General features: G+C 56.4%; 4 protein-coding genes, 1 long non-coding RNA gene and 1 pseudogene across 11 annotated transcripts in view; 5 read left to right on the top strand and 1 right to left on the bottom strand.

The window, feature by feature from the left end:
* The window catches only part of PNMA8C (PNMA family member 8C), a 4,600-nt gene extending 435 nt beyond the window's left edge, over window positions 1–4,165 (top strand). The window contains exons 2-5 of one of the 2 annotated variants that reach the window (XM_042969636.1): window positions 216–1,549; window positions 1,718–1,846; window positions 2,514–2,856; window positions 3,624–4,165. In XM_042969636.1, the coding sequence (XP_042825570.1) occupies window positions 931–1,548 (618 nt within the window). In that variant the 5' untranslated portion in view covers window positions 216–930 and the 3' untranslated portion in view covers window position 1,549; window positions 1,718–1,846; window positions 2,514–2,856; window positions 3,624–4,165. Of the gene's footprint in view, window positions 1–215; window positions 1,550–1,620; window positions 1,847–2,513; window positions 2,857–3,623 lie in introns of those variants that run through there. The other variant, XR_006211944.1, reaches the window with a different exon arrangement.
* A 10,698-nt stretch (window positions 4,166–14,863) lies between these two features.
* On the top strand, window positions 14,864–17,194 carry CCDC8 (coiled-coil domain containing 8). The gene has a single exon (XM_042969635.1). The coding sequence runs from the start codon at window positions 15,577–15,579 to the stop codon at window positions 17,017–17,019; it is 1,443 nt and encodes a 480-aa protein (XP_042825569.1). The 5' UTR covers window positions 14,864–15,576; the 3' UTR covers window positions 17,020–17,194.
* Window positions 17,195–24,417: 7,223 nt separating this feature from the next.
* Window positions 24,418–25,587, bottom strand: LOC122234271 (annotated as a pseudogene).
* An 8,939-nt stretch (window positions 25,588–34,526) lies between these two features.
* Window positions 34,527–35,280, top strand: LOC122234270 (paraneoplastic antigen-like protein 8B). The gene is given in 3 exon segments (XM_042970076.1): window positions 34,527–34,677; window positions 34,680–35,021; window positions 35,078–35,280. Coding segments are annotated over 3 exon segments (696 nt in total).
* A 3,507-nt stretch (window positions 35,281–38,787) lies between these two features.
* Window positions 38,788–47,990, top strand: LOC122234056. 5 transcript variants are annotated; one of them, XR_006211771.1, is made up of 5 exons: window positions 38,788–39,017; window positions 39,597–39,855; window positions 41,122–41,183; window positions 42,063–42,414; window positions 44,176–44,319. It is a non-coding gene; the product is annotated as an uncharacterized LOC122234056 (long non-coding RNA). The 5 variants fall into 5 exon arrangements; XR_006211772.1 differs by having other exon boundaries at window positions 42,307–42,414; window positions 44,176–44,314; XR_006211775.1 differs by lacking the exons at window positions 42,063–42,414; window positions 44,176–44,319 and adding an exon at window positions 47,972–47,990.
* A 10,832-nt stretch (window positions 47,991–58,822) lies between these two features.
* CALM3 (calmodulin 3) lies at window positions 58,823–66,796 on the top strand. Of its 2 annotated transcripts, none has more exons than XM_042969238.1 (6): window positions 58,823–58,953; window positions 63,407–63,437; window positions 65,701–65,844; window positions 65,994–66,100; window positions 66,342–66,477; window positions 66,619–66,796. In XM_042969238.1, exons 1-6 carry the CDS (start codon window positions 58,951–58,953, stop codon window positions 66,645–66,647), a joined length of 450 nt encoding a protein of 149 aa, XP_042825172.1. In that variant the 5' UTR covers window positions 58,823–58,950; the 3' UTR covers window positions 66,648–66,796. The 2 variants fall into 2 exon arrangements, with proteins under 2 accessions (XP_042825172.1, XP_042825171.1); XM_042969237.1 differs by lacking the exon at window positions 58,823–58,953 and adding an exon at window positions 59,078–59,338.
* The last annotated feature ends 1,247 nt before the right edge of the window (window positions 66,797–68,043 follow it).

The following is a 68,043-nucleotide window of genomic DNA, read 5'->3' as shown; positions in this document are numbered from 1 at the left end:
TCCTGGATTCTGATTTTATCAGGGGGTTATGGTCTCATTTGTCACCTCGGTGCTCAAATTGTCCCAGATGGGGCCAGCGGGAGCCCTCCGAGCTGGCTCTCGGTCCTTCCACCTGTTCTCCTCATTCTTTGGCCATTTCCTGACTTTCTCGACCCCCCCAAAAAGATGCTCCCGGATAACCTTGTATCTCCTCTGTCCCCGCTCCCTGGAATCAGCCATTCTCTCCAAGGAGAAGGGAGGGTGCTGTTGAAGGCAGGGGACTGACCCCTCACCCCAGAATGACCCCCTCCGACTCCGATTTCAATGCGGCTGGCCCCGGCCAATGGCAGAGGCGATGCTCTAGCGGTTGCCATGGAGACTTCTGGGGCGCCCGAGCCGGTGACGTCACTGCGGGAACAAGTGCCGCGGCCACAGCCACATCCTTGTCTTCTCCGGGCCACGGGGCACTGAGGGCGGCCTCTGGGCCAGCCAGCCTACCTTCTGGGCCCCCCACCCACGACACCCCGGTGGCAGCAACCCCGGGGAGATCCGGCCTCCCAGATCCGCTGAGACCGCCAGGGCCGGCGAGACCTTTGGAGACCATCCCCAAGAAAGGACAGCGCATCTCCGGGCCCTCCTCGGTGCGGCCTTGCCCAGGTGGGGGGGAGCCCCCAGCCGGCTGGCAGGCGGCGCCTCCATTTCACTCGGCCTCAGTCCCCGGGATCTCCCGAGAGCCCCCTCAGGGGAAGGTTTACAAGAAACCTGGACGCCGGGGCCCTGTGGGCAGGGCCAGGGGCCCCGTCGACTAGAGGGACCGACCGGGCCCCTTGCGGCCTGTCTCCGGCTCAGCCTTTGCGAGGGGATCGTGGCATCCTGGATCGCCTTCCGGATCCCCGAGGCAGCTCGGGGGTGCCCCAGCGGGCATACTGCTGCCTCCGCGAGCTGGGCAGGATGCTGTTCGGGGTGAAGGACATCGCCCTGTTGGAGCACGGGTGCAAGGCTCTGGAGGTGGACAGTTACAAGTCCCTGATGATCCTGGATATCCCGGAAGACTGCGACCACGAGGAATTCGAAGACATCATACGGGCCCCCCTGAGACCTCTGGGCAAGTTCGAAGTGGCTGGGAAGGCCTTTCTGGAAGAAGAGAGGTCCAAGGCAGCCATCATCAGGCTGGCGGAGGACCTCAATTATGCCGTCATCCCCAGGGAGATCAAGGGCAAGGGCGGCCTGTGGAGGGTGGTCTACATGCCCCGGAAGCAGGACATTGAATTCCTGACCAAGCTGAACCTCTTCCTGCAGAGCGAGGGCAGGACGGTGGAGGACGTGGCCCGGGTCCTGAGGCAGGAATTGTGCCCCGCAGTGACGGGCCCCAGAGAGCCACCTGCCAGAAAGTGCCGCGCGCCCCCCGGGGCCGGGGAGAAGCAGCCCGGGGCTGGGGCCACCGCCGGGGCGGATGCGGCGCCGCCTCTGGACTCCACGGAGAAGCCGAGCAAGCCTGGAGATGACAAGAGAGGCAAGAGGAAGCATAAGAAAAACCGGCGAAGGCACCATGCATCTGACAAGCTGTGAGGTGACATGGGGAGGGCGCGGGGCCGGGGGGGGGGGGGGGGGCGCGGCAGAGCGGGAGGTGGGTGTCATCTGAGTGGGTGCGGGTGCCGTTTGAGCGGATGTAGGTAATATTTGCTTGCGCAAACTCACTCACTCAACCAATGTTTTCTGGGCACCCACGGGGTCCGAGGCACAGCTTCGGGCACTGGCCATACAGCCGGGAACAAACGGACCCGCGCCTTGCCCGGCGACACTCCCAGTTCAGTATCCGAGTAGGTGCGGGGAACACCTGAGTCGCTTGAACATACGAGTGACCCAGGTACCATTTGGATGGGTGGGTGGCATCTGAGTATGAACGGGATGTGGGCGTAGCGGGGGGCAACGTGTAAGTGTGGGGGGAACACCTGGGTATGTGCGGGAGTATCATTTGAGGGGGCGAGGGTAACTTCTGGGTGAAGAAGGGTCTCAGAGACCCTCCAACAACGTCTGACAACCTGGAGACCCCAAGGGAGCGGCCGCGAGGTCGCAGGCCGAGCCCAGAAGCGCCTCTCTCCCTGGAGACCGAGGGCCGTCCTCCCCCTCCCCGACCTCGCGTGAGCAGGTGTTTACAGGAAACGGAAGAAGAGAAACAGGGCCCGGGAGTCCAAGGTTGTGCAAGAGGTCTCGCGCCAGAATTGAGGAAAAGCCAAGGAGGAGGGACGTGTCAGGGAGCTCCCTGCTCTGGGGAAAGGCCACTGTCCCCTTCAGCACCGCCGTCCCCTCTCTGTGGGCTGAGGTTGGGGGACAGCGAAGCATGTGTTGCCAGGAAGACACCCAGAACCTTCTGGCTTTCAGCCCTGCTGGAAATCCCGCCATTGCAAAGTCTAGACCCATTTTGGTTTTTCAGCGGTTTCGTTTGGTTTTTGGGTTTTGGTTGGTTTGCTGGGGCGGGTTGTTTTTGGTTTTGTTGTTGTTGTTGTTGTTGTTGTTGTTTTGTCTTTTAAAAGGATGTACCTTGAATGTGCCTCTGGCAGAAAGTCGTCCAGGGTGGACCACCCCTGTTTTACACACGGCAAGCAGAAACCATGCCTGACAAAGTGAGATGCCTGCTCGCCACACCTGAGGAGCTTCGTGCTCTGGCGCTTGACTCTCAAAAGCTGTCGCTGTTCTGTACTCGCTCGGTGTCCCTTACAGGGATGGTCAGACGGGGGACTCTTCTGCTCTGATTGGCGCCTGGGCTTGGGACGTGGGTCTCCCCAGATCCACCTCCAGAAGCTCTGACTTGCGCAGAGGGGGCGCTCGGCTCTACAGAGCAAAAGGCAAGACTCCCAGGAAAGAGTCCAAAAGGAGGTAAATAATTAAAGAGGTCACCTTCAAGGGTTATCGATTAACAACATGAACCTTGAGTCCCCCCGTGACGGTGAAGAACAACAACAAAATTAGTCAGGTGACATCCAAATGTCCATGGGGAGACAGAGCTCTCATTCGGGGACGTCTGACCTGTGAGTCTGTAAACTTCCATTGGTTCAGGGATTTGCAAGGATTTGAGCAGAATTTCTTTTTTTTTTTTAATGCAATCTACACACACACACACACGCACACACACACACACACACACACAGAGGCTCAGATTCTTACCTACCGAATTGTAATAGTGGAGCCAGCCCCCCAATGTATTACTATGGTGGGCATCAGTCATGTCCTTGAATTCCAGCATCCAGCCTCTGTTCTCATTTCTATGGGGCTGCCCCCCGTGGCCCCCTTAGCAGAGCCCAGAGGTGGAGATTCTCTCTCTACCCACCCCTTCACCTTGGCAGCCAAGGTCCAGGGTGCAGGACCCACCCTCAGGAGGTCAGAAATTCCTCTCAGGTCCTTGCATTCCCAGCAAGTGTCAAGACCGAAGGAGTTTCTAGAGTTCGCTTGCAGTGACAACCCAAAACCCGAAAGACTCTGATTTCTGTAAACTCCCCAAGCTGACTCTGCACCAGCAGCCTCGACATCCCTTTTTGGTGTAAAGATTTCCCTGCCCTCCCCACGTGTGTATTTGATCTTCTTGCCAAGTGCATCCAGGGTCTAGAAGTTTGTAGTTTTCTATTGATCTTTTCCGCCCTTGTAAGTTTCCAGCCTGGGCAAAGCCACTCACAGTGTATCCTTCTACTGTGTTCACCGTTTCCTTTTCCTCTGAGCCCCAACTGGAACAAATGCTACACAGACCTCAGGCACGTTTGTTTGTTGCATGCTGGTCTCCCGTCAAGGCACAATCATTGCATCGAAACAAGGGACAGTGTGACATTTCTTACCGTCTTATCGCAGTGTCAGGGCTCTTCTTTGTGCTGATTGTGAGTTTCACGTGTTTCCTCTCCACCGTTCATATTTGTGATCCACGACGTTGAGTGGTCGTTCAACGTTGCCCCTGAAACCGAATCTACCGCTTCTCAAGGTTTTCTGGAAGAATTTCCGGACAGAGCGAAGCAAGCGGTTGTGCAGAACTGTTACGGTTTGAAGCCAGTTATCTGTGACTCGAGTCATGGCTGGCACACAGCAAATCCTGAGCGAAAATTCCCCAGGGGATGGGACACGCTGGCTGAGAGAAGCCTGCGGCTGGCCTCTGTAAACCCCCATTTTCGAAAGCGGGTTCAGTTAAAACGCTTCATCGTTCTTTGCGGCTCAGGCCCTATTGTACAAATATGAACGTGTAAAATAAACGTATTCGGATGCACACACAGTATGCTCTTTGATATGTGGGGGGAATCCATGGGAGATCTCATTTGGAAAAACAATCTAGCTGCCAAAACAACATTTGGGGCTTTTTTTTTTTAAGTTTATTTATTTTGAGAGAGAGCGCGCGCACGTGGAGAGAGGTGGAGAGAGAGAAAACCAACCCCAAGCAGGCTGTGGGCGCAGAGCCTGATGCAGGGCTCGATCTCACCACCGAGAGATCGTGACCTGAGCTAAAATCAAGAGTCAGACGCTTAACCGACTGAGCCAGCCACATGCCCCTAAAAAAGCATTTTGAAAACTGCGTCCATGAGTTGCCGGAAGTTTTCCAGGGCTGGATGATTTTTTGTAAGGGGCGTCATCCTACCTCATGGCCAACGGAACACAAAACACGCAACGCTCTTCTCTCCCAGTGGCTCCCAGGGGCTGAGGGAAAAGGTGAAATGGTTCATCTGGGATAAAAACAAGATCCAGCCTGTGTTCCAGGGACTGTGCCCAGTTTTCAGTACTCATTAATTCATTGTATCTTCCCAACCCCCATGGTATGGCACTATGGATCCACAATCCCTTATCCAAAACCCTTGGGCCAGAGGTACTTCAGGATTCAGAGAGTTGCAATTCAGGAATTTCAGAAAAGTGAGACAGTGTCTACGTTTTATACTGTGTAATTCACCCCATGGACAGGTTTGGGCACCTCCCATAATCAAGCCTATTATATTAGTGTTCTGCAGGGAAATGTAGGATTTTGACATTAACGGAAATAAATTAAGACTATAACTAGCCCCCTGTCCTCCTAGATATTGTCTCTAAATGTTTTCCTCCTTCTTGGGTGGGGGGGGGAGGGGTGATGCAAAGCTCTCGGAATTTTTTGGACCTCAGAAGGTTAGGGATGATGAGTTGTACTACTCACACTACGGATAAGGAAAATGAAGCTCAGGTTAGGTGACCTGCCAGAACCACACAGGAAAGCTCAAGAAGGACCAAAGCCCGGGTCTTTCTGTGGACAGTCTGTGCTCCTGACGCAGGGCTGGGTCTCTCTGCGGCTCCTCCAACAGTGCTCCCTGAGGACCACGGATCCTGAAGGAGAGCTCTGAACCTTGGAGAGGCCAAGCTGTATCCGATTCCCATGGGACTGGCGCTGGTGATTCCCCATGGGTTCCCCAGATTGCCTCTCTGTGCTTCTGCACCCTGCTCTGCGCCCTGGGAGACCGACCACCCTGCACTACATTACCCAAGCTCCTTTGCCCATGACTTCCGGATGGGATCAGCCAATGGGAGGCAGCAGCGGAGGCAGGGGGGGCGGGAGGAGAGAGAGAGGTCGGGGTGTTTCTTCCCCGCTCTCTCGCTGCTGGGCTCCCTCTGTTTTCTGGAAATTGTCATATCCTTCTAAGGTGATACATCTGTCTGTGTGGTCACTCCTCTGCCCACACTCCTCCTTGACTTCCATCCCCCTTCAGAAAGAAGCTCGACATCTTCATAACCCGCCCACCTCAGCACACCATCTGACGACACTAGCCATCCCCAGACACGCTCCTAGCCACCTCAGAACTTTTGCCCCGTGTTATTGCCTCTGCCTGGGACACTCTTGTATGACTCCCACTGACTCTTACCCCTTAGGTCCCTTTTTCCAGGAAGCCTTCCAGGCCACCCCCAGGATGGATTGTTCCCCCTAGTGTATCTCCTTATAGCTCCCCTGTATTTTTCTGGCTTGGTATGTCTCCCGATGGTGATTAATTTATTTGTATAGATCTGTTGAATGCCAGTCTTCCTTGTAAGACTATGAGCTCCCAGAAGGCAGAGCTGGGTCTATCTCGTTGCCCACTATATCCTCTGGGCCCAGCACTGTATCTGGCACATAGTAGGTACTCAAGAAATGCATATACACGTGTGACTGTTTTCCTATAGGTTGTATTTTCATTCAGAAATGGTAAAGCCATGAGATAAGGAGATGGCTGTCATTGAAAAGATAGGGGCACCTGGGTGGCTCAGTCGGTTGAGCGTCCAACTTCGGCTCGGGTGATGATCTCCCGGTTTGTGAGTTCGAGCCCCGCGTCGGGCTCTGTGCTGACAGCTCAGAGCCCGGAACCTGCTTTGGATTCTCTGTCTCTCTTTCTCTCTGCCCCACCCCCGCTTGCACTCTCTCAAAAATGAAAAGCATTAAAAAATTTTTTTGAAAGAAAGAAAGAAAAGATAGTTTGTTACATTCCATATTCTATCAAGAGGATGGGACATGTCACACCATGGGGTGCCATATGGCGAAACACCAGCATTGGTCAGGAGGCAGAGGGAAGGGCAGGGGAAACCGTGGGCAAGAGCTTTTATTGTGGTTTCTGCGGGAAGGAATGGGTGAGGCAGGGTAGGCAGTATTATGATTGGCTAGGTTGAATAATTTCAGCAGATTCTGGGGTGTGGGGGCTGTCCCTTCTTGTCCGGGACCTGGCCCTGGGGTGAACAGAGCAGGTGGGTGGTGCCAGAGTGTGAGGGCCTGATAAAGGACATAGCTGGGGGTGTGGGCTCTGGGCTGGCCGGTTTGCATTTAAGGAACATGCTCCAAGGCCGGCACTGCTTACTTTCTCTAGAAATTTCCTAACCCCGGCGGGGCAGCCCCTCAAGAGTCAGCAAGGCCCCAGACATCAGAGCGGCTGAATATGGAAAACAGGGGCACCTCAGTGGCGCAGTCGGTTAGGCATCTGCCTCTTGATTTCAGCTCAGGTCATGGTCTCACGGTAGTGGGATCGAGCCCCACGTCGGGCTCGGCACCTACAGCAAAGAGCCTGCTTGGGGTTCTCTCTCTCTCTCCCTCTCTCCCTCTGCCCCTTCTCCATCTCTTGAAATAAATAAACATTAAAAAAGAATACGGAAAATAAAAGACACAGTTGTTACAATAACACACATAGAACGCAGACAAATATCTATGCACGTCAATAGTGGAACTGAATCTGAAATTCCTCGCATTGGCTCACTAGGCAACCTGCCAGTTCAGGAAGCAGATGCATCTGTGCCGTGTACGGTGAAGAAAAGAGTTGGACTTATGGCCTGGGTTCAAGTCCCGATTCCTCCGCTTCCCAGAGCATGGGCCTGGGCAAGCCACTTGACCTCCTGTGTCTCAGGTTGCTTACTTATAAAATGGGGGTAGTGGTAACTTAGTTCCCCAAGGGTGGGGAGGAGTGTACCCGTGCAGACCTGTAAATGACTTAGCACAGCGGCTAAGAGGGAGAAAGCTGTTGAGCGTTGGCCACTGGGATCCTGGGTCTGGTGACTGTTGTGTTTCGCACGGACAAAGAACGCATTAGCCTGGTTTTACATCTCAGACTCCTGAACTAAATGTGTCCCCAGCTTCCTCAGAAGACAATCTGGTCTCTGGGTAATGACCAGTGGCTGCTTTGGAACCCGAACAGAGTAGCGAATACACCGAGGTAATACCCCTCGGGAGACAGTACCCGACCCGCGCCTCCAGCATCAACGGGACACATGACGGAGAGAGTGTCCAAGGCTTCAGAGCTGTGCAGACAGAGCTGGGTTCAAATCCTGACTCTGCCACCGACTAGCTGTGTGCCTTCAGGGAGGTGACTTCACCTCTCTGGGCCTCGGTCTCCTCATCGGTAAAGTGGGGCTAATATGACCCATGCCACAGTTTCTTTGCAGCAGAGAGAATACAAACCCACAGGCTCTGGGGGCGCCTGGGTGGCTCAGTCGGTTGAGCGTCCGACTTCAGCTCAGGTCACGATCTCGCGGTCTGTGAGTTCGAGCCCCGTGTCGGGCTCTGGGCTGATGGCTCAGAGCCTGGAGCCTGCTTCGGATTCTGTGTCTCCCTCTCTCTCTCCTCTCTCTCTGCCCCTCCCCACCCCCCCCCTCTCTCTCAAAAAAAAAAATAAAAAAGAATAAAGTTTTTTAATTAAAAAAAAAGAAGAAGAAAAAAGAAAACTCCTGAAAAAGGAACCCTCTAGGGACAGAAATCAGATCCGTGGTTGGGAGTAGGCAGAAGGGGGATGCCACGGAAGACACTAAGGAACTTTCTGGGGGGTGATTGAGTCTTCCATATCTTTTCTTTTTTTTTTTTTTTTAATGTTTCTTTATTCTTGAGAGAGTCATAGAAGCAGGTAACACCCGTACTTGATTCTGGGGGTCAGGAGACCACAACGGTAACACCTTCACTTCAGGGATGATGGTTCTTGAAAGACAAAGTCACAGAAGAAAACATGGATGTTTTCATTTGGAATTTTCCTCATCCGAGGCTGGGGAATTACCCGCCACACCGCCGGGGTCTAGATTTGTTCCTTGCGCCTGTGGTAACAAATTACCACAAACCGGACAGCTCAGAAGAGCAGCAGTTTATTCCCTCGTGGTCCTGGGGGCCAGAAGTGCAACACCAAGGTGTCGGCGAGGCTGAGCTCCCTGTGAAGCCTCTAGGAGAGGATCCTTCCTTCCTTCTTCCAGCTTCTGGTGGCTCCTGGCGTTTTCTGGGGCGCCTGGGTGGCTCAGTTGGTTAAGCGACGGACTCTCGGTTTCGGCTCATGTCATGAGCTCACTGTTCATGAGTTCGAGCCCTGCATTGGGCTCTGTAGGGAGCGCGGAGCCTGCTGGGGATTCTCTCTCCCTCTCTCCCTCTCTCTCTGTCCCTCCCCTGCTCACATTCTCTCTCTCAAAATAAATAAACTTAAAAAAAAAAAAAAAAGGACACTCCTGATGCCCCACCCAGATAATCTAGGGTAATCTCATCTCAAAATCCTTCATTACATCTGCAAAGATCCTTTTCCAAATAAAGTAACAATTTCAAATTCCAGGGATTTGGACTGGAAATCTGTCGGTAGCCACTATTCAAACTATTACAAGATCTCTGCAACTCCCATCCCTCTTTTAAGGGTCCCTCTACTTTGCTCAAATGGGGGAAAGCCTAATGTCCAACGTGGCTCTTTGCAGGTGCTGTGTGGTATTTCCAAGTTCCTCCCCTGTTTCTGCCCAGCCCCACCAACCATCACCTCTGTCAGAGTCACTTGGAGAGATTTTTTTAAATGTTTACTCATTTATTTTTGAGAGAGAGAGAGGGAGATTGTGAGTGGGGGAGGGGCAGAGAGGGAAGGAGAGCATCCGAGGCAGGCTCCACGCTGACAGCAGAGGGCCTGATGAGGGGCTCAAACTCACGAACCCTGAGATCATGACCTGAACTGAAGTTAGACGCTTACGCGATTAAGCCAGCCAGGCGCCCCAGGGAGATTATTTTTTTTAACACAGTACCCCGCTCCCCACCCTGAGATATTCTGATCCAAAAGGGTGAACTCGGGAAATTGAGTGATTTCTAAAACTCTCCCCAGTGATTCTAATGTGCAAACCAGATTTGCGAATCACTGCCTTAGAGAAACGTGTCGCGTGAATGGATGAATGAATGAATGAATGAATGATTTTTCAAAAGTACAGCTATTCTAACTGCTGGCTTTGCTTCTACACTTGCCAAACAAGCTCCAGATTCTGGGTTGAAGAGGGGAGAGGCAGGAGTGGCCCGATATGTGGCTGGTTCTGGTGGTAAGAACGGGGATCACAAGGCTGCTTCCTGCTTTGTTTGTTGAGCACCTACTACGTCTTGTCAATTAACCCATTGATTAAAAACTGTAGGTAATTAACATCCTGTTCATCCCAGACAGGGATCTGATTTCTGGGCGTTTGAGACGGAGGACAAGTCTAGTGACTGTGCCAAGGTTACAAATGTCACCTGGGGCGGCCGGGGCGGTGGGGGAGGAAGTCTTCACAGATTGCCCACCAACCTTGTTCCCCATCCCCAACCTGCCACAGGCAACTGAGAAAATAAAGGAGCCGTTAAAGGTACAGGGGGTGGAACGTAAGGAACCTGGGTGTTTCAAGGCTCTGTCACTTACTAGCTGTGTGGCTTTCTTTGGCCTCATCTTTTCTCATCAGAAAAATGGGAATAAATACTTTAAGAGGGGTTCTAAGGAGGAAAAGAAAAAAAATGCATAGGGACAGAGACAACGTAGGTGTCCAAAGTGAGTAATTATCCGTATTATCATGTTCCCTGTTTTCGGGCATACCGACGAAGGGGGGAGTTGTCACAAAAAAAGAAAATCAAGATTGATCTGCATACACAGATACGGAAAGGCTTCAAGACAGGCTATGAAGTGAAAAAAGCAAAATTCATAGTTAATAGATCTGGTGCAATCCTCTCGTTCATTCACTCAACAAACATTTTGAGCGCCTGGGGTGCCTGGGAGGCTCAGTCGGTTGAGTGTCCGACTTCGGCTCAGGTCATGATCTCGTGGACCATGAGTTGGAGGCCCCCCCCCCCCCGTTGGGCTCTGTGCTGACGGCTCAGAGCCTGGATTCTGTGTCTCCCTCTCTCTTATTCCCTGCCCACCTCCTCGCTGTGCTCTGTCTCTCTCTCTGTCTCTCTCTGACTCAAAAATAAATAAACGTTTAAAAAAATTTTTTTAAATATTTTGAGCACCTGTCAGTACTGTCCCAGGTTCTGAGAATTTAACAGCGAACAAACTAGAAAAATAGCCCACCCCTCACGGGGCATGTATTCTAATAGTGTGAGGCAACAAATAAATAAGAAAATACTAGGAAGTTGTAAGTACTATGATAAAAATAATTCAGAATGATGTGGAAAATCCACCCTCCCCCGGGGGGAAATTCTAAAATTACACATGTAAGCTTTATTTATTTATTTATTTATTTATTATATTTTATTATATTTTATATTTTATATATTATATTTTATTTATTATTATTTATTTATAATAATTATATATATATATTTTTGAAAAGTACAGAGGTATTTCACTGTGGTTACTTTGGGGCAGGGGGAGGCCGGAGGCTGGCAGTGGGAGACTTGTTTTTCATTTTATACCTTTCTCTAACTTCATTTTCTCTCTTCTTCTTCTTTTTTTTTTTTTTTTTTTTTTTAGTTTGTTTTAGAGAGACAGAGAGAGGGAGAACAATCGGGGGAGGAACGAGAGAGAGGGAGAGAGAGAGAGAGAGAGAGAGAGAGAATCCCAAGCAGTCTCTGCACTGGGCTCGAACCCAGATCACGACCTGAGCCAAAATCAAGAGTCAGACACTCAACCGACTGAGCCACCCAGGCGCCCCAGGGGTTGACAATTTTTGTAAGAGCCTTGACCGTTTGCGGTTTTCATTTCTAAGATAACGTTCCCCTCCCTCCTCCCCCCTCCCCCCCCCCCCCCCCCCCCCCCCCCCCCCCCCCCCCCGCCCTCAAGCTTTTTACCAATTACAGAAACCAAATGTCTCACCTGCGAGAGGTCATTCCGCTCGCAAGTCTTGACTTTTCCGACTTGGATTCTTAAACCAGTATTTCTCAAACGGGGGGCCTCGGGATTCTTAGTTTCGGGTGGCTTTTCAGGGAGGCTGATTGGGGAATCCGGCCCAGAGAAAGGAGATGAAGCCTAGAAAAGGCTCTGCCCCGCCCCCGCCGCCCCAGCCCTCCCCTCCCTTCCGTGGGCACACTCGCGCTGCGGAGCGCGTCTCCTCGTTGCCGGGGAGACCGCTCGCGAGGCTCCAAACCTCGCACCAGGGAGGGGCGGGGCGGTGGGAGGCTGGGCGGGGCCTGAGCGCGCCCGCCGGGAAGGAGCTGGTGTGAGCGAGAAAATCCGGCAAAGCCCAACGGCCTGGCTCTGCAAAGGCGAAAACGACCCGAACGAGCCAATGCTTGTGCACAGGCCTCGCGGAGATCTTCACCAACCCCCGCCCGCCGAGCATCTCCCTTCCCTTCCCTCTCTCTCTACACATCTGCCTGGGTCCTTCAAGAATTAAATAAAATCCCACGTCGTGAGTTAAATACAATCACACGTATTCATGGGGCGCTTGGGTGGCTCAGATCCGTTAGGCAGCCGACGCTTGATTTCGGCTCTGATCGTGATCTCACGGTTTGTGGGTTCCAGCCCCACATTGGGCTCTGTGCTCACAGCTCCCAGCCTTCTTCGGATCCTGTGTCTCCTGCTCTCTGCCCCTTCCCCACTTGTTCCGCCCCCCTTCGCTCTCTCTCAAAAAAAAAATGTTAAAAAAAATTTTTTTAATTACATGTGTTCATTTTTACACTTTGTATTTATGTCATTATTTCACAGGTTTTTTTTTTAAACTATTGCTGAAATTTTTCTTTTTAAACAGATTGTATATTTCATTATAATTGGTTTCCTTTGTAATCCAGTGAATGTAATTCCTTTTTTTTTTTTTTTTAATGTTTATTTATTTTGGGGAGAGAGACAGAATGCGAGCGGGGGAGGGGTAGAGAGAGAGGGAGACACAGAATCCGGAAGCAGGCTCCAGGCTCTGAGCTGTCAGGACGGAGCCGGATGCGGGGCTCAGTGTCACCAACCACAAGATCATGACCTGAGCGGAAGCGGCACCTTAACCAACTGAGTCACCCAGGAGTCCCAGTGGACGCAATTCTATGCACTGAAAAACTTTATCTTGAAATGCGACCGGTAGCACTTAGGAAGCGTTGGGCGCCTGGGTGTCTCAGTCGGTTGAGCTACTGACCAGCTCAGGTCATGATCTCGCGGTCTGTGAGTTCGAGCCCTGAGTCGGGCCCTGTGCTGACAGCTCAGAGCCTGGAGCCTGCTTTGGGTTCTGTGCCTCCCTCTCTCTCTGCCCCTCTCCCGCTCATGCTCTGTCTCAGAAATAAACATTAAAAAACATTTCTTTTCAAAGAAAGGGTTAAGGATTCCTGAGATGAAGGACCTTGGAGAGGGTAGAGGCCACCCTATATTTGGCAGGTGTAGGGGAGTGTAGAATGACCTTGAGCAGAGGGAAATTGCCAAGAGAAGGTGGGCCCATAACATTCTGGGCATTGGGAGCAGCAAGTGCAAAGGCCCTGAGGCTGGTGTCTCTGATGAACAGCGAAGAGGCAGGTGTGTCTGGAGGTGATGGAGCCGGCGAGGAGGAGAGAAGGAAAGCGGAGGAGGTGTGCTAGGGCTTTGTGGACGGTGGTGAGGACTTCGATTTTACTGAGTAAACTGGAGGATTTTTGAAAGAATAGAGACGGCGCTGACTTAAGTTGTTAAAAGATCCCTCCAGCTGCCGGGTTGGGAAGGATTGCAGGCGGTGAGAGGGAAGCAAGGAGCTGTTTGCAAGGGTCCGGTGACCTTGTAGCTCTGAGAATTCATTCTGGGCCCATTCAGCAGGGTGCCTGCTTCCAAGGAAACTCTCCACGCAAGTTAAATGTTACTATTACCAATGCCACCGTGATGCGTACTCATGCTCGGCTACCTGCCTCAGAGTTCTCTGAGTGGGGCCCCCTGTGTGGGGCACATCCTGGGCCCCACAGTCCAGGGATCCCGACCTACTATGTCCGTCTGAGTCTGAGGACCTTTGGGTTAATTTAACTTAGTGAACATTTTTTTTTTTTGAACATTTCTGACAGCTAAAAACCCAAGCAATAATTCAAGCAAGAAGATAAAGAGTAAAAAATGCAGGTCTCTGCCACCTCTGGGGATCCCCAGTCTCCCTCCCCAGAAACAGTCACTGTTGGTAGTGGTTTTTTTTTTTTTTTTTTAATGTTTATTTTTGAGAGAGAGAGACAGAGACAGAGTGAGCAGGGGCAGGGGAGGGGCAGAGAGAGAGAGGGAGACACCGAACTGGAAGCAGGCTCCCGGCTCTGCACACGGCCAGCACAGAGCCCGACGCAGGGCTTGAACTCACCAACTGTGAGATCATGACCTGAGCCAAAGTTGGACGCCCAACCGACTGGGCCACCCAGGAGCCCCTGTCAGTGTTTGTCCCTGTGAGGAGTACATGCACACACCTAGGTCCTTTGCCCCCCACCCCCCACTCACACACACACACACACACACACACACACACACACACACACATCATACTGTTTCAGATTCAAAGCCAGGTCCCATCGTTTCCAGTAGTGGGACCTTGAGGCAGGGATCTTACATTCTCAGCTATAAAATCAGAGTCATCACCACTCTACCTGCATCATAGTGTTACAGCGAGGATGTCATGAGTTGATTCGTAGAAAGCACCTACAACCGTACCTAGGACATACGAAACCTGACCATCCTTCTTTCCACTAGTTACTTCTTTTTACGTGGCTGCATAGTATTTCACTGGGAGAACCAGTCAACCGGGCCAGTCCCTCCTGATGAACCCTGAGGTCCATTCATTCACACGAACATCTTTACTGAGCCCCTACTGTGTGCGGAGTCCCACGCTGGAGGCTGGCACAAGAAGGCCCTGGTACCAATTTCTGCGCCAAGACGCATGGCAGGTACCCAAAGTCCCATGGTGCAAAAGGGTAACGGACACCGCCAGTGGCCTTCAAAAGGACTGCCCCGTTAGCGCACCCACCTTCCAGGGCTTGGCTGGAACCCGCACGTTTAGAATGGCAGGTTGGGGAACTGCCGCCTTTCTGGGGAAAGGTGCTGACGTGGGCCTCGGCGGGCGATCGGCTGGGAAGCGACGGCCCCAGCGAGGCCCGCAGCGCGGCCACACCCCTGTGCGGGAGGGGAGCGAGGGCGCCCCGAAGGGAGTGGACAGCCCCCCTGTCAGTCTTCCCGAGTCGGGGAGTGTAAGATGAGAAGGGGGAAGGTGGGCCTCACCCTCGGGGAGAGAGCGAGGAGGAACTTCCTGCCCGCGCGCGCGCTCCTCGGTGCCGAGCGCACGGGCTGGGAGGCTGTAGGCGCGTCAAGGTCAGCCTGGACGGGGGTGGCTGCCTGCCTGGGGGCGGGAGACCCTCCCGGGGGGCTGGGCTGCGGCCTCCGAGCGCCTCGGCCATATTGAACAGCCACGGCTGAGTCGTCTTTGTCTGCGAAGTCCTCTCCCAAGCTGCAGGCGAGTCCCCGAGGCAGGAAGAGCCACGGGGCAGCCCGTGCGCCCCAACTCGGAGCCGGGACACCGCGTTCGCAGCTGGCCGGTGGGCTTCGAGCCTCAGGACCCATCTCACCCCCGGCCCACGTAAGCATCCCCGGGGTTGATTCCCGCCAGTCCTTGGTGGGGAGCCGGCCTTGACCAAGACTGGACTCGGTCGCGGGCAGAGAAGTTAGGAGGGGCTGGCTCCTCCTTGGCTGGAGAGGTGAGACCCTCCGGGCAGTTCGGCCGGGACCCCCCACCCCGAAGACCCAGGCCTACTTGTAGTTTGGGGTCGTTGCCCCCACCCCAGCTTTCACCCTGGAGATCTTAAAGACCCTCGAGAAAAGCCACGTGGGGGGCTGGTTCCCCTGGGGCTTCCTCCCATCCCCCGACTGCCTGATCCTGTGGAGCGTCCCAGATGTCTGCAAAGACGTGGACCTGGATGTCCTCGTGGAAGCCTTGAAACCCGTGGGGACCTTTAAGAAGATTGGCAAGGTGTTCCGCAGGGAGGAGGACTCCACGGTGGGGATGCTGCAGATCGGCGAGGACGTCGACTATTTGCTCATCCCCCGGGAGGTCAGGCTGGCTGGGGGCGTGTGGAGGGTCATCTCCAAGCCGGCCACCAAGGAGGCCGAATTTCGGGAGCGGCTGACCCAGTTTCTGGAGGAAGAAGGCCGCACGCTGGAGGACGTGGCCCGCATCATCGAGAAGAGCACCCCACACCCGCCCCAGCCCCCCAAAAAGCCCAAGGAGCCCCGAGTGAGGAGGAGAGTCCCGCAAATGGTGACCCCTCCCCCGCGGCTGGTCGTGGGCACCTATGACAGCAGCAACGCCAGCGACAGCGAGTTCAGTGACTTCGAGACCTCCAGACGCAAGGGCGACAAGGGTCACAACGGCCCGGGGCGCGGCAGGAGGGTGCGCAAGATGCCTGTCAGTTACCTGGGCAGCAAATTTCTGGGGAGCGACCTGGAAAGCGGGGATGACGAGGAACTGGTGGAGGCCTTCCTGCAGCGAGGGGAGAAGAAGCCCAGCGCGCCACCTGCCCGCCGCCGCGTGAACCTGCCGGTGCCCATGTTTGAGGACAACCCCAGGCCGCAGCTGTCCAAGGCGGACAGGTGGCGAGAGTACGTCAGCCAGGTGTCCTGGGGGAAGCTGAAGCGGAGGGTGAAGGGCTGGGCGCCGAGGTCCAGCCCCGAGGTGGGCGAGGCCCGGCAGGCCTCTCCCAGGGTGGAGAGGGACGGGGCATGGGCGCCAGGCAGGGCCAGCCTGGGGGATAATGTGGGCAACGCAGGAGGCGGCCAGGTGCCCGAGACTGTCCCAAGACGATGGAGGCCCAGAATCAACTGGGCCTCTTTCCGCCGTCGTAGGAGGGAGGAGGCAGCAGCATCCACAGTTCAGGTGGCAGAGGCTGCAGATGATCAGAGGGCAGAGGCTGCAGACGATCAGGGGGCAGAGGCTGCAGACGATCAGGGGGCAGAGGCTGCAGACGATCAGGGGGCGGAGGCTGCAGACGATCAGGGGGCGGAGGCTGCAGACGATCAGAGGGTGGAGGCTATAGCTAATCAGAGGGCAGAAGCCATACCCGTCCAGGGGGCAGAGGCTGAGGATAATCCCGGGGCAGAAGCCATAGCTGTCCAGAGGGCAGAGGTTGCAAATAATCGGAGGGAAGGGGCTGCAGATAATCAGAGGGCAGAGGCCCCAGTTGTCCAGGAAGCTGAAGCCTCAGCTGCCCGGGTGGCCACAGGGGCAACCCAGGGAGCTAGGGCCCGGAAACAGGTCAAGACAGTGAGGTTCCAGACTCCTGGACGTTTCTCATGGTTTCGCAAGCGGCGGAGAGCCTTCTGGCACACTCCTCGGTTGCCAACCCTGCCGGAGAGAGTCCCCAGGGCAGGCGAGGCCAGGAGCCTTAGGGTGTTGAGGGCAGAGGCCAGAGCAGAAGCGGAGCAGGGAGAACGAGAAGACCAGCTGTGAGGTGAGGGCAGGGTGCCCCGGACCACACCGCCACCGGCCACGCTCTCGGCCACGCAAGGCATGGTCCTCCTCTCCCGCACTTGGATGGAGACGCTCTTCCTGCCTCCGTACTTGAAAATGGAGGTTGGGGCGCCTGGGTGGCTCAGTCGGTGGGGCATCCGACTTCGGCTCAGGTCATGATCTCGCGGTTTGTGAGTTCGAGCCCCGCGTCAGGCTCTGTGCTGACAGCTCGGAGCCTGCTTCGGATTCTGTGTCTCCCTCTCTCTCTGCCCCTCCCCTGCTTGCGCTCTGTCTCTCAATAATAAATAAACGTTAAAAAAATAAAAAAAATTAAAAAAAAAGAAAGAAAATGGAGGTGAAGCAAGGGCCAGGCCATGGACCTCCCCCCTCTACCCCACATCCCTCTTTCTTGCTAAAATTCGTTCATGCATTGAGCGTTTTTAAATACAGACTCTTTCTGGACACCCAAAGAATGTAAAGAAAGAGACCCATGGGGAAGAGTTGCATCACCTATGATCTGAACTTGCTCATATGCAGCTTTAGGTGCTTCGCTTGAAAAAAAAAAAAAAAAGGAGGGGGGGAAAGGCTGGGGAGAAATTCCCTCCCCTCCGCCTTCCCCCTCTCCTTTCTGCCTGCGCACTTAGCACTGACGGCCTCCTTGAACTTAAAAAATGGGCGCAAGCCAACATGCAAATAAAAATGTTTACAAAGCGATCTTTTCCTGGCTTTGGACCTGGCCACTGAGGAATGCGCCAGGGTGATCTTGTCACTCCCTTGTGTCCCCTCCAGTCCCACCCTCTAAGATGGTGACCTGTGTTTATGTCGCTTTGCGGGCCATTCCCTCCCTTCCCCGCCCCCCCCCCCACCCCAGCTGTGCCCCCTGGGTTCGGGCCCAGGGCCTGCAATTTACACATTTCACCTGACCCTGGTTACAAGGTAGAGAAGAAGGGGACCCTGTCCACAATTCAGATTCTGGGGCCCTTCACACCAGAGCTGCGGATTCGCTGAAGGTGGCTGTGCGGCCCAGGAATCTGTTTCCATTAAGCCCCACCAACATCCCCACGGGCAGACTGGCCACAGGCCACATTGGAAACGCTTTGCAGGGTGCCTGGGTGGCTCAGTCCGTCGAGCGTCCTTGACTTCAGCTCTGGTCATGATCACTATGGTTCGCGGGTTCGAGCCTCACGTCGGGCTCTGTGCTGACAGCTCGGAGCCCGGAGCCTGCTTCGGATTCTGTGTCTCCCTCGCTCTCTGCCCCTCCCCCGCTCGCACTCTGCCTCTCAAAAATGAATAAACGTTAAAAAAAACTCTTTGCAATAGAAACAGTCCAAAAAGCAGGATTGCGGCGTAGCATGTAGTGGGCTGTGACTGGCGCTTATAATTAGGGAGAGATTGGGTTCCTAAGGCCCCGTGGGCACTGGCGGGCATCTCTCTGTGTCCCCCAACCCCAGCTCCACCAGGGAAAACCAGCAAACGGCCACACCCCAGCCTAGCTGAAGGCCGGAGGAAAGGGAGGTCGTGGAGCAGGGAGGCCTGAAGGCCAGCCCTGTCCTGTGCCTGCACTCCTGGCCTGAGCTTCTCAGTTTTGTTTTGGAACTAAAGAATGACATGCTGTCACCTGCTCCCTCCCCGGAAGTAGTCGCTGCTAAGAGGCCCTTTGCACCTGTGGGGTTTGGAAGAAAGACAGGGTGTGGACCCCACCGGGAGGGATGGACTTGGCTGCGGGCGAGGGAATAACCAGGCTGGACCCGGCCATTCCTGGAGTGCCCAGCCTTCCGGCATCCAGGTGGTGGTGGCCTGGGGTCTGTGACTGCTGCCCGTCTGGGAGAACAGCAGCCATGTGACCACGGGGGGCCTAGCCGGCTTGGGTTGCCGGAAGGTGACAGAAGGTGGGAGCAGAGATTGCCAGAGACACCAGGAGAGGCTCAGGGGTCTGGGGCAAAGCCAAACACCCGCCGATTCTCGGTTTGTCGCTCGCACCCCAGCGTTACAGGCACGAGCATACATCAAGGCCCTGAAAGCAGAGGTCCCTGGGGTTACCTGAAATTCCACCAGAGTTTTTATACTATTTTTTTTAAGCTTATGTATTTTGAGAGAGAGAGCACGCACAAAGGGGAGGGGCAGAGGGAGGGAGGCAGAGAATCCCAAGCAGGCTCCACGACGTCAGGGCTGAGCCCAACAAGAGGCTCAGACTCACAAACCGTGAGATCACGACCTGAGCCGGAATCAAGATTCCCACGCTTGACCGTCAGAGCCACCCAGGTGCCCCAATACTATTTATAATCCAAGGGGATTTCATTTACGGCTTGAAGGGCCCAGTCCCCAAATGCAACCCACCTGATGCCTCCAGGGCTGTGGTTTCACACATACCAGGATTTTCCTGGAGAGAAGCCCCAGAAAACTAGAATGTCGTCTCCAGACCAGGCTTTGTCTGGATGTGCCCAGCCACCCCTAGACATCCCCAAAGGGAAAAATAATGGAACACCTCCACCCTGCAACACGGTGGTGTGATATGACAGGAGAAACCTGTCATGGGGGGACATTCGGGGGGACAGAGTAAGGAGGGATTTGGAGCCTGGGTCACCCCTAGCACCAACCTTTACAAGCTGTGCAAACTCGGCTGGTTACTTAACCTCTTTGTGCCCCTACTTATTCATCTGAAAGGGGGATCTTTATAGATACGAAGCTTTCCTCCCAGGGCTGGTGAAGGACTGAAGGAGATGTAATGTGTTGGAATTCAAATCCGCCCCAACGGACATCATCTGTCCTATTCCCGTTATACATCAGAGGCGGTCAGTTCCTCACGAGACATCTCAGCCCTGATTGGGGCCCCGGGGACGGTGCTTTCCCCATCCTGGCTGGTGTGGAATGACCCGGGAGCTTTCAAACACCCCCCGCCCGGCCCGCACGCTCAGAGACGCTCACCGAACTGGCGCAGGTGTGGCTGGGGCATCCAGAGCCCTAAGGCTTCCAGATGATTCCACTGTGCACCCGGGACTGCGAACGGATCCCCCAGGGCTCCGGGAGATAATCAGACCCCACAGCAGACCCGTCTCAAGCTGGGCGTGCATCAGAATCATCTGGAAGGCCTTCTAAGACACAGACTGCAGGATCCCAACCCCAAGTCATTCCTTCCGTCTGGGGTGGGCTCAAGGATATGCATCTCCAGCTCCAGCGGAGGCTGATGCTGCTGATCTCGGGACCTCCCTTGACGGGCCGCTGCCTGACGTTCAAAGGCCACGTGGAGCTTTGGCCCTTTAAGGTCCTGGGCCAGTGGCCGCAGCCTCCGGCGCCCTCCGGGGGAGCCCGCGCCGCGCGCCTTTCACCAGCGGTCCTGGGGCGCCCCCTGGCGGGAGGCGCGGGAGCCGCAGGTCGTGCGGGCGCTCTCCCCTCTCGCGAGCGGTGGGACGTGGGCAGGGGGCGGCGCCGGCCGGCCCTGGAGCCCTCGACCTCCCCTCCGGAAGATGTGGGAGCCCACCCCGTTCCCAGCAGTGCCGGGACCCGAGCTGGCCGACGGGGCGGACGGGTCCGGCCCGAGCGTGCGGGCCGAGGTGGGGTCGGGGACGGGGTAAAGGGACACCGCGGCCACGTGGGCTGGAACGGTTCCGCGGTTCCGCGAGGGAGCCCCGGAGGAGGACGAATCCGGCTTCGAGCTCACTTGCCTCGTCTGGGAAATGGCAGTGAAAACCTGCCTTCCTCCAATCCCCCCGCGCCTAGTCTGTGCGCAGAATCCAATAAGGACGCACACGACGGCCCAAATCTGTCCCCCACCGACTGACCCCGCGGGGACACAAACAGCGCGGGAGGCCGGCCCCGGTGGGGTCCGTGATCCCACGTGAGCGGCCCCTGGGCTCGCGCCTCCCGAGGGAGCCTCCCTCGGGCGCCCGCCCGCCCCAGCCCTCACCTCTTCGGCTCTTCGCTCAAAGGTCGCCTTGTCAGCGAGGGCTGCCTGGCCCCCCGGCCCCCGAACTAGGCGCCGATCGCCAACCCTGCGCCGCGCATGCTCGCCCCGCGGCCTCCCGGTGTCGTGCATCCGCGTGCACTTCTCCGGCAGCGTCTTTTGTCCGTCCCCGGGCCCACGACGCTCCGCAAGGGTCTGCACTTGGCGTGCGTCCTGCCGCCGCGCCAGCGCCGAGCCCCGGGCCTGGCTCCGGGTCCCGCGCGGCCCGCGCCGTCCCTCCCGCCTCCTCCCGGCCGCCACCGAGAGGTGTCCTCGGTGTCCTCGGGGCCGCGGGCCCTCGGGCGCGGGGCGGGGGACGGTGTCCGGGAGCCTCTCGCGCTGCGGCGTGGGCGGCAGGGACGCGGGCCCGGGGCTCCCGGGTCCCTCCTCGGGGAAGTCTGCTTGGTGGAACCCTTCAGCGCGGCGACCTGGGTTCCGGGCTGCGGCGGTACCTCCCCTGGGGGCCCCTGGGCCACCTGCCCTGTCCTTCTGCACTTTGGCCCGCGATGGCCGCGTCACCCATTCCCTCCACGACCCCCCCCCCCGACAGATACAGTCAGTGGGTCATCTGGAAACGCGTGGGTGTGGCAGGTGGCTGTCAGAGCTCTGAAAAAGGGAGCATGTGAGGGGAGGGTTACATTTTTCGCGGGGTGGTCGGGGAAGCCCTCCCTGGGACTGGGACAGTTGGACAAAGGCTGGAATGAAGTGAAGGATAGAGCCGTGCAAACATCCTGGGGAGAAGCATTCCAGGCCGCAGAAGGGGTGGGGGTGGGGGTGGGCAGCAGGTGCAAAGGCCCTGAGGCAGGAATAGACCCCAAATGTTAATCTGTGGGGACAAAGAAAAACTCTAAAGGGTTTGGGGAAGGGAGACACCGAATCACACATCAGACTGATCTAAAAGGGCCCCTCTGTGGCCCGTAGCCATGTATGGATGAGGACTCCGAAGGGAGGCAGGACCCCCAGGGAGGAGTGGAGATAGTTCCCCTCAGTCTGGGTCCATGGCAGATCTATGGCACAAGGGCCAGGGGACAGGCCTTGAGCTGAAGCGTGGGAGTTGGGTGCTGGGCATGGACAGCAACAGTCCACAGAGCAGGGTGAAGCATCCACCCTGAGGTGGGAGGTGGAGAAGGAGGCCAGGAGTGGGGGCAGAGAAAAGTCGAAGCATGGCAGGATTTATACGGCTGCAGTTAGGCCAGGGGCCTGGGTGGGGGTACGGCCACGGAAGGACACTGGGGGCAAAGCAGTGACAGGGCAGTCCCAGGGTGGTGGCCCAACCTCAGACACTCCCCTCCCCCTTCATCCAGAGCACATTGAGGCCAGACCAGAAGGCTCCATTCGCTTTCCTGAGGGGCCCCAGGGGACAGGGGCTCCAGGAAAGGAGCCCAGAGATGCTCCGCCCTCCTGCCCCGCCCCCAGGCGGCTGCAGAGGCCACTCAGACCAGGGCCATCGCCCCCTGGGAGGACAGGCTTCCTCCCCAGCCCCAGGGCATCCTGACTGCTGCCAGGTGATCTCAGTCACCTTCCCTTGGAGGTCCCTGCAGCCCTGAGGGAGACTCCTGGCACAACTGAAGCATTCTGGTGTCCCGAGGTGGGGATAGGACAGTGCAGTCCGGCCGTGGGGACACCCCCAGGCCCCTGTGCCTTCCTGGAGACGTGGAGGGAGAGCCCTCCTGGCACGATGGGCCCGTCACCGCCTGGGGACGGGAACTCTGGCCCAGGCACACACGCAGCCCCAGGACGAGAGGACGAGAAACAGCAGCCAGCCCAGAACCAGGGTCCACTTCCCCACCCAGACACCGCCGGGCACCGAAGCAGCTACGCGGGGACAGCAGGTGCTGACCGGACAGCGCAGAGCCAAGAGCCTGGGGGATCAGGGCTGGGCTGCAGCTCCCTCCTGGGGACATTCCGTCCTCTCAACACAAGACCCTGGGCGGCTCCTGCACTGGCTGGACTGGCCCTGCCCCCTCAGGCGCCCCCTCAGGGTCCTTCCCGTGTTTAATTCACTCAGAGAGAGAAAAGGGGACCCTTCATCCTCTTAAGCCGGGGCTGCAAAGCCAGCGCCTAGGGGTCAGTCAGCCCACGGGACCCGAGGAAGGGGACAGCTGTAGGGACAACGGGGATGGGGGTGAGGGGACCCCAGGCCTGTTGGAAGTGCGCTGCCCTCACTGCCACGGACACAAGCCAGAAATCTGGATTTTATGTGATCTACCCAGAGGTGCAAATTTTGGCCAATAATTGAGATGTCTGGGAATCCCTGGGCGGCCTGAGTGGCAGATTCAGCCCGGGACGGTGGCAGGTGGCCGGCCTTGGCCTTGAGGAGCTGGGTCCCTTGTCTCAGCTGTGGCTGAGGGGGGCAGGGCTGGTGCTCTTTCCCTTTCTTCCTCCTCCTCCTCCTCCCCTGCCCCCACCCTTCCCACCTCTCCTCTCTTCTCTTCTCCCATGGGACCTCTCCCCTCCCCTAGGGGCTGCCCCCTGTGTGCCTCACATTCCTCTCTCTGGAATCATCTCCTCCCCCAAGCAGGGAGGATCAGCCTTCAGGCCTCGGCTACACGTGGGGAGAGTGGGTGTCAACCCACTGCCCAGCTGGGTGGGGGGGGCTCCATCCCAGATCCCAGGCCCCGTGACACTGGCTGGAGTGGGGGGACAGTGGCCCACAGACGCTGGCCAGAAGCAGGTCTCCGGAACCATGAGGGCCTCACCGAGAGCCAGAAGGAACTCTCTGGCATGGCTGGCCTCCCCACTGCCCCATGTCCCCCCTCCCCCGTCACACCCCCCATGCTAACCGGGTGGCACCTGGGTGGCCCGAGACACCGGCCCATCACCTGGGGCTGCTGCCTTCCGGAGGGGCCGAATCTCTCCCCTTCTTCCCTGGGGATCGTCCAGCCACCTGCAAAGGAGGGACAGAGAGGGACCCGGGAGGCTGGAGGCGGGTGGCTCAGCAGAGCGCGGGTCCCAGGGTGAAGCCGGGAGGCCACCTCTGTGGCAGGGCGTCGGGGGAGGGGGTTGCCGGGATGGGGGGGTGAGGCCGCGCGTCTCCGGGTTCCCCTAGCGGCACTGGGGGGCAACCTCTGGCCGCCACGACCCTTCTCACTACCGGCCGACTTGGAGGCGGGGGTGGGGGAGGGTGAGCAGCTGACCCCTGGCCTCGCCGGCCTCCGCAAGGGCCCCGGCGCCCCTTCTTTTCCCGGTTCACCGCCTTCCCCTCGCGAGCGACGCCAGCCCCACCCCACCCCCACCCTGCCGCGGCCTCCGCCTCCGCCTCCCCTGCCCCCACCCCGGCTCCTGCCCGAGCCCGACGGGGCGGCGCCCGCTTGGCCCGCGGCCTCCTGGACGCCCCGGCCTCGGGCCCGACTCCCCGCTCCCCGCGGCCTCCGGCGCCGCCTCCGAGCCCGCGCCCCGCTCGCCTCCCGCGCGCCCGCACCTCCCGCCTTCCCAGGCGCCTTCCTTGGCGTCGCTCGTCAGCCCCGCCGGGTCCCCGCGCCCGTGGAGGGGGGCTCGGGCTCGGCCAGGCTGGAAATGCGCTCCCGGCGGCTCCCGCGGCCCGCGGCCTTCCGCAGGACCACGGCGTCCACCCGGCGGCCCGCCTCGTCCACCTTCTCGCGGGCTCCGCGAGTGTCCCGGCGCGGGACGGGCAAGACCGCGGGGAGGGCCTCTGTCTGGCCTCGCTTGTCGCTCCAGCCCAGTGACTCCATCACCCAAGCGACTTTCAGCATCTCCCCTCCCCTCCACGGGCCCACGGGGCCCACGGGTCCGCACAGGCCGCGATGGCCACAAACTCGGGACTGTCCACCCTCTCGTCTCCTGGCTCCCCGCGTCGCTGTCCCTGGGCTCCTGCTGCCACGTGTCTCTCAGCGCCAGCAGGGCCACTAAAGCCGGGCCGCGCGCCCCCCTGGGCGCCGGGCTTCTCCCCTGTGGAGGCTGAGGGCCTCGCCCCCCGGGGCTCTGCCTCCGCCCGCTCCTGCTTGGCTTTGTCCGTCCCGTCACCAGGGCCAAGAACTCGCGGGGACCCGCTCCTCTGCCCGCGTCGCTCTGCAGGGTCCACTCCTTCTTCCCGAGCTCCTTGGCGGCCTCCTGGAGCGGGCGTGGAGTCCTGGATCACCAGCCCCAGAGAGTCGTCGGACTCCCGCCTGGCTCTCTCTCCTGGCCCTGCTGGGCCCACCTGTTGCCTCTGGCTGTGTTTCTGCGAGGCCGGCGGCCCTTCCCTGGGGGGGAGCCGGCCTGCCTGGGAGCGGGCCCTGAGCCCTGGGCCTGGGTCTCCGAAGCGAAGCGGGAGAGGGGGGCGTGCCCCCGGGGCCTCCAGCGCCTGCGGCCCGCCTCCGAGGGCCCCTCATCCAGCAGCAGGCCTTTCATCTGCCTCAGGACCCTTGTGTCCTCGGCGCGGTCGTGACACAGAACCCTCCGGACGCCGCCCTTGCCCGGGATCTGTCTGGGCACGGAGGCGTGATTTATGGCCTCGGCAAACTCCACCGGGCGGCCTCGGCCTTCTGGTCCCTCGCGGCCCTAGTGTTGCACAGCCTGCACGTGCCGGGGCGGGGGTGGGGGGGCAGGAAGGCCGGCTGCAAGACGGCTTCGACGGCCGCCTCCTCCAGGCCCTCCGGGATGCCGGTGACCAGTAGGGCCCCGTGCATGTCCGCGCGCAGCCCTCTGCCCCAGTGGCGCAAAGCCTGGTGGCCATGGTGCCTCCTGCCCACGGGCACAGATCGCAGCGGACTCGGGCTGGAGCGCCCTGTGCAAATCCGGCCCTGGAACAGCGCTGCAGGCCTTGGGGTACAGGTTCCAGCGAATGTGGCAAGGGTGAGAGCTGGGGGTCTCGGGGCTCCCTCTGCCTCTAGCCGGCTGATGCGGCGGCCTTTCTGATGCCCCCTCTCCTGGGCTGTTGGAGGATCCGCGGGGGGGGGGGGGGGCTACGTGTCACGTTCAGGGATGCCGCCAGCCCGCTGCGATGCCCTTTTTCCCTGACAGCGGCCTGAGTGACGCGGCTCCTGCTCAGGTGCCCCGGAGGGCGGCGCCGTGGCCACCTTAGCGGCGAGGGGAGGGGAGCGGGGCCCGGCCGAGTCTGGGCGCTCACCTGCTCTCCAATCCAATCCGAGCAGTGGCGAGGCGACCTGACTTCTAGGTCCTACGCCTGCGCGGATGGGCGCGCCCCTCCCCCAGCTGGGCCGGGTCTCCGTGGTAACGCTGCGGGCTGGAGCGGGAGTCAGCGTGGCTGGGGTCCCAAGTGCTGCTCCAAAGGACAGGAGGAAAGGACGTGGAGACGGGCGGTCCCACCTGCACTGATGAGCCCCAAAAGGCCAAATCCACAGGGGACAGCGAGACGTCAGGACCGGACCTCCATGGTCCCCTTCGGGACAGTCCAGGTTTCAGCCGGATGTAATCCCGTCCCCTGTGTACAGGTGGAAGTCAGGATGTGACGCGGAAGTCTAGGAGGCCTTGGCCTCACGCAGTGGTACCAGGACTCATTCTCGGGGAAGGAGCCTTGTTCAGCGTGACGGGTGTCACCCAGGCATCAGTAAGGGTCCGCGGGCTTCACGTGTGAGGTGTCTATATCATTGAGGGTATACAGACCTCATTCCCGGAGACCACGCTTCATTCTTGCTCGTATTCCTGGGTCGGAAATGGCACCTACAATCAGTGGTGTGTGTGTGTATATATATGTATATCATTTTGTATGTGTATGATCTTCAGTGAGATCAGACCTGAATTCCGGTTCCCAGAGAAAGCATTTGCCCCTGGCCGGGGGCCATTCACAGGTGTGAATATCACAGGTACTCTAAACACGTTTCTTTCACGTCGTTTATCTGCCCACTCTATGTAAATCAGGCTCTGTGGTCCAGCCGTCCCATGTCTATCCTGGTTCTCCTTCTCCAGTCCCCCCTCCTCCCCCAATCCCGGGAAGGTTTCTGAACTGCCCCCAGGCCTGGGTTCCGCTCCTCTGTTATACGGCAATAACCATGAACCCTACCTCCTAGGACTCTGATGGGGGTTAAAGTGGACGATCCATGAAAACCCTTTGGAACAGATGCTGACCCAGAGTGGGTGTTCCCTAGAAGGTCACCGCCGTGGAAATCATTTATTGAGAACTTAGCATTATATAAGCATCTGTTAAATAAAACGAGGCATCCAAACACCTTGGGCTTTTTTTGTTCTTTTTTCTTTCTCTTTGATGTAGGAAGAGAGTTTATAGCAATGTTACCATGGCAACGGGGGGGGACCAAACTGCTTACTCACTTCCCTACCAACCCCCCTGAAGCCCTTCCTATTTTCCCTGCTTTTCCCTTCTCTTACCTTCCTGATCCCCCAGTGGATGGGACCCTGGTCTCCAGAGCAAAGTGGTCCAACAGAAATCTAATTGGAGCCCCAAATGCAAGCCACATGTGTAATGTTGAATTTGTTCTGGCCGCCTTCAGTAAATACAAGGAAGCAGGGGGGTTTCATTTCATTCTAAGAACAGACTTCATGGGGTGCCTGGGCGGCTCAGTCGGGTAAGCAACCGACTTCAGCTCAGGTCACGACCTCACGGCTCAGTTCCTGAGTTCGAGACCCGCGTGAGCGCTGAGCCTGCTTTGGATCCTCTGTCCTCCTCTCTCTCTCTCTCTCTGCCCCTCCCCTGCCCGCCCTATCTTAACAATAAAATAAAATCATTTTTTGAAAAAAAGAATGGATTTCATGTATCCTGAAATGTACACAATACGACCATTTACGTATCATCAATTTGAAACAATTATTTTTTTTAAATTTATTATTCTTGAGGGAGAGAGAGAGGGGGAGAGAAGGAATCCCAAGCAGGTTCCTTGCTGGGACGCCCGTGAACAGCCCTGACTTGTTTCATATCTTCCATGCCCCTCAGATGTACCACCAGGCATTCACGTCTGTGCAGAATCGATTTACAAGGATCTGAGCCCAGAATCCAACTCTGCTTTATACATAAACACGATGCATCTTTTTTTTTAAATTTTTTAAAAAGTTTTTTTTCATTTTTGAGACACAGAGAGAGAGAGACAGAGCGCAAGCAGGGGAGGGGCAGAGAGAGAGGGAGACACAGAATCCGAAGCAGGTTCCAGGCTTCGAGCTGTCAGCACAGAGCCCCACGCGGGGCTCGAACCCACAAACCGTGGTGAGATCCTGAAGTTGTTACGGAACCAGGCTGGAACACTGGCGGAAAAACCAAGCGGCACTCAGAGATCTTGGTGGATCGGGGAGTTCATTTAACACCGGCGGACTCAGAGGAGACCGTTTCTCCAAAGATCTGAGCCCCGAATGCGAGCGGGAAGGGTAATTTATAGTTGTAAGCCTCCATATTTCGGGGGGGGGGAGGGTTTGCGCACGCAGCAAACAAAGGAAGAAGAATCCAGACGAGGGGTCTCTGAGCTAGAGACCAGAGTTTGTTTTAGCCCCATGGGCCACCTTTGGCGTATTTTATTCACTTGTCCGACAACGTGAGCTGAAGTTGGACGCTTAACCGACTGAACCACCCAGGCGCCCCCACGACACGTCTTTCCAAACACGGTTTTCATTGCCACTGACCATGCCCGCTTTTATTCTAGTGTCTGTGCCCCAGTTCCAAGTAATTCCATCTGGCCTCCCCTCCCCTTACCTCTACATCCACACTTGGTCATGAACGGCAGGTGCGATCATCTGTCCTCTTCACCCCACTTTCTGGCTGCTGTGTCCCCCCAGAAGCTGGCCCCATTCATTTCTCTCCCGGGAGGCGGGGGGGGGGGCGCGGGAAGTGGGGCAGAGTGGGTGGGGACATGGTCCCAGAAGCCAAGTAGAGAATTAGAGAGTCTCAGAAACTTCTGGAAGAAGACTGTGGCACCCAAGAAATGGAAACATTGCAGAAGCGCCAGGGCACAGGATCGGAGTAGGCCTTGAACCCTGAGCCCTGTGAGCGAACGATCACACGGGCACCAGCCAGGCAGGGCGGTAGGAAGCCCGAGGGTCCTGCCCAGCCCTGGCTGTTGCCTCCACGGTTCCCATAGAAACAGCTGGAAGAGAAGGGCATATCAAACGCTTGGCACAATTCTTCTCCCACCTCCCTGTGTCTGAGGGGAAGGAAAACAGGACAAAACAAAAAACCCGAGCCTGCTTGTGAAGTGGTAAAAGCAACCATAGGGACAGGGGTTCTCATAGTGTGCTCCAGGAACCCTTAGGGGTTCCCAGAGGCATTTCAGGGGGTCCGTGGGATCAAACCTGTGGTCACGAGAGGACTAACGCGTTATTTGCCTTTTTCACTCTCAGTCTCTCACCAGTGTTCGGTGGGATTCTCCAGAGGCTACGCGGCGTGGCGATGTTGCAACTGGCTGAACGCAGAAGCGGGTAGGACGATCCAGTAACCTCTGTTGAATCAGACGCGAAGGAGAGTTGCAAGAACGTAACACAACGCCATTCTCCTCTTGAATTGGTTGATTTGGGAAAATAATAGCTATTTAATTAATTAATGTATTTACTTATTTAGTTTTTTGATGTTTTCATGCATCTTTGAGAGAGAGAGACAGAGCGCGAGCAGGGGAGGGGCAGAGAGAGAGGGAGACACAGAATCGGAAGCAGGCTCCGGGCTCTGAGCCATCAGCACAGAGCCCGACGCAGGCCTCGAACCCACGGACCGCGAGATCGTGACCTGAGCCGAAGTCGGACGCTTCACCGGCTGAGCCAGCCGGGCGCCCCTGGATAACTTGTCTGAGAGCTGTTCCCCGCTTTGGTTACTCAAAGCATCCTTTGCTTAGAGCCCTTGTGGGTAACGTGTCTCAGAGGGACCGTCGTTAATACGTCTCGTCTGTAATTCTGCCCGCCGGGTGGAATTGCACAACGAGAACTCAGCCCATTTTACCTCTTTATCGTCCCCTCCTCCAAGGCGAGACACTGATCACGGTTTTAAGACACGGCTGCGAGTTCCGGGTCGTCCCCAGAGGTGGGCGTCCGCATCCCCCTTCCTTGAACCTGAACCTGGGCGAGCTTTGCGGCTGCCCCCAGTGATAACGTGTGGCGGGAAGTTCTTTGTGACACATTTAAGATAAGCTTGCATTTTTAAAATCATGTTTGCTTGACTATCATGACCTTCATTTTAGAACTGATTTATTTCCTAGGTGATTTGAATTGTGAAACCTGTACCATAACACGGGGTGTCCTGGGGCTTCCAAGGCCAGCAACGGAAGGCTTTTGTGTGCAACTCAGCTGCCGGGCTGCGAGGACGCCTGATTCACACGGATAGACCACTTGGAGGCACGCCAGTCCTCCGGTCAGGCCACCCCACACCAGGCCCTGGACACAGGAGAGGCGAAGCTTCCAAGGGCTCCCAGGCCTTTGACGTTGGTGTCACCTCGACCAAGACCCCAGACCTCGTAGGGCTGAGAGAAGCTGTTCCCAACGGCGCCCTTTCAGCGCTGTTGACCGCAGAATCCGTGAGCGTAGGCAAAAGTTGTGGTTTTATGGCACGAAGTGGTTTTATGGCACGCTGCTAAAGACGTGACGATCCACACCCTCGCCCCATCCTCTTGGGCCGAGTGGGACAGTCCCTGGCACGCGTCCCAGATGCAGATTGCCGGGAGGTAGGGTCTGTGGACTGCTCACTCTCCCAAGTCCCCCAAGCCACCCAGTGCAAGGACTGTCCCCGTTCACGCCCCCACCGTTAGCGCTTGAGGATTCCAGGGCCCCGACCCCCTCTCCCAACGCGGGACGTTATCCAGCCTTCAAAGATTTGTCTGTCTAATGAGTGCAAGGTGATGGCTCCTTCCTTGTTCCCTCCCCGCCGTTGTAGGACCTGCCATTTGCCCAAGACGGGGGACAGAGTTGGGGGAGGGGGTCCCAGGTAGGACACCGCGGTCTCAGGTTCAAGGATCGGATCTATCTCGCCCCGGGGCGGGGGGGGGGGGGACCCGAGCGGGCTGGTGTCAGAGGTTAGCTCCGTTCAAGTTGAGGCATTGGGCTCGCACCTGCCCATGACACGATCCCACTGACCAACACATTTACAAAAGCCCCTGCACCCCTCACACACACCCACCTCTAACACACATCACACACACCTAGAGACACACACAGAAACCCAGTGTCCGCTATCCCTCGCCCACTCTCGCCCCGCTGTGGGAGCCAGGAGGTCGTTCCTGCCCGTGCAAGGACAGAGCCCGCCCCAAGTGGCCTGCCAGACTCTCCCTCAATCCCAGCAGAGCCACCCAGAACTCGCCCTAGGGTGGGGTGGGGGGCAGGGAGCTCACACCCGTCCTCCACAAGGAGTCACAAACTTGACCCTGCCTCTCCCCTTTCTATGGCTCCAGTGCCCTCCTCGCGGCGGCCCTTGAGGCCCCTGCACACTGCAGTCCTGCCCTCCTCCCCGGGGGTCTGTCCAGCCTGGAGCACAGGGGTCGCACGTGAAGCTCCCCTCGGGAGGGATCCCTGTGTCCCCCCACCCCACCGCCTAAGGGACTGTGAACCCCAGGAGGGCAGGGCCTGGGCTGTCTCAGTCGTGGCTGGGTCTCCCGCTAGGCGGGAGCAGGCTCTGTGAGAGCGTGTGGGGAAGGAAGATAAGCAAAGAAAGCCAGGAGGAAGGAGGGGAGAGGAGGAAGAAGAGAGGGAGGAAGGATCTGTAACGCTCTGGCTTCTTTCTTTTCTGAGCCGTGTCCCCAAGCGCCCACCAGAGGGCGCGCTGAGCCAGCACATCCCTCCCGCAGGGGCCTCAGGCTCCCCGACAGACAAAAATGGATCATAACGGAGAGGATTGCCGCGGAGCCCTTCTACCCAAAGCCCTACTGCGTCCTAGGAGTGCGCTGCAGCCGCCAGGCGCCTAACCCCACGCGGCAGCTCAGAGTAACTTACGAAGGAGGAAAGCGAGGCTCAGAGGCGTTGTTTAACTGTCCCAGGGTCACCCAGCAGCTAAACTGAAAAGAAGCTTCCAGCTCTGACCTTGGCGACCCAACAAAGTTGTGCTCCTTGGTCACATCCACCAGTCCCCACGGGCCTGGCCCTGGCACTCCCCCCCTTAGCCACACTCCGCCCCCCCACCAACCGTTCGATCTGGCCACTGGGGCCCTTGTAAACCAGCCACCTGGAAGGCACTTCTTCCCTTACGCTACCCCGCAGAGGGCCACCTCCTCCCTCCAGGCTCAGCTCAGTGTCACCTCCCGCGGGAGGGAGAGCAGTGACCCTCACCCAGGAGATGCGCAGCCGTTCTGGGGAGGGAGCTGCTGTTCCCTGACCCAGAACCGGCTTCAGCTCTTCCGGCCCATTCCCCCCCCCCCCCCCCCCCCGAGAATCCAGGCCTTTCCCTGCTAATGCTCACGTCTCTATGTGATTGTGGGAACCCCCTCCCCCACCACGGACCAGGTGGTTCCTGTGGGGACCACTAACCCTCACACACCCAAGCCTGGCCAATCAGAGGACTCATTCCCCTTCCCAATCCCTGTGATTGCAGGCACGTGACCCAACTGGTCCAATGGGAGTCGGTCCTCAGTCTCTGGCTGAATAAAAATGAATGAAAGGGCCTTGGAACCAGCCATGCCTGAAGCCAATCAACCCGAACATTTATAGTAACACCAGCCGATGAATTCCTTTTCTGCTTAATCCAGGATAATTTGGGTTTCTGCACTTGGGATCCAACGAGTGCTGTGTAATGTGCCCCCTAAAACATTCTGCAAGCCCTGCCCCAAGAGAAGGTGCGCAGTGGGGCTCTCCGTGCCTGGCAGATAACACCTCTGGCTCCAAGGGCTGGGACAGGGCTTGGAGGGATAAAGAAAAGGGTCTTCCCGGTTTCTCAGACCCAGCACCACCACTTGCCATACGTTCTTGGGGCTTCTCGCTTCCCTCCAGGGACCCCAGGTCTCATACCAACAGGGGACCAGTGAAGGCAGTCTCACTCACTGCCCCCGCTGGAGCAGACCATCAGCGAGCAATTTGTCAGACACGGTGTTTGCAAGACAGACCCATGCTTGGGCAGACTGGCATCTCGGCCACAGGTGGGCTGAGGAGAAAGACATCACTGAGGGCTCCTGGGTGGCTCAGTCGGGTAAGCATCTGACTTGGGCTCAGGTCATGATCTCACGGTTCGGGAGTTCGAGCCCTGCTTCGGGCAAGACCCGCTTCTCTCTCTCTCTCTCTCTCTTTCTCTCTCTCTGATCCTCATGGGATTCTCTCTCTCTCTCTGCCCTTCACTCACGTGCTCCCTCCCCCCCTCCTCAAAAAAAAGAGGGACGCCCGGGTGGCTTAGTCAGATAAGTGTCCAACTTCAGCTCAGGTCATGATCTCATGGTTCGTGAGTTCGAGCCCCACGTCGGGTCTCTGATGACAGCACAGCACAGAGCCTGCTTCAGATTCTGTGTCCCCTCTCTCTCTCTCTGCCCCTCCCCCACTCAAACATTGTCTCTTTCAAAAATACATAAACCTAAAAAAGAAACAGAAAATCACTGGTTTCACATCTCATATCTTGCCCAGATAGAAGGAGGGGCGTTCCTCCTGTGGTCTGGGACTGGCTCACCACCACAGTGTGCCCAGAGAGGAGGGGTGGGCCAGGGAGAGGAGGGGCAAGGCCCGGGGCTTGAGGAGACCGTTCTGGAAGCATCGTGGGGTGTGGCAGCCCTGAAACACACTGGGGCAGCGCTTTGAGTGTCCATGGGGACAGTTATTGAGATATTATTAAAGTGAGCTCCTAGGGGTCCCTATGATATGATTATTAGTGGTGTCCCAGGGGCTCTCCCCGGAAGCCCAAAGCCCCGCCCGCTCAGCCTGGGTCTCATCCGGCCACCTCTGGGCATGCAGCCCTGCCTGAGCAAGGCTTCTCTTGCCCTGTCACACCCAGGTTTAGCTTCAATTCAGACCCTGCCCTCCGGCCCTGAACATTAAACTCACCCCAGATGCAGAGTAACACCCCCCCCCCCACAATTAAAAGCCCGGTTCCAGGAGATTGGCCCCGGGTCAGTGAGACCCAGTTCTCTGGGTGAGATGCACGGTCCTGAATCATGAAAGGGCCCAGTGAGCTCTTTAACACAAATGCTCAGCCCCTGGCAACAGCCTAAAAGTGGTTGCCATGGAGATGGCAACAGCCACCTCGGAGAGAGACGGATGCCAGCACCAGGCTTGGCAGAGAGAAACTGCCAGAATGAAGAAGAAGAAGGCGGTGCCTGTTTCACACTTGGCTGGAGCGGGAGACCAGGGATCCAACCCAGGAGGGGCCAGCAGTTGGGTGGAGGGGGTGGGGGGAGGGTGCTGCTCCCAGACACCTCACCCAGGCTGGTCTCAAGGCCAAGCCTGCAGGGAGCCTGGTCAAACCAGCAAAGACACGTAAGCTCCCCCCCCCCACCCCCGGATCCTCCAAGAGCCCAGGAGAGGGGGCGTCAGAAAGGCCGCCGCATCAGCCGGCTAGAGGCAGAGGGAGCCCCGAGACCCCCAGCTCTCAGCCTTGCCACGTTTGCTGGAACCTGCACCCCAAGGCCTGCAGCGCTGTTCCAGGGCCGGATTTGCACAGGGCGCCCCAGCCCGAGTCCGCTGCGGGCTTCCCCCCCCCCCCCGGCGGTCTGTGCCCGTGGGCAGGAGGCACCATGGCCACCAGGCTTTGCGCCACTGGGGCAGGGGGCTGCGCGCGGACATGCACGGGGCCCTACTGGTCACCGGCATCCCGGAGGGCCTGGAGGAGGCGGCCGTCGAAGCCGTCTTGCAGCCGGCCTTCCTGCCCTCCCCCCCAGCACGTTGCAGGCTGTGCAACACTAGGGCCGCGAGGGACCAGAAGGCCGAGGCCGCCCGGTGGAGTTTGCCGAGGCCATAAATCACGCCTCCGTGCCCAGACAGATCCCCGGCAAGGGCGGCGTCCGGAGGGTTCTGTGTCACGACCGCGCCGAGGACACAAGGGTCCTGAGGCAGATGAAAGGCCTGCTGCTGGATGAGGGGCCCTCGGAGGCGGGCCGCAGGCGCTGGAGGCCCCGGGGGCACGCCCCCCTCTCCCGCTTCGCTTCGGAGACCCAGGCCCAGGGCTCAGGGCCCGCTCCCAGGCAGGCCGGCTCCCCCCCAGGGAAGGGCCGCCGGCCTCGCAGAAACACAGCCAGAGGCAACAGGTGGGCCCAGCAGGGCCAGGAGAGAGAGCCAGGCGGGAGTCCGACGACTCTCTGGGGCTGGTGATCCAGGACTCCACGCCCGCTCCAGGAGGCCGCCAAGGAGCTCGGGAAGAAGGAGTGGACCCTGCAGAGCGACGCGGGCAGAGGAGCGGGTCCCCGCGAGTTCTTGGCCCTGGTGACGGGACGGACAAAGCCAAGCAGGAGCGGGCGGAGGCAGAGCCCCGGGGGGCGAGGCCCTCAGCCTCCACAGGGGAGAAGCCCGGCGCCCAGGGGGGCGCGGCCCGGCTTTAGTGGCCCTGCTGGCGCTGAGAGACACATGGCAGCAGGAGCCCAGGGACAGCGACGCGGGGAGCCAGGAGACGAGAGGGTGGACAGTCCCGAGTTTGTGGCCATCGCGGCCTGTGCGGACCCGTGGGCCCCGTGGGCCCGTGGCGGGGAGGGGAGATGCTGAAAGTCGCTTGGGTGATGGAGTCACTGGGCTGGAGCGACAAGCGAGGCCAGACAGAGGCCCTCCCCGCGGTCTTGCCCGTCCCGCGCCGGGACACTCGCGGAGCCCGCGAGAAGGTGGACGAGGCGGGCCGCCGGGTGGACGCCGTGGTCCTGCGGAAGGCCGCGGGCCGCGGGAGCCGCCGGGAGCGCATTTCCAGCCTGGCCGAGCCCGAGCCCCCCTCCACGGGCGCGGGGACCCGGCGGGGCTGACGAGCGACGCCAAGGAAGGCGCCTGGGAAGGCGGGAGGTGCGGGCGCGCGGGAGGCGAGCGGGGCGCGGGCTCGGAGGCGGCGCCGGAGGCCGCGGGGAGCGGGGAGTCGGGCCCGAGGCCGGGGCGTCCAGGAGGCCGCGGGCCAAGCGGGCGCCGCCCCGTCGGGCTCGGGCAGGAGCCGGGGTGGGGGCAGGGGAGGCGGAGGCGGAGGCCGCGGCAGGGTGGGGGTGGGGTGGGGCTGGCGTCGCTCGCGAGGGGAAGGCGGTGAACCGGGAAAGAAGGGGCGCCGGGGCCTTTGCGGAGGCCGGCGAGGCCAGGGGTCAGCTGCTCACCCTCCCCCACCGCCGTCTCCAAGTCGGCCGGTAGTGAGAAGGGTCGTGGCGGCCAGAGGTTCCCCCCCCAGTGCCGCTAGGGGAACCCGGAGACGCGCGGCCTCACCCCCGCATCCCGGCAACCCCCTCCCCCGACGCCCTGCCACAGAGGCGGCCTCCTGGCTTCACCCTGGGACCCGCGCTCTGCTGAGCCACCCGCCGCCGGCCTCCCGGGTCCCTCTCTGTCCCTCCTTTGCAGGTGGCCGGATCCCCAGGGAAGAAGGGAAGAGATTCGGCCCCTCCGGAAGGCAGCAGCCCCAGGTGATGGGCCGGTGTCTCGGCCCACCCAGGTGCCACCCGGTTAGCATGGGGGGTGTGACGGGGGGGGGGTGGGGGGAATGGGGCAGTGGGGAGGCCAGCCATGCCAGAGAGTTCCTTCTGGCTCTCGGTGAGGCCCTCATGGTTCCGGAGACCTGCTTCTGGCCAGCGTCTGTGGGCCACTGTCCCCCCACTCCAGCCAGTGTCACGGGGCCTGGGATCTGGGATGGAGCCCCCGCCACCCAGCTGGGCAGGGTTGACACCCACTCTCCCCACGTGTAGCCGAGGCCTGAAGGCTGATCCTCCCTGCTTGAGGGAGGAGATGATTCCAGAGAGAGGAATGTGAGGGGCAGAGGGGGCAGTCCCTTGGGGAGGGGAGAGGTCCCATGGGAGAAGAGAAGAGAGGAGAGGTGGGAAGGGTGGGGGCAGGGGAGGAGGAGGAGGAGGAGGAAGAAAGGGAGAGAGCACCAGCCCTGCCCCCCTCAGCCACAGCTGAGGCAAGGGACCCAGCTCCTCAAGGCCAAGGCCGGCCACCTGCCACCGTCCCGGGCTGAATCTGCCACTCAGGCCGCCCAGGGATCCCCAGACATCTCAATTATTGGCCAAAATTTGCACCTCTGGGTAGATCACATAAAATCCAGATTTCTGGCTTGTGTCCGTGGCAGTGAGGGCAGCGCACTTCCAACAGGCCTGGGGTCCCCTCACCCCCCATCCCCATTGTCCCTACAGCTGTCCCCTTCCTCGGGTCCCGTGGGCTGACCGACCCCTAGGCGCTGGCTTTGCAGCCCCGGCTTAAGAAGATGAAGGGTCCCCGTTTCTCTCTGAGTGAATTAAACACGGGGAAGGACCCTGAGGGGGCACCTGAGGGGGCAGGGCCAGTCCAGCCAGTGCAGGAGCCGCCCAGGGTCTTGTGTTGGGAGGACGGAATGTCCCCAGGAGGGAGCTGCAGCCCAGCCCTGATCCCCCAGGCTCTTGGCTCTGCGCTGTCCGGTCAGCACCTGCTGTCCCCGCGTAGCTGCTTCGGTGCCCGGCGGTGTCTGGGTGGGGAAGTGGACCCTGGTTCTGGGCTGGCCGCTGTTTCTCGTCCCCTTGTCCTGGGGCTGCGTGTGTGCCTGGGCCAGAGTTCCCGTCCCCAGGCGGTGACGGGCCCATCGTGCCAGGAGGGCCCTCCCTCCACGTCTCCAGGAAGGCACAGGGGCCTGGGGGTGTCCCCACGGCCGGACTGCACTGTCCTACCCCCACCTCGGGACACCAGAATGCTTCAGTTGCACGGGAAGGAGTCTCCCTCAGGGCTGCAGGGACCTCCAAGGGACAGTGACTGAGATCACCTGGCAGCAGTCAGGATGCCCTGGGGCTGGGGAGGAAGCCCGTCCTCCCTGGGGGCGATGGCCCTGGTCTGAGTGGCCTCTGCAGCCGCCTGGGGGCGGGGCAGGAGGGCGGAGCATCTCTGGGCTCCTCTCCTGGAGCCCCTGTCCCCTGGGGCCCCTCAGGAAAGCGAATGGAGCCTTCTGGTCTGGCCTCAATGTGCTCTGGATGAAGGGGGAGGGGAGTGTCTGAGGTTGGGCCACCACCCTGGGACTGCCCCGTCACCGATCTGCAGCCTGTTTCCCCCACACACACCCACCACTCCCCGCCCCGGGTCGCCTCACCCAGTACAAGCCTTGTCCACACCCAGGCTTCTCAGGCCCAGAGCAGGGACGCATTTGTAATTTGGAGATAAGAGGGCCCCACGTTCAAGGCTGATAACCCACTTGGCCCCCTGGTCCTTGGTCTGTGCTCTAGCAGGGATTCTAGCCAGCGACCCTCTGGGTGCTGGCCATATGGGTTTTAAGTATTTTTGTGTCATTTCTGCCTGCAGCCGTCTTCTCTGGACGAAGGAGAGAGAGCAGAAAGACCTGGTCCCCTCCCCAACAGGGACCGGCCGAGGAAGCGGGTTGGAAATGGGCTTCCCCAGCTCCAGGCTGTACACACTGATGTCACTGAGAGCTCTGAAATCGAGTGGGTGCAGAGTGGGGAGACACGAAACCTTTTCATTTTGTGTCCGCACCTGTATGGACCACCTGCAGTCTTCCTTTCCCATCCCTCAATGGCTTTTGGGCCCAGCCCAATCACATTTGGTGGGAGAAAAGTTCCTCCAATCCTGTTTATTTTTTAAAATAAAAAAATTTTTTTTGACATTCATTTAATTTTCGAGAGAGGGAGTGTGTGTGTGTGTGTGTGTGTGTGTGTGTCTGTGTGTGTGTGTGTGTGTGTGTAAGCGGGGGAGGGGCAGAGAGAGAGGGAGACACAGAATCCGAAGCAGGCTCCAGGCTCCGAGCCATCGGCACAGAGCCCCAGGCGGGGCTCGAACTCCCGAACCGCGAGATCGTGACCTGAGCCGAAGTCGGCCGCTCGACTGACTGAGCCTCCCAGGTGCCCCCATCCAATTCTGTTTCAAACTCCATCCTCCTTCTCTCTCTTTCTCCAGCTGTGGTCCCAGGACTTGCAGTGGGGGCGGGGCACCTCCTCTTCTCCTCCCCGGCCCCCTCTTTTGGGGTCTGGGCCCCCACCGTATTCACTGTGGGTGAAGGCCACGCAGGGAGTCACGTGTCTCGGATCCGTCCTATCAATGCCAAGGTTCCTCGGTGGGCTTTACGGCTTCTTCAGCCACCACCGACTCCGATTCCGCGTTCTGTTGCTGCAGCATTCATGAACCACAGGTATGGAATCTTTGGACATGATTAGGGATGAAGGGAAAATCATAAAACAAGGAGGATGACAGATTCTCTATCCCCCTAAGTGATACTGCTCCAAAGAAATTAACAGCATATTCCCCGGAACCAGGACGGGGAACCACGAAGAGTCTGTACGGGTCACCTATTGCTGGGTTGGAAATTGTCCCCAAGCCTAGCACCGTAAAACAACAATGTGGGTTCCTATCTCACATTTTCTGAGGGTCAGGAATCTGGGAGCTGCCTCTGGGTGCTTCTGGCTCGAGGTCTGTCCTGCATGTGCAATCAGGATGTCGGCTTGGGGCCGCTGTCATCCGAAGGCTCGTACGGGGCCGGAGGGCGTGCTTCCCAGGTGGCTCACTCCCGTGGCTGTTGGCTGGACAGCCAGTGCCTCTCCTCACGTAGGCCTCCCCGTGGGACTGACGCGGCAGTCGGCTTCCCCCAGAACGAGCGTTGGCAGAGGGAGAGCATACGGAGGCCTCGATGCCTTCTCATACAATGCCTCAGAAGCCACACGCAGCCACTCCTGCCATTTTCCGTTTGTTGAAAGTGAGCCTCTGTGTCCAGACCTCACTCACCGGGAGTAGACGTAAGCTCCACCTCTGGAAGGGAAGAGCATCCGAGAGTGTCCGGGCAGAGTATGAAAGCAGCACGGAGATCCTGACCATTCCTGGTTCATCTTCTGCCTAACTCATGAAAATGAAAACCACACATGCAGCGGGGGACACGTGGCTCCCTCAGAAGTTCCTGCGAAAGCAACGGGCTAGCTGATTTTCTCCAATTCTCCATCCCAGCGCGGGCTCCTGCATTAGGATTTGGCTTGGGGGTAAGAGGTAAAAGGTCTGTAATGGCCTCACGGGCAAATTCCTTCTTTTCTGGAAAGCACCTTCTGCCTGTGCAGGAATCTGCAGTTTCTGCCCTGTCTAGATCTAGGGAACAGTGAGACAGGCAGTGAAATTACAGCAGAGAATCATTACAGGGCAAAAAAGGGAGCCCAGTGCACCATTAAGGAGATTTTCTGGGACAAGCCACAGAATCTTCAGCATATAGTGGCTCACACACAGGCAAGAAAGTCAAGTGGTGGAAGTTGCTGGGGTTTGAATTAGCAGCCCAACAATGTCAGTTTCAGAGTCTGTGATTCTCCTGGCCTCTCCTCACAAGAGGAGAGTCACAAGATAGCTGCCGCAGCTCCAGACATCACATCACACACCATGTTCAAAGACAGGACGCAGGGGACCGCAGAAAGCAGGAAATTTCTCTTTGTTAAGGGTGGGAACACCTTCTCCCGGAATTCCTCAGCAGACCTCCTTTTATATACCTTTGGCCAGTACTGAGTCGCTTGACTACCCCCTGACCAGGGTGAGGCTGATTAAGGTCAAAAAAGCTTGCTTTCTTTCTTTCTTTCTTTCTTTCTTTCTTTCTTTCTCTCCTTTCCTTTTCTTTCTTTCTTTCTTTCTTTCTTTCTTTCTTTCTTTCTTTCTTTCTTTCTTTCCTTCTTTCTGTCTTTCTCTCCTTTCCTTCTTTCTTTCCTTCTTCCCTTCTTTCTTTCTTTCCTTCTTTCTTTCAATGTTTATTTTTTAGAGAGAGAGAGAGAATGCGCACAAGTGGGGAGGAACAGAGAGAGAGGAAGACCGAGGATCCAAAGTGGGCTGTGTGCTGACAGTGCAGAGGCCAAAGTAGGGCTCAAACTCACAAACAGGGAGATCGTGACCTGAGCTAAAGTCAGACGCTTAACCGACTGAGCCACCCAGGCACCCCCAAAGAAGTTCTGTCTTCTACTTGAACAAAATCTAGAGGTGCCTAGAGTCCCTGTTCAGCCCACTTCTCTCCCTCACATCAGCTGCCTGGTCTCTCTATGGATATCTGAGTTTGGGAGCCCTGCTCAAGTGTGAGCACGGGTCAGCTAGGGATGTTTTGGTTACAAATCAGAGAAAACCAAACTGATAGCAGGCACAAAGATATAAAGATATTTCTTAGTTTCTCAATTACAGCTTTGGAGGAAAGAGGCTTCTGGGTTTAATTAGCAGGTCAAGTATGCTATTGAGAACCCAGAATTGTTCTATTCTTCCAAATGTTGCTCTTTGCCTTCCAGTTTATTGCCTCACGGTCACAACATGGCTGCTGAGCTCCGGACATCACCTTCTCCCACAACAGGTAAAAAAATGGATAGGTGGGGTGGTGACAGCCCTCTCCTATCCTGCTTCTCCTCTTTTATCCAGTCACAAACCTATTTCCCAAAAGCGGCCAGCGCACTCATTGGCCAGAACTGGGTCACTGCCTACCTGCCCCTACAAAGGAGTCTAGGAAAAAGGAGAGCTGGCTTTTTTCACCACTTTAGTATGAGGTGGTAAATGGGAGAGGAGTTATTAGTGGCTGTTAGATCAGCCAATCAACACTATCGGTGACTGACGTGACCTCATGCCCACTGCAAAAATAATTTTTAAACATTGAGAGAGAAAGAGAGAGAGAGATGGAGATATTCTTTCTCTCCCGCAGTGGCAGTGGGAGAGATACTATTTTGCATCATAAAATCCATCTACAGAATCAGCTTCCGGGGGGGGGGGGGGGGGGGGAAGAATCGGCTTCAAGAAGGTGAGAATAAATCGTCGTGGGTCTTCTCCATCACATCAGGAAAGATCACTTCCCTTCCACGAGCACGTTGAAATAAGAGCCCAAGGCTCTTCTAGATTTGTTGTTTCTGGACCCCAAAATAGCCACCCTTCCTCTGATCGTTCCTTCCGTCAGAAGCGAAGTTTCTATGGAACAGTGTTTCTCCCACTCATCCTGATGTGTCCAATGTCAAGGGCGTTCCTGTAGGAGGGACGGAGCTGAGGACTTGGCTGGGGTGCCCGGTGGCTGGGCTGGTGAAGCGTCCGACTTCGGCTCGGGTCGTGATCTCGCGGTCCATGGGTTCGAGGCCCGCATCGGGCTCTGTGCTGAAGCCTGCTTCCGATTCTGTGTCTCCCTCTCTCTGTGCCCCTACCCGCCCCCCTTCTAAAAATAAATAAACATTAAAAAAAATTTTTTTTTAAGGCTGCTGTCATCTCGAGGGGGAAGACTGCTTCCAAACTCACTCACCTGGCCGTGGGCAGGCCTCAGGGGCTCCCAGGCTGTTGGGGACAGACATGAGTCCCCGCCCGAGGGCCTGTCCATCCGGCAGCTTCCAATATGACAGCCAGGCCCCGCAAGACAGGGAGTGTGGCCAGGACAGAAGTCAGTCTTTTTGTAACCTAATCCCTGAAGGGACATCCCGTCCCTTTCGCCATGTATTTGTTAGAAGCCTGTCACTAGGACCAGCCTACACTCACAGGGGCATAGACCCCAGGATCGTGCGAATACCAGGAGGCCATGCTAGAGGTCGCCTCTCCTAAGGAGACAGGCTAAGGTGATAATCAATGTGACCAGGGCTCCATCTGGTGGGAAGGGATGGCGAACGGCAGGGGACGTGACAAGATGGGAAGTTTTATTTCTAACAAATTTTTTTTTTTTTGAGAGAGAGAGAGAGAGAGAGAGTATGCACACAGGAGCAGTGGCAGGGAGGGAGGGAGAGAGCATCCCAAGCAGGCGCCACGCTCAGTGTGGAACCCGACCGGGGGCTCGATCTCACCGCCGTGAGATCGTGACCCGAGCCGAAATTGGGAGTTGGGCGCTTGACCGACTGAGCCACCCAGGCGCCCCATAACAATTTTAACTTCGTAGTTGCGTTGCCAGAAAAAACACAGGATGACTAGCTAAATTTGAATTTTGAAAAACAAAAATTTCTTTTGGTATAAAGTATAAGTATATCCCATGCAACCCTTGGGATATACTTATACTAAAAATAACGCATTGAGCATCCAGGGAGGGGGCATCCAGGAGGCCTCCGGCCACCCAAGCCTAGAGCTCGGAGAGACGGCTGTGTGGTACGCAGAATCCTGACCCCCGAGAAATACCTACATCCTAATCCCTGGGACCCATGAATGTTACCCTCCATGGCAAAAAGGAATGTGTGGCTATGTTTAAATTAAGGTTGTGGGGGCGCCTGGGTGGCTCAGTGGGTTAAGCGTCCAACTCTTGATCTCAGCTCAGGTCTTGATCTCAGGATGAGATGAGATGAGATGAGATAAGATAAGATGAGTTGAGATGATAAGATAAGATAAGATAAGATAAGATAAGATAAGATAAGAAGCGCCTGGGTGGCTCAGTGGGTTAAGCGTCCAACTCTTGATCTCAGCTCAGGTCTTGATCTCAGGATGAGATGAGATGAGATGAGATAAGATAAGATGAGTTGAGATGATAAGATAAGATAAGATAAGATAAGATAAGATAAGATAAGATAAGAAGCGCCTGGGTGGCTCAGTGGGTTAAGCGTCCAACTCTTGATCTCAGCTCAGGTCTTGATCTCAGGATGAGATGAGATGAGATGAGATAAGATAAGATGAGTTGAGATGATAAGATAAGATAAGATAAGATAAGATAAGATAAGAAGCGCCTGGGTGGCTCAGTGGGTTAAGCGTCCAACTCTTGATCTCAGCTCAGGTCTTGATCTCAGGATGAGATGAGATGAGATGAGATAAGATAAGATGAGTTGAGATGATAAGATAAGATAAGATAAGAAAAGAAGCGCCTGGGTGGCTCAGTGGGTTAAGCATCCGACTTTGGCTCAGGTCATGCTCTCACTGTTTGTGAGTTCGAGCTCCACGTCAGACTCTGTGCTGACAGCTCAGAGTCTGGACAGCCCGCTTCAGATTCTGTGTCTCCCTCTGTCTCTGCCCCTCCCCTGCCCGCACTCTGTCTCTCTATCTCTCTCACAAAAATTAACATTAAACATTTTTAAATAAAAAGGTAAGATCGGTAAAAGTTGTGGAGACGGGGAGAATCTTCTGGGTTATCTGGGTGGGTGGTTCCACTTGCAACACAACGGGAGCCACGAGCCAGGGACCGCCAAGGCCACCCCCAGAAGCTGGAAGAGGCAAGGAAGGGCTCAGTTTTGAACCTCTAGCCTCCAGAACCATGAGACAATACCCTTCTGCTGTCTCAAGCCACCCTGTTTGGGACGCTCGGTTACAGCGGTCCTAGAAAACTAATACAAGGGAAGAGGGGTGCAAGGTGGGGGGGGAAGGAGGGAAGCAGAGGTGGGACAGGAGAGGAAGATGCTTCCCTGCAGGTGGAGGGACCGCCGGCCCAGGAAGGCAGGCGAGCCTCTGGAGGCTGGAAGAGGTCGGGAGGTGCGTTCTCCCCTGGGGCCTCCAGAAGGAACACGGCCAGGCCAACAGCTAAAATAAACCCCCTGTGACCCGCGCCAGACTTCTGTGCCCCAGAACGGTAAGAGAATTCATACATGTTGTTTTAAGCTGCTCGGTGTGGGGTGATTCGTCACAGCAGCCCCAGGAAATGAACGCAGCAGGCTAAGGACAAAGGTGCAGGTGGGGAGGGGAGGGAGGAGAGAGCAAAGCATGGGATTAGCAGCGTCAGGGTCTGGCCTCGGCAGGGCAGCCGCGAGAGGGGCGCAGACCATGGACGAGGAGACCCCAGGGAGGCAGACAGGAAGCCATCAGAGAGAGAGCAGAGGCACTAAGGACAAAAGTCAGAGGCTGACACCTGTCACTCATGAGGCAGCATGGAGTTCCATGGCTCAGGGAAGGTCCCGATGTCCCCCTCTGTGCTGATGGCTTCCTGTGTGGCTCTCCTGCCCAGCCCCGTCACCAGAGCCCAGGTTCCATCCGGCCTTGGCTGTAATCACGTGCAACCCATAGGTTGCACGTTCCAAAGGTATAAACGGGAGACTGGCATGGAGCGACTGGGGACACAGCGTCTCCCAGTGACGTGTGATACATGTGCTGGGTCGACTGGGGAAACATAAAACCCATGAGAGCAAGAACTGGCCTGTGTCGCTCACCTCTGGGTCCCCGGGGCCTGGAACCGCGAGTCTCAAATGGGCGCTGACGCTGAGAGACATTTGGCAATGAGAATTTCCTGGGTGTCACAGCTGGGTTCAAGGGCAGGGTTACCGTCATCTAGGGGGTAGAGGCCAGGGATGATGCTTAGGGTCCACACGCACGCCAAAGAATAACCCTGCCCTATGCAGGGCACAACAAGAGACCCCGCAGATGTCCGAGTCCTATTCCTCGGAACCTATGAATGCAAGCTGTGAACTCAAGTTCCCTAAAAATACGGAAGTTATCCTGGGTTACCCAAGTGTGGCCAGTGTAAGGGCCCTTAACAGTGGAGGTGGGACAGGAAGGGAGAACCTGACGAGCGGCCGCATGGGAAAGGCCTGTCCTGCAGCTTTGAGGATGGCAGAAAGGGGCCACGGGCCAAGGAAAGCATGTGGCTTCTAGAAACTGGAAAAGACAAGGAGAGAGAGAACAGATTCTCCGCTAAAGCCCTGCCGACGTCTTGATCTTAGCTTGTGAAAGGTCCATCTTGCACTTCTGATCTTTAACACCGTAACAGGGACGCCTGGGTGGCTCTGTCGGTTGAGCGTCCGACTTCGGCTCAGGTCATGATCTCGCGGTCCGTGAGTTCGAGCCCCGCGTCGGGCTCTGTGCTGACCGCTCAGAGCCTGGAGCCTGTTTCAGATTCTGTGTCTCCGTCTCTCTGACCCTCCCGCATTCATGCTCTGTCTCTCTCTGTCTCAAAAATAAACATAAAAAAAAATTTTTTTTTAAATAAAAGTCCAACTCTTGATCTTGGCTGGGGTCCCGATCTCCGCGTTGAGAGTTCAAGCCCCACGTTGGGCTCCACACACAGTGGAATAACAGGGGTGCCTGGGGGGCTCAGTCAGGTTAGGCGTCTGACTCTTGATTTTGGCTCAAGTCATGATCTTATGGTTGGTGGGATCGAGTCCCAAGTCAGGCTCTGTGATGATAGTGGAACCTGCTTGGGGTTCTCTCTCTCCCACTCTCTCTGCCCCTCCCCTGCTCATGCGTGCTCTCTCTCTCTCTCTCAAAATAAATAAACTTAAAAAAATAATAATTAATTCGCCTTGAGCACAAATGACAGAGAAGCTTCTGGAGTCACAGAAAGCACCCGCGTGCTATGTCCCCTCTCGTCAGTTTATGTAAGGAAACGCAAACTTACGTTAAAGCAATTGCAGTTTCGTTGTTGAGCTTTGTCGAGCTTTATTGAGATATGACTCACATACCATAAAACCCACCCTTTGAACATCTACTTACTCGTCTTTATTTATTTTTGAGACAGAGAGAGACAGAGCATGAACAGGGGAGGAGCAGAGAGAGAGGGAGACCCAGAATCCGAAGCAGGCACCAGGCTCTGAGCCATCAGCACAGAGCCCGACGCAGGGCTCGAACTCATGAGCCGTGAGATCGTGACTTGAGCCAAAATCGGGCGCTTAACCGACTGAGCCACCCAGGTGTCCCTCTAATTTTTTTTTTTTAAATTTCAAAATTGGGAGATGCCCCTAAAACAGGAAGACCTGCAACCTCACAGGTGCAAGGACTGAACTGGAGTATCCATAAAGGGGACACGGTGTCACCGTTAAAGCAAAATTGTTTCCGCGGCTCCTGGCCTCTGGAACTCACGCCTCCTTTTCGGTCTCCCCACCGTCCTTGTCTCGCTCTTGCTCTGCTGGCCTCTCCAATGCTGTTGTCATAAATCCCCGGCATTCAATTCCCTCGGTTGGAAATACCTAGAGTGGCTTCTGTTACATCGCCCTCAGCTTCTATGTGAGGATCTCTGTTCTGGGCCAAGCCCGGCTGGAAAAGGAGCGAGAGGAAGGGTGGTTGTTACACCTGCCACAACCAAGGAAGGATTCTAGGAAAACAGAACGTTTTCTCGACCCTGCCCACTCAGGCTGATCTGGGGCACGGCCTTGTTCCGGGGCATGTAAAGGATGGCGGTGGACGAGAGAGGCGTGTTACCCCAAGGGCTGCTGAGCCTCTGGGCAGAAAAGGGGACTCGGTGTATTAGTCTGTTCAGGCTTCATTAATAAAATACCACAGGCTGGGGGGAGCTTAAACAACAGGCATTTATTTTCTGGAGGCCGGGAAGTCCAAGATCAAAATGCTAGCAGATTTGATTCCTGGTGAAGCCCCGCTTCTTGGCTTGCAGACGGCTGCCTTCTTATCGTGTGCTCGTATGGCAGAGAGAGAGAGAGAGAGAGAGAGAGGAACAGAGAAAGCCCTGGGATCTCTTTCTCTTCTTATAAGGACACCAATCCCATCGTGGGGTCCCTGCCCACATGACCTCATTGAAACCGAATTACCTCCCAAAGGCCCCACCTCCAAATACCACGATGTTGGGAGTTAGGGTTTCAACATATGAATCTGGGAGGGGTTGGCTGTGGAGGTGGGACACAGCAGGTAGAAAGTGATAATAAAGGTAATTCCTATTTTTCAGCGTATCAGACGGTTAATATATATGATCTCACCGATCGTGATCCCAAAACGTGTGTCACGTATCCCTTGCTGTGTGACAAACCCTCCCAAGACTAAGTGCTTCAAAATGGCAGCAGCCAGGGGCACCTGGGTGGCTCAGTCGGTTAAGCAACCAACTGGTGACTTTGGTTCAGGTCATGATCTCGAGGTTCATGAGTTCAGGGCCCGTGTGGGGCTCTGTGCTCTCAGTGTGAACTCCTGCTTGGGGTTCTCTCTCTCTCCCCCTCCCCTGCACTCTCTCTTTGTCTTAAATATAAATTAATAAAATTGGAAAGACATTTTTCATGTTTCTTTATTTTTGAGAGAGACAGAGTGTGGGTGGGGGAGGGGCAGAGAGAGAGGGGGGGACACGGAATCCGAAGCAGGCTCCGGGCTCTGAGCCGTCAGCACAGAGTCCCATGCGGGGCTGGAACCCGCAGAACCTGGAGATCATGACCCGAGCTGACGTGTGGCGCTTAACCGACCGGGCCACCCAGGGGCTCGGATTAAAAGGTCTTTTTAATAAAAAAATCATTTTTTTTTTAATGTAAACAAAGAGGTGAGGAGGTTCTCTCGTCCCTGCAGGTGCACACAGATACTCTTTTGCATAATCAAGCCCATCGAAAAAAACCTGCCCCCTAAGGTGACGGACTGTGACCATTCCCAGGAACACCCATCTCTTCTGGTGCCGTCCCCAGGCTTGCGTTCCTGGAACCGACCTGGTCTGTTCGTTTAAGACTGTCCTTGGAAGGATCGTGTGAACAAGAGAGTCTTGTGAGAGTCGCCTAGAAATTGTCGCTCTCTCTTGAGAAAAATAACCTCCCGGAGAAGACTGTGATTCCGATTGGTCGTCTTCTTTGATCATTTGTTGCCATGGTGATAACATCATCTTTCTATTATTAAAAGGAGTAACTGCGCGCAGGGTTTGCCTCCTCCCTCTCTCAATCGGAAGAAGATCGTTGCACGTTTCTCCCACCAACACAAGGGGGATAAAAGCCTGTGGTTCTGCTCGATTTCTTGTTTTTGACAAAGGCGTGGAGAGTCCTGTGCCCTTCAAATAAAGACACGCAAGCCCTCAGTCCCCAGAACAGTCGGATCCGCACACAAGGGGCAATGAGCTGTGAGCTTAACGTCACCAGAGCGCCCACTGGTGGGCGATGAGAGAACAAGAAGAAGGTTCCTAATCGCTCAAGAGAGACTACCCAGTACCAACTGGGCTTGTCAGCAAAAGGCTGTCAACATCCAGCTGTCCACCAGTCATGGTAAATCATGACCAATAGTGAATGAGCTCTTACTCTGGCCCATGTTCTTGGCCAGGCACTTTAGGTGTATAATCTCACCAAATCCTCGGAACAAACTTAAGGAGAAATATATTTTAATTTTTTAAACGTGCATTTATTTTTGAGAGACAGAGACAAGCAGGGGAGAGGCAGAGAGAGAGAGAGGGAGAAGGAGACACAGAATCCGGAGCAGGCCCCAGGCTCTGGGCTGTCAGCACAGAGCCCGATGCGGGGCTCGAACCCCTGAACCACGAGATCATGACCTGAGCCAAAGTTGGGCGCTCAACTGACTGAGCCACCCAGGCATGCCCCAGAATCCACCTCTAAATGCCAGAGAGACAGGGCTCTAGAAGACGATGTGGGATGTGGACATTGTTGTGAGCATCTTTGGAAAATAAAATCTACCACACTTTTAAAGATAGCCTTGGTTAGGGGCTTCTGATGGACACAGTCAGGAGTGGAGCGTGTGACTCTTGATCTCAGGGTTGTAGGTTCGAGCCCCACGTTCGGTGTAGAGGTTACGGAACAATAAAATGTTAGAGTTGCCTGGGTGGGTCAGTCGGTTAAGCATCTGACTCTTGATTTCGGCTCAGGTCATGATCTCATGGTTCATGGGTTCGAGCCCCACGTCAGGTTCCGTGCTGACAGCTCAGAGCCCGGAGCCTGCTTTGGATTCTGTGTCTCCCTCTCTCTCTCTGCCCCTCCCCTGCTCATGCTCTGTCTCTGTCTCTCAAAAAAATAAATACGTGTTTAAAAAAATTCTTTTTAAATAATACGATATACGGGGCACCTGCGTGGCTCAGTCGGTTAAGCATCAGACCTCTGCTCAGGTGACGATCTCGCAGTTTGCGAGTTCGAGCCCCGCGTCGGGCTCTGTGCTGACAGCTCGGAGCCTTGGGGCCTGCTTCGGATTCCGTGTCTCCCCCTCTCTCTGCCCCTCCCCTGCTCGTGCTCTCTCTCGCTGTCTCTCAAAAATAAATAAGCATTAAAAATAAATCAATGAACACGAAAAACTTTTTAAATAAATACAATCTCAACAAAATAAAAATAAATAAAGGCAGTGTTGGGTAGCGTGAAACCTCTCACTCAGTCTCTCCTTACCCGCTTTCTCGGAGGAAAGATGGGAGGCTGAATATCCTGCGTTGCCTTGGCCTTGGAGGTCTAAGAATACAAGGATCTAAGAATTGTTTTGAGGACAGGAAGTGTCGTTTGGTGAGAGCTTATCTCTTCGGGGAGGGTCCCCGGGCTGCACCCTCTTTTTATTGGGTGGCTTACCACAGACCTCTGGATCACGCAGTGGGTAGTTCTGGAGACCAAATAACATCAGCCCGAGATCCCAGCCTTTGGGGCCAAAGCCTTTGGATCCCAGCCTTTGGGGCCAAAGCCTTTGGATCCCAGCCTTTGGGGTCAGGTGAAGCCAGCTGGGCCAGACATGGACCAGAGCAGGATTGGTATTGCGGGAGGCGGCCTGGGGCCCCGCTGTGGCTGGCGTCTATTTCTATCAGCGCCAGAGTCGCTCCCCGCCCCTGTGGGCACACGGGCTGCCACAACTGGGTCACCCAGGCTCACGGTCCCTGTCCCCGTCAGAACTGCCCACAAGCTGGAGCTGGCGCAGTGCGAACGGATGAAACGACGTGCGACCCAGAACAGCACACGCCCCAAGGTGGAACCCGCGATGAGCTCGCGGAGTCCAAAGCCAGGCGCTGCAGAGAGCTGGCGTCTGGGACAGCCTTTCTAGAAAGGAATGGCAGGGAGCAGAAATCTAGGCAAATGGTCTCATGCACTGCAGTCTGATGGTTGCAGACGTGCACGGGGGACCCTGGAGACATCTTTGGTGAACGTAGCCTCTGCCACTGGCGTCATGACGGGATTGAGATTAGGTTGTCCTACGACGTTTCTGGGTGAGAAAGATATGGTGAGGGTTACAATTTACTTAAAGACAGAAAGGCGCTAATGACGGCCTTGACTTTGAAGAGCTCTCTACATCTGAGCGCCCTGGGGCTCACACTGGATGGTTCTGGGGTAGCAATCTGTGCGAAAAACGAAGTCATCTAAAGTCAGTAGCTGGATGGGGCGCCTGGGTGGTTCAGTCCGTTAAGCGTTCGACTTTGGCTCAGGTCACGATCTCACGGTTTGTGAGTTCAAGTCCCGTGTCGGGCTCCTAGTTTCATTCTTCCTCCCCTTGTTGGATAAATATATTAAGCTTAATAAAACAGTATTTAAAAAAGAATACAATAAAATGAAGCCAGTGTGTATCATTCAGGAAGAAAATTATGTGAATATAGTAGCTTGGTAATGTCTTAGAAGATATTTGGATGTTACATTTTTTTCCCCTTTTTCCCTTTGTTTTTTTTAATTTACATCCAAGTTAGTTAATATACAGTGCAACAATGATTTCAGGAGTAGATTCCTAAATGCCCCTTACCCATTTAGCCCATTCTCCCACAACCCCTCCAGGAACCCTCTGTTTGTTCTCCATATTTAAGAGTCTCTTATGTTTTGTCCCACTCCCTGTTTTTTTTTACTTTTTTTAAATTTTATTTTTTTAATTTACATCCAAATTAGTTAGCATCTAGTGCAACAATGATTTCAGGAGTAGATTCCTTAGTGCCCCTTCCCCATTTAGCCCATCCCCCCTCCCACACCCCCTCCAATAACCCTCTGTTCTCCATATTTATGAGTCTGTTATGTCTGGTCCCCCCTCCCTGTTTTTAGATTATTTTTGTTTCCCCTCCCTTATGTTCATCTGTTTTGTCTCTTAAAGTCCTCATATGAGTGAAGTCCTAGGATATGTGTCTTTCTCTGACTGACTAATTTCGCTTAGCATAATACCCTCCAGTTCCATCCATGTAGTTGCAAATGGCAAGATTTCATTCTTTTTGACTACCAAGTAATACTCCATTGTGTATATATATATACATTGTACATATATATATATATATATATATATATATATACCACATATATACTAATGTGTGTGTGTGTGTGTGTGTGTGTATATATATATATATATATATATATATATATATATGCCACATCTTCTTTATCTGTTCATCCATCGATGGACATTTGGGCTCTTTCCATACTTTGGCTACTGTCGATAGTGCTGCTATAAACATGGGGGTGCATGTGTCCCTTCGAAACAGCACACCTGTATCCCGTGGATAAATGCCTAGTAGTGCCATTGCTGGGTCGTAGGGTAGTTGTATTTTTAGTTTTTTGAGGAACCTCCATACTGTTTTCCAGAGTGGCCGCACCAGTTTGCATTCCCAGTGAGATACTTTTTTAATGAAAACTTAATATGATACAAAAATGGAAGACAAGTGACCAGTTGTGATCACTGAGAGAAACGTGGAGCAAATCACGAAAACATAATGCAGAGAGGTAGAATTAGAAAAACAATCATCGATAGCAATGAGCACACTCAGAGCCAAAATCTTGGTTTCTAACATTCTCCAATAAAAGGAGGTTCCTTGGAGAAATGGCTAATTCTAGGACTGCAGCAAGAAATGCGCAAAATGAGCTTGGGATATCTTATAGTGCCAGAGAGTAAAGAAGTACCCTCCCCCCCAACACACACACACACACACACACACACACACACACACAGCGAGGGGAAGCCAAAGAGACACAGGAGGCAACTGAAAGAGCTCCCACTAGTCAAAGCTGGAAAAATTTGAGCAACAAAATAAACGATGTAGTGTTGCATTACAAGCTATAACATAAAATAAATATCCACAACTCCATAGCGGTATATATAAAGTGCTTGAATAAGTGAACAAATAGGGGAGAATATACAGATTTCTCGTGTGGACTGTATATTCAAAAAAATGTATGTAGATATTACCGTCTCAAGGAGATGGACCAGAACTCTCTACTTCTTAGGTGTAGACCGTGCAGTGACTTCCTTCTGAAGAGCTCATCTGGGGAGGGAGGGGAAACAACAGTAAGTCTACAGTGGAAACATCTGATGAACAGCTATGTCAGCCAGGTGCTCATCAAGGTTAACGTCAATAGTGGTAAGTCATCTACCCTTCCTATGATGTGATGAGAATGACCATAATCCCAATCCCATAATGAGAAAAACACCAGATAAATAACAGTAGAGGGAGATTCTGCAGAAGACCTGACCGGTCCTCCTCAAAACTGTCAAGGTAATCAAAACAAAGAAAGTCTGAGACATTGCCATAGTCTGGAGGAGGCTAATGATATGATGAGTAAAAGTGGTGTGATTCTGGAACAGGAAAAGGACCTTAGATAAACACCAAAAACTTGATTTGGGTTAATGATAACATATCAGCATTGGTTCACTACTTGTGACAAATGTAAAATCAATAAGAAGGGAAATTGGGTGTGGGGTATATGGAACTCTCAGTACTCTTTACAACTTTTCTATAATCTAAAACTATCCTAAAATACAGTTTTTATAAGTACAGAGGAAAGAATGGAATAATAAACATACACAATTAGCCTAAAAGAAGATAAGAAAATAGGAACAAATAGCAGATTTCAAATAGAAAGTGCACAGCAAATGGCAAACTTCAAACCATATGATTAATCACATTAAATATAAATGAGCCAAACACTCTGATTAAAATACAGAGATTGCCAGACTGGATAAAAAAACAAAAAACAAAAAAACACAACACAACAAAACAAAAACCCCAAGACCCAACTCTATGCTGTCCACAAGAAACACACTGTAAATATAAAGATAGAGTCACATCAAAAACAAAAGGGTAGAGAGACGCCTGGGTGGTTCAGTTGGTTAAGCGTCCCACTTCCACTCAGGTCATGATCTCGCAGTTCGTGGGTTCGAGCCCCGCGTTGGGCTCTGTGCTGGCAGCTCAAAGCCTGGAGCCTGCTTTGGGACCTGTGTCTCCCTCTCCTTCTGCCCTGCCCCCCCCCCCCCCCCCGCGCTTGCACTATGTTTCTCTCTTATGTCTCAAAAATGAATAAACATTTAAAAAATAAAAAATAAAGTAAAAGGATAGAGGGACACCTGAGTGACTCAGTTGATTAAGCATCCAACTCTGGATCTCAGCTCAGGTCATGATCTCACAGTTCATGAGTTCGAGCCCCACGTCGGCCTCTGCACTGTCGGCACAGAGCCTGCTTGGAGTTCTCTCTCCCTCTCTTTGCCCCTACCACACTCGTTCTCTCTCTTTCTCTCTCTCTCTCTCTCCCTCAAAATAAACAAACTTTAAAAAATTGTTTAAGCAAAAAGGTAGAGAAAGATATATCATGCAAACAAAAAATATAAAGACAATATAAGAACGTGCAGTGTTTATATTGAGATCAGACCAAGTAGACCTCAGAACAAGAAACATTACCAAAAAAAAAAAATAAAATAAAGAGAGTCACTTCATAATTATGACACCATTTGTCGGGAACAATCAGAAACGTAGATGTACCAAATAACAAAGTTTCAAAATACATGAAGCAAAATTTGACAGGTCTGGGGGGAGAGGGGTATAGACAAATCCGCAATCACAGTTAGAAGTGTTAACACTGCCTCCTCGGTAAATGCTAGAACAAGTGGAGGCGGGGGGGGGGGAGGGGGAAGCAGTAAAGATATAGAAGACCTGAGCAACACTATTACCCAATTTTGCCTAATAGACATTTATAGAATACTCCGCATAACAACCACATTCTTTCCAATTGCCCAATATATACCACCTATTGGCGGCCCATAAAAACAAGCCTCAAGAAAGTTCAAAGGATTGAAGAGAATGTTCTCCGATCACAACGGAATTAATTTAGAAATCAATAACAAGAAGCATGGGGAAACCCCAGATATTTGGAAATGACACACAATAATATGCAATCTAGCGATCAAAGAAGAGATTACAAGGGAAATTTAAAAATACCTTGAACTCCATAAAATTAAAATGCAATCCACCAGCGGCACCTGGGTGGCTCATTTGGTTAAGCGTCCAAGTCTCAGTTTCGTTTAGGCTCAGGTCACGATCTCACAGTTCATGGGTTCGAGCCCCACATTGAGCTCTGCACTGACAGTGTGGAGCCTGCTTGGGTTTACTCTCTCTCTCTCTCTCTCTCTCTCTCTCTCTCTCTCTCTCTCTCTTCCCCTCCCCACTCATGCTGTCATTGTCTCTCTCACAGTAAATAAATAAACTTAAAAAAAATTTTTTTTTAACATCTGGCTTTAGCTTAGGTCATGATCTCACAGTATATGAGTTCAAGCCCCACATAGGGCTCTGTGTTAACAGCTCAGAGCCTGGAGCCTGCTTCCGATTCTGAGTGTCCCTCTCTCTCTGTCCCTCCCTTGCTCCTACTTTCTCCTCTCTCTCTCTCTCTCTTTCCCTCTCCCAAAAATAAATAAACATTAAAAAAATAAATAAACTGACTAATACACTCACTACAATGATTCTATCAACACAAACTCCCACGAAGAGTGTAGTCTCAGGCTCTACGAACTGAGCCAGCCAAGTGACCCAAGAGTGTGTCATTTGAACAAAGACTTGAAGCTGGGGCGCCTGGTGGCTCAGTCGGTTGAGCGTCCAGCTTCGGCTCAGGTCATGATCTCACGGTTTGAAGTGGGTTCGAGCCCCGCTTCGGGCTCTGTGCTGACAGCCTGGAGCCTGTTTCAGATTCTGTGTCTCCCTCAAATAACTGGGTCACCAGATTGTGGCATGGGTCCACTGGACCTGGTGTAAAAGTCAATAAAAGAAAACCTCATTTTATTTTTTTAATGTTTATTTATTTTTGAGAGAGACAGAGACAGAGACAGTGACAGAGACAGAACATCAGCGGGGAAGGGGCAGAGAGAGAGGAAGACACAGAATCCGAAGCAGGCTCCAGGCTCTGAGCTGTCAGCACAGAGCTCAACGCGGGGCTCGAACCCACAAACCAGAGGATCGTTACCTGAGCCAAAGTTGGACGCCCGACCGACTGAGCCACCCAGGCGCCGCTGTTCATTTGTTTTGTTTGTTTGTTTTTCGAGAGAGAGACAGAGGACACAAGTGAGCAAGGTAGAGAGAGAGAGAGAGAGAGAGAGAGAATCCCATGAGGGGCAGAAAGAGAGAGAAGCAGAGCTTCACCCCGCATCACCCCATGTGGGGCTCATGCTCACCCAAAGTGGGGTTCAAACTCACAAACCATGAGATCATGACCTGATCCAAAGTCAGATGCTTAACCCACCGAGCCACTCAGGCGCCCTACGCGAGTCCATTTCTATAAAACTCTAAAACAGGCAAAAATAACCTCTAATGACGGAAGCCAGAACGGTAGTTGCCGGAGGGGACAGGAATTGACAGGAAAGGGCCACAGGGGAGCTCATTTCTGGGGTGATGGAAATGTTCTATAGTTTGTCTTGAGTAGCGGTTACTCGGGCATATGCAATTGTCAAAAGTCACTGAACTGACTACTTAAGATCTGTGCCACATCATTGAATGTAAATTATACCACACACACACACAGACGCGCACACACACACACACACACACGCGCACACACACACACACACACGCACACACACACACAGGGGGCTCTGAACCAATCAAAGGCAAGGAAGTCGGACCTGCTGATTGGCTTAGGTCTGAACCACACTGTGGGCATCTTAAGAGTCAGCTTCCACCAAAGCAAGGACAGTCACCAAGCCACAACCCTGGGATCATCACCTGAGCCCAAATCAAGAGGTGGACACTCAACCAACTGAGCCACCCAGGCGTCCCGATTATTTCCATCTTCAGGAGAAGTCTGGCACCGGGGATGGAAGGATGAGCTGTGCTCCAGGAAGTTAGGGAGAAAGGGGAATCAAAGACAAATACAATCCCTCCCACTGGTGGCGAGATGGTGTTTCAGAGGGTGGGCTTTCGGTGGCACAGTCGGTGGAGCGTCCAACTTCGGCTCGGGTCACGATCTCACAGTTTGTGGGTTCAAGCCCCACATCGGGATCTACACTGAGGGTCCTACTTCAGATAGTTCACTTTCCACTGAACAGACCAAGAGAAGATAACTCACAGCTGTTGGAAAGCGGAGAAGAAATAATTGATTCAGGACTCTGGGAATACTTAAATTTCACTGGAGGAAAAATAAAAGGAATTTTAATGACGAGAAAAAAGTATCTCTCAAAATGAACGAATGAATGAATGAATGAATGAATGAATAAATAAATTTTTTTTTTTTAAAAGGAGTGTGGGCTTTTCAGTCAAATTGCTTGGGTTCGCATCCTGACTCTACCTTCTCCTGTGTGATCAGGGACAAAGTACTTCAATTCTGTTCTTGGTCAAGCCTTCAGACCTCTCTGGTCTCATCTAATTCCAGTGGCAACAGAACAGAAGTTAAGATCTGCCTGGTAGAAACTCAGAGCTAAGAAAAAGAGAGAGGGAAGGAGAGAGCATGAACTTGTCTTCATTTTGTTTATTTGCTCAGTAAATGTTGACTGGGGTCCTTGGCTTTCTACTTCAGGGCCAGGGCTGACGACCAAGACCGAGTTTAGCCTACATTATATCCATCAGGAATTCTTTGGTTACAAGTGACAAAAATTCTAACTGGTTTGGGACAAAGGGAAATTTTAATAGCTCATGTGATCAAAATTCCGACATGACGGTATGCAGTTGGTTTCGAGAGTACTGGAACCAGGGAAGTAAAAACCAACAGTACTCTCACCCCATCTCTTGTTTGCTTCTCCCTGGTGTCAACTGTATTCTCTCCTCCAGCAGTGGGAAGATGGCCACAGCCAGCACTGGACCTATTCCTTCAAAGCCTCACCACCCATAAGGAAAAGGTGGGTTTTTTTGTTGTGGGTTTTTTGTTTGTTTTTTGTTGTTTTTTTTTTTTTAGATTTTATTTGTAAGTAATCTCTACGCCCAATGTGGAGATCCAACTTCAACCCCAAGATCATGAGTCACATGCTCTACCAATTGAATCAGCCAGACGTCCCCATAAGGAAAAGGCTTCTTGCCCCCACCCCCCCCAGTCTGCACCCAAAAACCCAGGGAAAGACTCTCATTGATTCCGCCTACACTCGGTTCTAGGCGGGACATAATGATTGGCCCAGCCTGACTTCCTTGTCCATTCCTCAGCCAATCGTGGGAGTATGAGGGGGCGGGACACATTAAAAACTGGCAGCTCCTAAACAAGGTTGTTTTGGAGTTCCAGTAAACAGTTCTCAGCTAATATTTGCATCCTCTTTCCTCCTATGGTTGGAACCTTGGAGAAGTGCAAGACTCGGGTGGGTCTAGGAGATAGAAGGAGAATGGTTGGGACCTATGGTCTCCCCAGCCCAGCCCAACACAGGTCGCTGCATACGGCACGCGCCCCATTCGTGCTCGTTAAGTCAATGAATGAATGTCCTGTTCCCAGAGGCTGTCCTCTGACGGCCCCAGTTTCCTAGGCTCTGAGCTGATCAGGCGTGACGCGGGGACAGGGGTCCCGCACACGTGCGGGCTGTGTCTCAGGGCGCAGACACCAGCCGCGACAGGCGGAACCCTCGCGAGCACAACCTTGAAGACCCCGCCAGCCAGCAGGGCCCAGTTGGGGGCGGGGCTTCCAGACCCCAGCATTTTGGATTGCACCATCTTTCCCCCGTTAGAGGGGAGGGCCGAGATAGGCCTTCTGCATCTTTCGCCAGCCCTTTTACCATTCCCTGACCACCAGGACAATATACTTGCGTCTCTAATAGCCACACAGTCTCCCCCTTCGCCTCATCACACCTCACGGCTGCCCGCAGCCACACATTTCAGGCTTCCCCACCACGACCGCGCAGTGGCTCGCCCCAGTTTGACGCATTGCAGGGCAGGCCGGACCAATCGGCGCCGCGCTCTCATTTCCGCCATGGACCGGACCCAATAGCGGCGCGGCTCACACAGGGACGCATCACGCGCCGCCGAGCGGTGCCCCTCCGCCGGGGAGGCGAGTGGAAGGGACCCAGGGGGCGGGGCGCGCGGCCACGGAAAGTAGTCCCGCGGCGGAGGCGCGTGCCCGCGCGCGCGCGCGCGCGCGCGCCTGGAGGCAAAGCCCGGCCCTGCGCGGGGTGGGCGCGAGGGATCCGCGGGCCCGTCGGTGCGGAGCGGGGCGCGGAGGGATCCGTGGGAGCCGCAGTGCGGCGGCGCGCGGGCAGGGCGGGGCGGGGCCGGGCGAGGCGGGGCGCGCGCGCGCGGCGGCAGTTGAAGGACCGTTGGGGCGGGAGGTGGCGGCGGCGGCGCGCGCTGCGGGCAGTGAGTGTGGAGGCGCGGACGCGCGGCGGAGCTCGAGCTGCTGCAGCTGCTGCCGCCGCCGGAGGAACCTTGATCCCCGCGCTCCGGACACCCCGGCCTCGCCATGGTGAGTGAGGCTGGGAGACCGCCCAGGCTGGGGCTCTGAGGCGGGCACGGCGGGCAGGACTCCCGAAGGGGCGAAGGGACCCAGAACGGGGAGTGTTGGGGCCCCGGCGAGCGCCTCTGGACCCCCTTCGGCCCGGGGGACGTTCAAACCCAGAGCGGGACATTTGGATCCCAGAAGGGGGGTTGGGGCTTGAAAAGCGACTTTTAATACCAGCTGGGGTGTTTAGACCCCAAAATGGGCACCCGAGCTCTCAAAGGGGACGTTTGAACCCGGGATGGGACATCTGGACCCTCAGAGGGGGCGTTTGGACCCAGAAAGGGCGTTTGGAGCCAGAGTGAGGCGTTTGGTCTCTGAGGTGGGGTGTTGGGACCCCACAGGGGGCGAGGTAAGAAACACTGGCTGGGGAAGGAGGGGGTGTCGGGGCCCTAATGAAGACTTTGGGTCCTAAAAGGATGCAGGGAAGGGAGATCAGAGGAAGGCCAGGCTGCCAGGGAGCTCCCGAGAGGGGGGCCGTGTGTAGCTGGACCTGGGTGGGGGAGAGGGGCAGGGATGGGGGTGACTTCTGCAGATCAGACCCTGGGGGGGGGGGGCGGGGATGGTTCTCCAAAGACCGGCATTGCAGAGGAAGGGGGAGGAGGGCGAGGTGCAAGCTTAGGGGAGGAAGAGCCTGCGGTGGGTGGCAGTGGAGGTTAGAAGATGCTCTGGAAGCCTGCGGGGACTGAAAAGGATTGGGGTCGGCGAGGTGGTTAAGAGGGAATGGCGAGGCCGGTGCCTGCCAGTGGTGGGGGAGCAGGAGGCCTCGTGGTTGCTTTGGGGGGCGGCCAGAAAGGGCTCTGAGGTCACTAGTGGGTTGGGGCTGTTGAACTGGGGAGGTTGGTGTTCTTGGGAGGGGGCTGGGGCTGAGTGTTGTGTTGGGTCCAGCAGAAGGTGGCGGTGGGAGAGGACGCTGGCTGCGGTGGTGGGAGGTGAGGTGAAAGGAGGCCTGGGGGTGGGGGTGGGGGTTGTTAGAGAAGATGAACGACAGCCAAGCCGGGCCTAGATTTGGAGGTGGATGTGGCTAGCTCCCTGGAAGTCTCCAGGGAAAGACCAGGACAAAGACTGCTCCGTGTAGATGGGGAGGGGGCTGCAGAGGCCAAAGGGAGTGGCCATACGGTCCCCCTTCCCCAGGAAGAATGGGGCTGGGCAGGAGGCGCCCCAGCAGTGGGAGCAGGTGGGCGGAGTTGTTCAGGCCCCTTATTGCGCACTGAAGCCGCATGAAATGGGGGTGGGGGGATCAAAGTTTGGGATGCACCAAATGAGCCAGCCTTGTAAGCGGAGAATTCTCACCCCCTCGCTGCCCTTTTCGGACCAAGAGGGCGGCTTTTTCCAAACCGGAGCCCTGGTTTTCTTACGGTCTCCGGCTCCCTGTGCTGCTCTCCTCACTTGTGCCAAATGACAGTGCAGTACAGTGTGGCGTCGGTGACAATCGGACGCCTGGTCCTGGGGCCTCGGGGTGGGGGCTGCAGAGCTGGAACCGAGCGGACCTCCGGAGGGACCCCTTCGTCGGCCTGAAGGCCGCTTGTTCCGCCCAGGGGCCTCCCCGAGCGCTTCTGTGAATTCGCACGGCGAGGGCTCTGAGAGAAAACCAGCAGACGAGCTCTTTCCTGCGCCCTGCCACCCACAGCACCCACAGCCCCCCCAGGCTCAGCGGCGGAACCGTGCACAGCCCTCCTCCCTGGCAGGGCTGGGGACAGCAAGCAGCCGCTGCTTGTATCAGATCTCATACTTGCTGACACAGACCCGGTGGCTCCTCTTGGCCATTACCCCGGTTTCCCCCGGCGGGACCTGCTAGAGGGGCCCCGGAGAAGCGCCGGCAGGTGCCAGGAGGCCCCCCGCCTCCCGGATGGGACCTGAGCTTTGGCCCCGGCTAGTTTCTCTTCCCGTTTGTAATCCGCAAGGTATGGGTGGGACGAGTCCCTGTGAACCGGCCTTGGACTTCGGCCTGAGCGCCGTGGCTCCACCTTGGCCCGGGTGAGGGGCCCTGGCCTTGGTTTCTGATCTCATCTAACACTGCTCCCTGGCGTTGGCTGGGGGCTGGGTCAGGGCAGAGAAATAATACCCTCTTCCCTCCCCCACCCCAAGGGTTGTTTTTTTGTTTGTTTGTTTGTTTTTCTTGTCCAGCCCCTGGCCGGAGCCTAGGATGAGGGCTAAGGAAGCAGTAGAGCGGCTGGGTGATCTTGGAGACACTTTTTGTGAAAGCTTAAAATCTTCAGATTTTGGAAAGGGAAGAAACCCCGAGGAGGGCCCTCCCCCCCCACCTCCGCCCGCCCGGCGATGATAATTTCTTGGGTGATCGTCTTCTGGGCAGTAACCATGCTTTCAGATCGAGACCTCGGGAGCTGGGACCTTTCCTTCACCAGGCAGGGGAGAGGATCTCCTAGTGCGGGGAGGGAGAGCGTCTGACAGGCTCTACAGGCAAAGCCGCGCCTATTTGCAGCGGCCCCAGAACCCCGCGTGGCATACCTCATCTGGACCGTCCAGCTGGCCTGGGGGGGGGGGGGAGGGGGGGGAGTGGCAGACACAGGCCTGCGGAGCCCCTTCCGGGCATTCCGGTCAACCTGTCCCAGCCCCCCGACGGTGCTGCCCGAAGGCAGAGTGGTGCAGTAGGGGTGGGAAGGCCCCGGATTGGGCCGGCTCTCCCCATCTGGGGCCAGGGGGGGAGAGAGAACCAGGTGCCAGTAGGACGGCAGCCCTCCTCCCCGGACTGTTACTCGGCCCTCCTCTCTCTCTTCCCTCTCCCCTGGCATTGCCTGGCCCTCGGTAACCAGAAGCCCATCCTCTCTTCTCACTTTCCCCCCCGGCAGCTTCCTCGGGTGTCAGGACCGGGCTTCTCTGCCCATGGGAGCCAAGGGAAGCGGGCCGAGTAGGGGGCTCGGGGGCTGGGGCTGCCGGGCCGGCATTTTAGGAGCCCAGCAGCCCCAAGTCTTTTTGGAAGGCGGTACAGAAGCGTCCCTCCGGTCGTCCTCCTCACCTTCCCTCTAGACTTCGGACTTTTCTAGAATGTGCACGTGTGGTGTTTTTCCTTCTCCACCTTCTTTCCTCCCTCCTCCCTCAGCCATCTCTTTCTCTTTCATCATCACTGTGCTTCCCCCTCCCATTCCGCCTGTTTGGGGCTTGGCCTCAAGTTCCTCTTCCCTTAGATCTAAAAGAAAAAAGAAAGGAAAGGGGACAGACATCTTAGACCAATTCTAACGTGACCAGTTCTTAGTGTTTGGGATGGGGTGGGGGTGGGAGGGTCGTGGCTAGCTTCCGGTGGAGGCTCTGGAGGCGCCGTGCAGATAGTTCGCATCAGTTTTGAGGGCGTCCAGCCTCACGGCGAGAGCCGTGCTGTGGATGCGGAGCCCCTTCCCCCGATGGTGGAAGCAAAGGAGGGGGCAGCCGCCTGGGCACCAGGCCCGGTGGCACCTTGTCGGCAGCATTCACCAAAGCCAGGGAGAATTCGGGTACTGGCCGCCTGGAGCTAAATGTTGGGACTCTGGCTCCCCCGCCTCCCCGCCCCCAGCTCCTCATCCAGAAGGTCCCCCGGCCTGGCTGATTCCCAGCACACCAGTGCAGAGGCTGGTCCCGGCCTCTCCTCTGCCCCACCCCCAAACCCCGCATGCAGCAAGGGCTGCCTGCCACCGACTGGCCGGTCCCCAGAGTGGCCGGGACTGGAAAGGGTTAAAAACTGCAGCGAAGCTGAAGCCGGGGAAGCTGACTTCAGTCCTCCAGCCTTTGCCGGTGGTGCTGTGCCGCAGCAGCCGCCGCAGTCCCCTCCCCAACATCTGCCCCTCCTGCCCCTCCTGCCCCTCCAGAAGAAACGGAACAGAGCACAGGACAGGCCAGGGACGCACAGCTGCCGCCTCTGGCCCGCCTGGGGTTCTGTCAAGTACTCAGAGCCGTTCAGCACCACCAGTTAGGAGAATTTTTGCCAGTTGGGTCCACTGTGCTCGGACCTGGCACCTCCAAATAGGTGACACAGAAACTAGCGAAGAGCCCAGACATCTTCCCTCTGTCCTACCCAAGGGCTGGCCTGTTTCAGTGTGGAGCCTTCTAGAGCTGCACGGTCGGGCTTCCAGGGCAACTGCTCCCTTCACTCAGCCTCTGGGGCTCCCGGCGGCCGTGCTGTGCCAGCGCGGCTGGTCTGGGGCCCCCCAGCCGCTGTGGCCCCGAGGCACGCTAGGTCGAGACCGGAAGCCCTTGGGTCTGGGCAGCCTACTCAGGGCCCTTGTCGGGCAGCCTGGGTTTCCAGGCCACTTCAGGCCCCAGCTTCCTGAATCACCAGACTTTCTCCCAGACCCCGGCTCTCCTTCGGGCCCCGTCAGGCACGTGCCTCCTTTGCCGAGGTCCCTGGGTGCGTGGGCTGGCGTGGGGAACTGGCCTCACCAGAGGGGGGCTGGCCCAGTGACTGACTTTCTCCTCCTTGCCTTTCCAGGCTGACCAGCTGACCGAGGAACAGATCGCAGGTGAGCTCCCCTCCCCTCCTCCCCCTCGTCCTGCCCCGGGAGGGCCTTCGAGCGCCCGGCCAGGAGTAGCACCCGACAGATGTGCTCGTGTGTTCCCTACGTCGCTTAATGCCGTGCCTTGTGCTTCGAGCGTGGGGAACTGTGGATATTTGCACACCGCACCCCGATTACACCGGCCCCCGTGGTCCTGAGATGCCACGTCTGTGTTCCTCTCCTGAGCTGGAGTCATCCAGGGGGCCTTTGTTGACCCGTGGCTGCAGGGCGAACCCCTCCGTCTGTCCCAGCTCCTGCCAGTTGGGCTCCGAAGGCGAGCCTCCCTCGGGGGCTGCAGAGCTCCCGCCCCACTTTAGGAGCCACCCAGGAGATGGCTCGTCACTCCCACCTCTGCGCTCGCCTGCGCTCCGCACTCCCCTCTGCACGTGCTTGCAGCCACTCTCCTCTGCCAGAAACAGCTTCCCCTCGCCCCTCCTCATCCTTTGGGCCTCCGCTCAGATGTCATCTTGGAGAGGCCTCCCCTAACTCCCGGTCTCAGATCACCTTCCTTTGCTTCCCAGCACGTCACTCCAGGCGCTCCCCTCGTAGCTCTTCTCACGATCTGAAACTATTTTATATCTTTAACCTGCTGTGTCTCTTGTCACTAGGTGTGAACAACTTGAATGGGGGCTTTTTTTGGTTGGGGGGGGGCCGCTCTGTATCTTCAGTGCCCAGCACATAGTGCTCCGTACGTTTTGTTGGCCAAATAAATGAGTAAGCAAATGGTCGTACATCTCCCGGGAAGCCAAAAGAAATCCTGGGATCCCATCTCCTTCATTTTTGTGGCCACCTGCCTGACCCCTAAGGCCCAGAAAGGTCACCACTGCAGGAACTTTTGTGTGATTGAGTGGGTCGCTCAGTCTCCCTCTCCCAAGACTGCACTGCCGAGGACAGAAAGCGCCTCTCGGTTCATGTCCACGACCGCGGGCCAGCACGAAGTAGACACAGGGGAGGGGCTCACGGAACGGGCCCCTGCAGCTCCCCAGACCCCAGCTGTGCTGTCAGGTCCGGTGGGCCGCGTGATGAGTACTGAATGCCCCATGTCGGAAGCGGGAGGAGGCCGGAGTCGACCTGCCTTCGTCTCCTCCCTCCCCCCGCCAGCCAGCCCACAGTCGGTCACGCTTTCAGTTTGGAAATGGCCCCCAGTGGCTGTGGAGACCCGCCAAGGAGAGCTGGGGAACCGCCCTGTTGGGTGATCGTGAGCTCAGGGAGCCCCCACGACCCGCCCCCTGCCCTCCACAGCAACGGCAAGGCCTTGGCGCTGGGACCGGCCTCCCCGGTGTCCCTGGGGAGACTCGTCTCCCGGTGGCCCGGAGGTTGGGGGACACAGCTTCTCTCTCGGCTGTGCGTGTGGCTCTCGCGGCACCTGCCACCCACACCCCGGCTCTGCCCTTGTGTGACACAGACAGCACGCTCTCCGCCCCGTCCCCATTAGCAAACTGTCCCCCACGTCACCCCGGCCCACACCCTCTGGGAATAGGCTGCCAGGCATCTGTTCCCCAGGGAGCCCCAGGTGCCAAAATGGGCCCGGTGGGAGGGCGGCAGCCGCGTGCTTCTGTCCCCGCTCCTGATGCGTCCCCAGCTGTGGCCTTCCCACTCAGCGCCACTAGCTCTCCATCCCGCTTGGCAGCCGGCCCCTCTCCTTCCATCCTCCGCCCACCCCACGCGCCGTCCGTCCGTCGGCCGCGCCCCGCTGCCGGCCACCCCCTCACTGCGTCACACGCGGCCACTCCTCCTCGGGGAGCCGGTGGCGCCGGCCCGGGGAACCGGGCCCGCGGTACCAGTCGAGAGGTACGCGGGCCGGGCAAAGGCATTTTGCAGCCTCCCCTTCCCTTCCCAGCCAGTTGGCCTTGGCCGGCCTACTTCAGATAGAGAGTTTTCTTGGCTCTTGTCCACTCTGTGACTTTAGTCCGTTTCATCATCTGAGAGAGAGGCTGAAGCCAGGGACCAACAAGAACTGTAGAATTCTCTAAGAACAGCCGTCAGCCTGTGTTTCCCCCTCTGTCCTCGCTGAGCCAGGTTGGCGGAATGGGTAGCTTCACCGGTTACAGAGTAGGTACTCAATAAATGTTGACTGAAGGAAGGGGTCTGCCCTGAGCCCCGAAGCAAGGGGCTCGGACTAGAAGTCTTGCTCTGACTTCTTCAGGTAGGACGGACTCCCTTGGCCTTCGTCCACGGACAGTTTTCCCTGTGGTCCTTGACCTCTGCTTCGTTCCCTCTCGTACCCCAGAGTTCAAGGAGGCCTTCTCCCTCTTCGACAAGGATGGAGACGGCACTATCACCACCAAGGAGTTGGGGACGGTGATGAGGTCCCTGGGACAGAACCCCACCGAAGCCGAGCTGCAGGACATGATCAACGAGGTGGACGCGGATGGTGAGCCCCGTGGCGCGGGCAGACGGCCCCACTCTGGGGCACCTTCCTAGGGGTGACGGATGAGCGGGTGCCGCCTCTGCCGGGGCTCTGGTGTGGCCTCCCAGGGTCCGGGCCAAGAGCACTCCCGACTCCCTTCTCCCCGCTTCCAGGGAACGGGACCATTGACTTCCCGGAGTTCCTGACCATGATGGCCAGAAAGATGAAGGACACAGACAGCGAGGAGGAGATCCGAGAGGCTTTCCGCGTCTTCGACAAGGTAAGCGGTCCTTTGCCGGAGTGGCTCTGGGATCCGGCGGAGAGACGGGTGGCTGGGGCCCCGGGTCACCGCTTCCACGAGGCACGGCTCCCGGTGCCGGCTTGCCGCGTGGCCTCGGGAGGCCCCCCCTTCCCCTGCTGAGCGTGGGTGCCTGCCGGTCCCCGCCGTGCTGCCTCTCCCCCTGGGCCCACCCCCCCGTCGGAGCCTCAGGTTCGGAGCCCTTCCCCGTCCCCACACCCAGGACGGCAACGGCTACATCAGCGCTGCCGAGCTCCGTCACGTGATGACGAACCTGGGCGAGAAGCTGACCGACGAGGAGGTGGACGAGATGATCAGAGAGGCTGACATCGACGGGGACGGTCAGGTCAACTATGAAGGTGAGCTGACGCCAGGCGCTCGCTCCGGAGCGGCCGCGAGGCGCGGCTTCGGGAACAAGCCCCAGGCCCCTGGCGCCCGGGAGGGCCGCCGGCCCGGCCGCGCTCACCCGCTGACCCCCCGCTCTCCGTTTCACTCCACAGAGTTTGTACAGATGATGACGGCCAAGTGAAGGCCCCCGGGCAGCTGGTGATGCCCACTCTCGTGATCTCTCTCTTCTCGCGCGCGCGCTCTCTTCAACACTCCCCCGCGTTCCCCGGTTCTAGCAAACACCAGTCGATTGACTGAGAATCTGATAAAGCAACAAAAGATTTGTCCCAAGCTGCATGATTGCTCTTTCTCCCTCCTTGAGCCTCCTCCGTCCCGTGCCCACCGTCCCTTCCTTTCTCCCTCCCCCCTTCCATTCACATCTTCCGAGGCCTGATGCGTTCGTAAGACGAAGCCCCGTTCCCCTGAGGGGAGCCTCTGCCCTCCTCCTCCAGCCCGGGTGGCTCTCCTCCGTTTTGGTTTGTTTCCTTTCGTGTGTCATCTTCTTTTGGGTGCCGGGTGGCTGCCAGCCCCGTCCCGGGACCTGCTAGGGAGGGGACGAGGCCTCACCCGGACAGAAGAGCATGCCTTTTACTGTTGCATGCAACCAGCCCCGTGACTCCGTGTGCACATCCCGGCAGCCTTTTGGGGCAGGGGTGCCGAGAGAGGCGTTCCAGAAGGACTTGGGGGGAGTTGAGGAGTTGTGGTATTGACTGGCTGTGGCCCAGGAGGGGGTCGAGGGGCAAGGGAGTCCCGGAAGCCGGCGTTCTTTTACCAGTCGAGGGGGCCGACTCGCCCAAGGGGACGGACAGAGCGGACCACGCTCAGATCCCACCGGCCGCTGTTCTGAAACCGTCCGATCGACTTCCTGAGGTCGGGCTGGGTGGGGGCCGCTCGGCCGGGCCGCTCTGCAGGTTGTCCACACCCGTGTTTCGAAAGCGATCTCCGGCTGTTCTGTAAATACCTGGTGCTAACGTCCCATGCCGCTCCGCCGTGAGGCGCCCGCCCGCCCGCACCGAGGTCCCCTCGCTGGAACGGATGTGGGGATGTTGCTTTGTAATGTACAGGTTATCCTTTGGGTTTGGTTTTCTTTTTTCTTTCTTTTTTTCTTTATGCCCCTTAAAACTAATTCTGTCAAAGACCCTGCCGGGCTAGCCGAAAGGTGGGGAGAGGGAAGGCGAGCCCCACCACGCTCTCGAGAGAACATACCTGCAATAAAATGGTGTTGTCGGCTAGCTGCCCGGAGGACTGGCCAGCCGGCCCCTCCCGCTTCTCCGTGGTGACTTGGTTGGCTCCTTAACATCTGTGCTGTCTCTGTGCCCTCTCTCCCTTCGCCCGCCTGCCTGCCCCCACACTCCCCCAGCGGAGAGCATGATCCGTGACCTTGCTTCTGATTTTCGCCTCTGGGACAAGTAAGTCAATGTGGGCAGTTCGGTCGTCTGGATTCTTCTTTTCCTTTTTCTGTTCAGTTCATCTTGCCCCCCCCCCCCCACCCACACACACACACACACCCCGCCCCCAGGTCGTTCAAGTGGCTTTTC

The sequence above is a fragment of the Panthera tigris genome, chromosome E2, assembly GCF_018350195.1.
Source record: "Panthera tigris isolate Pti1 chromosome E2, P.tigris_Pti1_mat1.1, whole genome shotgun sequence".
In the NCBI taxonomy this organism is placed as follows: domain Eukaryota; kingdom Metazoa; phylum Chordata; class Mammalia; order Carnivora; family Felidae; genus Panthera; species Panthera tigris.
This window is presented reverse-complemented; position numbering and strand designations above follow the sequence as displayed.

Bases quoted from the DNA above. Each gene is read 5' to 3' on its own strand.
- CCDC8 (XM_042969635.1), top strand. From the start codon at position 15,577: ATGCTGCAGATCGGCGAGGACGTCGACTATTTGCTCATCCCCCGGGAG.
- CALM3 (XM_042969237.1), top strand. From the start codon at position 59,228: ATGGGACATCTGGACCCTCAGAGGGGGCGTTTGGACCCAGAAAGGGCG. The intron at 59,339-63,406 runs GTAAGAAACACT...TTGCCTTTCCAG, and splicing joins GGGACCCCACAGGGGGCGAG to GCTGACCAGCTGACCGAGGA. The intron at 66,478-66,618 runs GTGAGCTGACGC...TTCACTCCACAG, and splicing joins CGGTCAGGTCAACTATGAAG to AGTTTGTACAGATGATGACG.